The sequence below is a fragment of the Phyllostomus hastatus genome, unplaced genomic scaffold, assembly GCF_019186645.2.
Source record: "Phyllostomus hastatus isolate PE091 unplaced genomic scaffold, TTU_PhHast_1.1 phas_scaffold_501, whole genome shotgun sequence".
Classification (NCBI taxonomy): domain Eukaryota; kingdom Metazoa; phylum Chordata; class Mammalia; order Chiroptera; family Phyllostomidae; genus Phyllostomus; species Phyllostomus hastatus.
This window is the reverse complement of record NW_025334033.1, coordinates 27,121,181-27,174,741: the sequence shown is the minus strand read 5'-3', so window position 1 is coordinate 27,174,741 and position 53,561 is coordinate 27,121,181. Positions and strand designations below refer to the sequence as shown.

The window sequence follows — 53,561 nt, the reverse complement described above, 5'->3', positions numbered from 1 at the left end:
GAGCATTTGGCCTCTAAGTAACTCACTTTCTTCCCTGGAGACTCAGGCAGATTCTGACTCAGAATGTCTGGGGTGGGGACTGAAAGTTTGCATTTCCAAAAACTTCCCAGGTTTTCCCAATGCTGCTGGCCCACGAGGTGGCAAAGATCTCCATGGCTAGGACTCTCAGATGTCTCCCTAAAGGTGCCCATATCCATCTCAAGCCACGACCTGTTAAACCCAAAGGGTTCCACAGGCAGGGACGATGGATATCCTGGGATGACCAGGCTGGATGACTGAAGAGCTGATGGACCACATCCACACAGCCTTCCAGGCTAAGAAGGAGCACATCCTGGCAGGGGATCCCCATGTCGGGGTTCTGGCAGATCACAGATGGCCCATTCAAAATGGGCAACTGAAGTTAGCAACTTGTAGGGACTATTTACAAGGCTGAGGCAGGGTTAACAGAAACCAGCAAAAGATTGTGAGGTTCCACCTCTCAGGTCAAAGGGCCAAAAGGGGAGGAAGTGGTGATTAGAATCGCATGAGAACTGTGGGAAAGGAACACCTGAAGCAACTGAAACCCTTAGAGAACACAACCACTTGGGAGAAAATGGCCCACCGAGGATAAACCCATGGGAATAAATACCCTGACACTGCTCTTCTCCTGCCCTGTGATTTCTTGCTAATGCCTCCCATTGGCCCAACCCAACTAGAATCCAGGGGGCGAGAGAACCCAGCTGCTGTAGCCCATCAGAGGCAGCCTCCTGGACACAGATTCAGTGGTTTAAACAACATATACTAACTTCTCACAATTTTGGAGGCTAGGAAGTCCAAGGTCAAGGGCTTCAGCAGATCTGGTACCTGGAGAGAGTCGACTTCCTTGTTCATAGAAGGTAGTCTTCTCCCTGTGTCTTTACATGGCAGCAGGGAGCTCTCTGAGGCCTCATTTATAAAGGCACTCATCCCATTCATGGGGCTCCACCCTGATAACCTAACCACTTTCCAAAGCCCCCACTTCCCAGTATGAACCTATTGGGGGTTAGGACATATGAATTTTGGGGGGACACAAACATTCAATCTATAGCACAAGCTCCATAAGGGCTCAGCCTCCGTCAGAAATTAAGTTGGTATGGAAAATAAAGAAAATGACAGCATAGTGTTCGTCTGAGACTCTTACCCCCTTGTGGAGGGGAGCTTACCTGAGAGTGTCAAACATCTTTATGAATGCAGGTGGATGTGAACTCTTACAATGGAGCTTCTGGAACAATGGTTGTGACCCTGTTGAAGAACTGGTATGTAAAGAAAAGGTGGGCTTTCCAGAGGTTGCTTCTGTTTTCAGGCATGTGTTGAGAATAAGTCACATGTGCTTTGAAACCGGCAAACAGGTGGACAATAGAAGGAAGAGAAAGAAGAATGTAGCCTTGTTAAAGTTTGCTAATGACACTGATTTCTCTGAGCATCTCAAAAAAGTGCTTAGAAAGGCAGAAGTGTGAAAAGTTACTTAGGGCTCCCATCTCATACTCCAGGTTTCTTAAAAACTAAACTAAACAAAACCTCTGACCATCTTTCTGGGGAAAAAAGGACACAAGCATGAAGAACTCTAACCCAGAGGAAAGTGGAATCTGATCTATTTAGAACTAGTCTTGGCCAGCTTGAAATTTAGCATGAGTTGGGTTCCCAGCTTACCTCCCACCACCTGCGAGTTTTCCCAGTGTCTGAAGTCAGTAAAGGGGGAAGAGAGAAGATGGCGGCACACTTCTGAGGTGAAGGCAGCCAGGTGCTGACTGGGAGAGTTCAGCAGCACCTTATCAGACCTGGCCAGATCAAACAGCTGGAGAGCTCTCAGGCAGTAAACAGAACTCCAATGGGCATTTCATGGTTCCTTGGGAAGCCAGGTGGGAGCTCCTCTTGCAGGATCCCGGAGAACAGTCTACCAAGGCAAAGGGACTCTGGGTCCCTGCATCTGTCTTCATGTTCCTTCATCTACCATCTGTGAAAAAACCCAGGTGACATTTTAGGAGAAACTGAGCTCTGGAGGGGGTGGCTAAATTATAAAAAGAGTTCAGGTCTTCTTGCCCTTGAGAGTTCCATTTCTCATGCTACCCCAGTTTCTCCGAAGTTGGAGGGTTTGATGCTGTACTAGGCACTGGTTAAGGAATGGAAGCAATAGCTAGGCCTGATCATTAGAAGCTATTCCGATTCCTACTATAGATCAAGTGCCAAAATAAATTCCAGGTTAATTAAAAAGTCAAAAAATAACAATCACTACAAAAGAATTAGAAGACCCTGACTGGTGTAGTTCAGTGGATTGAGCACCGGCCTGCGAACCAAAGAATCACCAGTTCAATTCTCAATCAGGGTACATGTCTGGGTTGCAGGCCATGTCCCCAGGAGGGGCTACATGAGAGGCAACCATACATTGATGTTTCACTCCCCTTCTTTCTCCTTTCCTTCCCCTCTCTCTAAAAATAAATAAAATCCTAAAAAAAGAATTAGAAGAAAGTATAAGCAAATATTTAGCTGTTCCTAAGGTGGTCAAAGCATGTCTTAAAAAAAAAAGCAAACCAATAGGTTTAAAATATACAGCCATACTTGGAGATGCTGTGGGTTTGGTTCCAGACCACTGTAATAAAGCGAGCATCACACTTAGGAGAGATGTAATCCTTTTACTGGTGGAGGGTTTTGCCCTCCATTTGTAAAACATGCAACATGTGATGTGCAATAAGATGCAATAAAACAAGGTATGCCTGCATTATACAGTATATATGTACATATATAAATTTACTGTATGATTTTTAAATCACCAAAAACTAAAATTAATAAGATAAAACTAATAGAAAACAAGTTGGGAAAATATTCAGTTAATATCCTTAATATAGAACACATAAGAATGAAACAGATGATCATCCCAACAGAAAAGTGCTCATAATGAGCAATAAGCATATGGAAAGTATTAATACAACAGTGAAATATGACAAAATGCCATATCATTCTTCTGGATTCACTGACATGGGGAAAAACATAATATCCAGTATTGTCAAGGGAGCAAAACAGGGGCATTTTCAAACATTTCCATCTGGAATGTAAATTGGTTTGACTTTTTTGGAGGGTAATTTGGTAGTTTATCTTATATAAGTCTGCAAATGTGCATGACTTTTAACTCAGCAATTACTCCTCCAGAAATTTATCCTAAGGAAATAATCAAGTATGTGCACAAATACTTATCTACAAGAATGTTTACTACAGTGTTATTTAGTGAAACACTGGGGGTCAGAAGTACTGACGTTGGGATTGATAGAGTTGGGGGGTGGGTACGTGGGTCTTCATTATTGTATTAGTTTTTTATTGGTGCTGTAACAAATTACCATGAAGTCTGTGGCTTTAAACAACACAAGTTTGTCACTTTACAATTTTCCAGTTCAGTCTGACCCAAGTCTCACCCTTCAAACTGAGGTGCTGGCAGGCATGTGTCCCTTCTGGAGGGTCTAGGGGAGAGTCCATTTCCTGGCCTTTTCAGGCTTCTGGAGGCTGAACACATTCCTTGGCTCATGGCCCCCTTCTTCCATCTTCAAAGCCAGTGACATAGCTGGCTCTTTCATCAACACATCTTTTTCCTTGATTAGCTTTATCTGGCTTCCTCTTCCACTTTTAAGAACCCTTGTAATTACATTGGGCCTACCCCGATAACCCAAGCTATTTTTCCTGGTTTAAGTCAGCTAATTAGTAACATTAATTCAACTTGCCATGTAACTACAGGTTCTGGGCATTAGGACACTGAAGTCTTTGGGGGCCATTATTTTGCCTACACAACTGTATTATTCTACATACTTATCTGTCTGAAAATATTTAATATTTTTCGTATTTAAAATATTAAATACATAACTCCCAATTTAGCATATGGATGAAAGGAGGCTATATATTCAAATGATGAACACTGCATGTACCCAGTAAAAGTCATAATTAGGAAAATATGTAGTAACACGGAGCAATGTTCAATATATACTAAGTTGGGGGAAAATGAAATCTAAAAAGGAATAGGCACAAGATGATGCCAATTACGTTAAACAAAACCCAAAATAAACCAGTATGTAAGTGAATAATAGTGTGGAAGGACATAGGTCAAAATGTTTAACATGTTCATCTGTGCGGTGATTTTAATTTTCTATTTTTCTGAATTTTCCAAAGTGTGTATTATGCATATATTATTTTTGCAAACACAGAAAAAGGCGATTAAAAAGGTCTTTATAGGACAATTCACTGGTCAAGTGTCTTCCTGGTCTCTTAGCTGCAGATCACATTCCCTCACACACTCATCCCTCAAGCGTGTCTTCCTCATCAAAACTATTTCAGATCTGTGACATACTGTTTTTTTATGCCTGAGTTGTCCACTCTGGAAAGTTCGCATACTCGCTAAAGGACAGGAGGGAGCCTCGCAGTGAACTAAGCATGGCAGAGAATCTGTGCTTCTTAAAAACTTTGTTAGGGCCAAGCGAACCCAAGGCACAGCCTCAGCCCATAACTTTAGTAGTGCCTTGGAAGCCTTGAAGCACAAATTAGGAGCCTCTCCCATAATCTCCCTGGCACGTGTTAATAGTTTTAATTAATACTATTGTGTTTAATACACAGAACAGCGGGCAGTAGCCCAGCGAAAAGAGAGCAGACTGGCTTGGCGGCCAAATCGTGACTACGGGCCCGGCACGCCCGCCCGGGTCGGCACGCGGAGTTACGCGACGCCGCCCGCACACTTCACGCGGCCTACGCACGGGGAGGCTTCCGGGCCGGGCACACAGGGTGGCGTGCACCTGATCCCTGGTCTCTCTGGTCCGGTGCGGAGCTCTACCGACGGCGGCCCCAGCCCCACAGCCCGTTAGGTTCGCGGGGCTCGCGGGGTTCGCGGAGTCCCGGCACTCGGACTGGCACAACACTCACATTCTTCCCCCACCCAGGACCTGCGGACCTGGCCGGAGACCTGCCCCGAGACCTGCCCGACCACCGAGAGGAGAGGCTAGAGCGGACAGCCCGCCGCCCCGCCGGCCTGCCCCTCCTCTCCCAGCCTCCTCTCTCCCGGAAGTTGATGCCCGGCGGTTGATCGCGTGCTGCCTGCCAGGGGTGTCGCCTTAGAGAGCTGGACGGCTGGCCTCGCGAAAAGATCAACATGCCTGTGAGTTGTTTACTCTCAGGCTTGTTTCGGGTTTCTCAGAGTGTCGACCGGCCGGGGTCGGGTCCGCCCAACGGCTCCGCTGGCCCCTGGGGCTCCCTGCGAAACCCGGCAACGCAGCTGGGATCGCGCAGCTATTTGCGCGTGGCGGACTGGTTGGGAGTTGTCCGGGCGGCCCTGCAAGGGCGTGGAGTGGGGACAGCTGGGGCGCCCTGAGCAGGGACCTGGCGTCGGTGGCTGGGAGGGGACAGCTTCCCCGGGAACTTATCCGTCTGGGTTTTTGGTGGGCTCGCACGAGGCTGTGATTTAAAGTCTTTTTAGCTGTTTGTGGTTTGTCTCTTTCGGGCTCTTTCGTGGTGTTCGCCCCCTCTGCCTCCTATCGGAAGCGATTGTCTGCTTGTTTACTTTTTAAAACGGACTTCGCAGTTGCCTTACACGACAGCTCCTTCCAGGACTGCCACTCCTGAGCCACTCCGAGCTCCTGTCAGTTCAGAGGCTTAACGTGGGGCGGCGGGGGCGGGCGGGAGGAGGGGGTGTTGCCAAAATCTCCCCGGGCTCGCCTTGTCCGGCCCGTCTCAGCGGTTTCTACTCTCGGTGGGGCCGGGTCGTGGTCACGTTCTCGCTTAGCGCCCCAGTTTTGTTTTTATTGGGGATTGTTTCTCAGCTGAGTGAAGAAGAACGGCGTTAACCGTACCATATGTTTCCCGATAGTCAGGGAGCCCCTTTATCGGGCCTGGGAGAACGCAAGCGCTACAGAATGTATTGATCACAGTTAAGCTTTAAAAAATACCCCCTGAAATGTGTCTGCTGAGTATGACTGTTATTTTTGCATGTATATGTCACGTCTGGTTAAATATGCCAGCATTGTGTTTCCATTTTAGTAGTAATAACAGGCTGTTTTATTCAGTTGGCTAGAGATTTACTACATCCGTCCTTGGAAGAGGAAAAGAAAAAACATAAAAAGAAACGACTAGTTCAAAGTCCAAATTCTTATTTTATGGATGTAAAATGTCCAGGTAAATTTTCAGATTTAATTCCTTTCCCAATGAAAATTTCAGTATTGTGGTGTGTATATTTTTAGGACCTTCTGTTGAGTAGAAGTGGGATAACAGAATTGAACCTTTTCATAATATATTCAAACCACTGTAGAAACATTTTGGGGAAAGAAGGGTGAAGATGGGTCTCCGAAGGGAATATGATTTCTGATTTACTAAGTCCTTAAGCTGATAAGATGATGAGTTTTCCTTTTCATGATGCAATGAAAAGTCTGTTGATTCTTTGGTGTGAGGCTGTGCTGCTCAATATGGTGGCCATTGGCTACATACGTGGCTCCTGCACACTGAAATGTGGCTAATCAAAATGTAAACAAATACTCCTTAAGTGTACACACCAGATTCTGAAGTCGCACCCCCCATTGATTACATGTTGAAATGGTAATATTTAACAATTTTGTGGCTACTAGAGAAGTTTCAGTTACACATGCAGCTTGCTATTGTAATTGCTATATGCCACACCTAAGTACTTAATCCTTTACAAGGTCTTCACTAGAAATATGTTGAACAAGTGCTGTGTTTTCTGCTTTTCACTTTTAACATGGCCCTTTTTTAGGTTGCTACAAGATCACCACGGTTTTCAGCCACGCTCAGACAGTGGTTCTCTGTGTAGGTTGTTCCACAGTGTTGTGCCAGCCGACGGGAGGAAAGGCTAGACTCACAGAAGGTATGTCGTTTGGCATTTTCTAACCCAGTGATGAGATTTTATCAATGTAAATGTCTCTGCCTTTACTAAAAATCAGTTTAAAAGAAATCTTAAATTCATAATTACCAAAATAATTTTGTCTATTATGTACACTTTCAGTAAAGAGTGCCCTGTTTAATTAGATAAGTTTATACTCTTGACCTTGTAAAGAACTCCTTTGAATGTTTTTAGTTAGGAACACTTAATTATATTGTATTTAGTCACATAGTTTGCCTAACTTGGAATATTAAATCAGAATGGAGCAAAACAATAACTACATACAATAGGACATGGATTTTTTTAAACATAGGATTTAAAAATTTCTCTTGTAAATAATTTGTTTCATATGTATCGTAAGATTTAAGACAGTTTTTTATCATTGCTAGCTAAGTAACAGATAGTATGTAAATTTAAATGCTAGAGGTTTGATATCTACAAGTAACTACTTAATGGTTAATATAAAAATTGAATTTTGTCTTGACCAGTGTGGCTCAGTTGGCTGGGTGTTGTTCTGCAAAGGTCGCTGGCTCTGCTGGCTCAATTTTGGGTCAGAGCACATGCCTGGGGTACAGTTCACCCTGTTTAGGGGCATGTATGAGAGGCAACCTATCGATGTTTCTCTCTCACATCGATGATTCTCTCCCTGTCTTCCTCCCTCTCTCCCCCCTCTCTAAAAATTAAAAAATTTTAAAAATCTATATATTTTAATTCCTCTCTTTTGTGCAGTAAGTAAAAATAATAGTTATGTATAAAGTTTTCTATAGTACAGCTTATAGATTTAGAATTCCATTATGATATTTGAAATTTGCTTGTGATATTTTGGGGATCAATATATCCCCCAAATATCAATATTCTATCAATATAACATATTAATATACTTATATTGTATATCAATAATAATATAATGATATTATATTGTTTTTATAGCAATATAAAACTTAAAAGCACCCATTGCTTTTATATCAATATTAATGTAATATTCCTAAAACATAAGTTTTTTTACTTCAGTATTTTTTGCCATTAAAACTAGACCAAAGAGCCCTGGCTGGTGTGGTTCAGTGGGTTGAATGACAGCCTGCTAACCAAAAGGTTGCCAGTTCAATTCCTGGTCAGAGCATATGCTTGGGTTACAGGCCAGGTCCCCAGTTGGAGGTGTACAAAAAGCAATCAATCAATGTTTCTCTCCTGCTCTTTCTCCCTCCCTTTTTCTGTCTCTAAAAAAAATAAATAAAATTTAAAAATGTATATACCAAAAATAGAATAGACTTGTATTTAATATGCTCTTGTAATTCCATTGCAGGGTGTTCTTTTAGAAGAAAGCAACACTAATGATCCACACAGCTTCCTGAATTTGTGTTGTATCACAGAAAGCCTTATCAGTTCAGTAATTCTACTTTATCTACCAAGATAATGTAATTACATTTAATTTTGTAAGTATACAACAATGATTTCCTATTTTGGTGTCAGCTTTTCAATAAAGTTTTGATTATGGGAAAATTCCCCCGTTTCCTTTTTTTCCTAAGTATGTGCGCATGTTATAAATTAATGTATGCCTTATATGTGAGTTTGGTTTAAATTTATATATATCTATATATATATATATATTTTTTTTTCTGATTGGTTTGTGCTTCATTTCAAGAGTAGAAGCCCTACATACTTGATTTTCAGTCCTTTTCCAAATTGCTCTAAATGGAGTTAAACAATTACAAGTGGAAAGAACTCCCTTGTTATTTGTAAATATAATTTTGCTATTATAACTCTGGAAACACGTTTTAGAAGTACGTATTTAATATAGTAACAATCACAGTGTAATGCCTTGGATTTATGTGACCCTGATAATACAGCATAATTAGGACTGCACTTGGGGCTTGAGTTATCAGGAGCTCCTTTTAGGGTAGAGACTTGTCCCTGGCTGGGTGACTCCGTTGATTTTGGAGTGTTGCCCTTACCTCAAAGGTTGCCATTTCAATTCCTGGTCAGGGCACATACCTAGATTGTGAGTTCTATCCCTGGTCAGGCCACATATGGGAGGTAACCAATCAATACTCTCTCCTCTCTCCCTAAAATCAATAAAAGCATGTCCTTGGGCGAGGATTAAAAAAAATGCAGCATGGATTGAAAAAATTTACAAACATGAATATAAGATTGAGAGATCAGGAAAAGCAAGAAAGAAGTAAGGAGACAAAATGCATCTGTTCATAGAAGCTACTTTATACTTCAACCAACTCAGATATTCCTCTATTTACCTTTATAAATCAAAGTGGAAAGTGAAGAAATGGGTTTAGGGCTCAGAATGACAGAAAAACCTTTTATTAGGGTATATAAAAACTTACAATTGCTTTTGGAATTTTCTGAATTCAGTATAATCTCCAATATACACCATCTATGGTTGTTACAACAAAATTTCCCAGTATGTTCACTACAATAAGCTGTTTGTGGAACCAGTCTCCAAGATGGCTCCCAGTGATCCCTACTTCTGAGATTTAGCCTTTATGTAGACCTCTCCCAAACTGAATCAGAGTTGGTCTGTGTGACCAATAGAATTTAGCATAAATGATGTTATATGACTTCCAGGGCTGGATTATAAAATACATTGTGGCTTTGCCTTGTTCACTCTTCACTCAATCTAAAGGGGCCTTTCAATCTTTCTGTAAGATAGTCAAGCATACCTATGGAGAGGCCCATGTAATGATAAACAGAACTCTTGTCAAATCCAGCAAGCCCTCTTGCCTATAGCCATAAGGGTGAGCCATCTTGGAATCGGATCTTCTAGCCCCAGTCAGGCTTTCAAATCACTGAAGCCCCTGTTGACATATTTCTCACAATCACACGAGAGACCCTGAGCTAGAACCACTCATCTAATCAGCTTCCAAACTTAAGAAACATGGAAATTATGAGATGGAGTAATTTGTTATGCAACAATAGATAACTAATGCACATTACACTAAATGAAAAAAGCCAGACACAAGAGGCCACACATTGTATAAACTCTATATGAAATGTCCATAATAGGCAAATCCAAAGAGATAAAAAGTAGGTTGGCAGTTACCAGAGCCTGTGAGGAGAGAGAAATGGGAATAATGGGTATAGGATTTCTTGAGTGAAGATGTTCTAGAATGGATGCAAAACCCTATCTGTATACTAAAACCCACTGAATGTATACTTTAAAAGGATGAATTTCATGGTATATGAACTGAGAATTGTACCTGAAATAAGTTGAATAGATTTTGATACTGGAAGAGTGTAGCTGTAACAAAAACAGCTGTGGATTTGGAACAGAGCAGTGAAGAGAAGTTGGAAGGACTTTGAAGACAGTGTTAGTGCAGGCCCAAGGAGCCTTGACAAAACTGTTGGGAAGTATTGGGTTGGCCAAAAAGTTTGTTTAGTTTTTTTCTGTATGATGGCTCTAGTAGTGCTTAGTTGTCTTTAACTTCATTTGAAACAATTTTGTTAGATTGTGACACCTATCATAGCAACATGAATTTTTTTTTTTTTTAGATTTTATTTATTTTGTAGAGAGAGAGGAAGGGAAGGAGAAAGGGAAACATCAATGTGTGGTTGCCTGCTGTACGCCCCCAACCGGGGACCCAGCCCACAACCCAGGCATGTGCCCTGACTGGGCCTCAAACCTGGGACCCTTTGCAGGCCTGTGCTCAATCCACTAAGCTATACCAGCCAGGGTGCAGCATGCATTTTTAAAAAAACTTATCAAAATTGGTGAATTTTTGTGTAGCCATTTTAATATTGAAAATGAAAGAAGATGTACAACATTTTTGGCATATTATGCTTTCTTCAAGAAAGGTAAAAACACAGCTGAAACCCCCCAAAAAGATTTGTACAGCATATGGAGAAGGTGCTGTGACTGGTCGAACATGTCAAAAGTAGTTTGCAAATTTTCTTGGTACTATTGACATTTTGGCCAAATAATTCTTTGCTGTGGGGCTGTCTTGTGCACTGGAAGATGTTTAGCAGCACCCCTCACCTCTACCCACTAGAAGCCAATAATGGGAGATAGCTGACATACTCAAAATATCCAAATCAATAAAGTTATTGGTGAAAATGAAAAAGTGTCTTTTATGGAAAAAGCTAAACAGACTTTTTGGCCAACTCAGTATGATGGCTTTTGAGGAGGCTGCATTGTGAACTTGAGAGTACGTTAAATCTTACTAGAAATTGCAAGAGAGGGTATTACTGTTGTGTAGTGGCAGAAAGTTGAGCAACACGTGCCCACAGGAACATAGAAAATAAATGATAACTGGGTGATCTAGCTGAGATTTCCAGTGTTCAGTTTGCCTCCTGGCTTCTTCTTGCTGCTTATACAAGAGAGAGGTAAGTTAAAAGAAGGACTACTAAACAAAAAGGAATGCATATTGATAGTTTTTCAAAAATTCCCAGATTCCCCAAGTGGCAAAATAATGCTACATTTAAGAAATGGCTTCAAGACAAAGACAAAACAGAGGGAACTTTCAGGAAAACATGGTCTAAAGATGAAATTGAGGATATAAGCCTAAAAGTCCCTTAAAGCTGTAGAAAAAAACCAAGATGTTTTATTAGAAGCTTAATGGTGTTTTCTCCAATTGTCTCAGCAGAATCCCAAATTAGAGGTGGCTTATTCTGAAGAAATTTTGGGGTATGGCTTTTGTTTACTACCATGAATCCCAATGAGATTTGTAGGAGACTTGCAAAATTTTGAAAATTTATATTGGCAGATATACTGCTAAGTTAGACTGAAAGGAGAGAGTGCAAGAGGCCTTTGGACCCTCACATTTCTACAAGGAGAAAACAGACTGAAAAAAACATCCCACTAAGCTACAAACACATGCTACCCTACATGAGAAAAGAGTAACTCAGAGGACAGAATCAAGAACACAAAAATACTTAGCCAAGAATCAAGAATTGTTCCCTAGCCTTGAATACTAATCAAGGAGCTTCCAACCTGTGTCTGGTTGGATTCCACAATTCCTATGACTCTTGCATGTCTTCTACTTCTCCACTATTGGAAGAGGAGGATCTATAACAATTCTATGTATGCCATGCCATTGGATGTTGTACATGTGAGGGGCACATAACTTGTCTTTAGCCTACAAGTCTTCAGATCAATAGAAACTGTACTTGAGTTACTGTACTTAAGGAATTACCCACAAGGAGCCTCATTCACCCTTAGATCTGATTTAGATGATGGATACTGGGCTTTGAGCTGATAATATAATGAGATGAAGTTTTTGGAGGACTTAGGAGGAGGTAAATGTATTTTGCATTTGGGAAGGCCATGGATCATTGGGAGCCAGAGGTCAGACTACGGTAGCCAGCTTCCAAGATGATCCCCAGTGATGGCTACCTCCTGATAATCACACCCTGTGTAATCCCTCCAAGAGTGTATCGGCATTGGTCTGTGTGATCTATGCAAATGTGATGGCATATGACTTCTGAGGCTAGATTATAAAAGACATTGACTTCTTCCTGGCTGCTTTCTTGAATAACTTGTTCTGGGGAGGCCAATTACCATGACATTAAGATAACTCAAGCAATTATACAGAGAGGCTCACATGGTGAAAAACAGGCCTCTTGCCACCAACAAGCAGACGACTGATTCTTGCCACCAGTCATGTGGGTGAGTCATTTTGTAAGCATTTTCTCCAACTCCCAAGATCTTGTCTGCATCCTCGTCATAGACTCTGGCATCAGACCCACCCAGCTGAGCTACTTCTGAATTTCTGAGCCTCAGAAACCTCATAAGATAAGTAAATATTTGCTCTTTTAAACTGCAACAGATAGACTACTATACTATTTCTCATAATCTTGTTTCTGTCATATTAAAAGAATAAGGGATCCAAGATGGCAGTGGTGTAAAATGCTGAACTCGTCCACCCCACAAGCACACTGAAATACATACCCAGATAGAGAACAATTACTCATGAGAGACAATGGAGAGCTGAGTGAAACAGCTTCTGAACAACAAATAGGAGGAAGAGGCTGAATAGAGAAGGCTGGGAAACTGCAGGAGCTCTATGGAAGCTGTGGGAATTCTCTGAGGTCAGTGGTGCCAGTGAATAAGATTGTTTACATCCCCCTCCACCTTGATAAGGTGAGAGTTGTATTCAGGTGCTCTGGCTTACCTGGAAGGTTATGGTACCGTATTCCTGGACACACCACTTGAGCCCATATTGGCCTCTAACAAAGGGAGCAAACAGGATCAAAATGGCATTACTACACATACCTGGCCTCCCCACCCAGAGCTACACTGGCTCAAGTAGGCCAGTGCTCGGGATGCCATAGACACCCACTCAATTCCAAAAGCCTCTGTGTGCACAGCCTACACAGAAGTTTCTACACAAGGCCACCTTTTCAAGATTGGGGGAGAGAGCTATTTTATCTAGTTTATGTAAACATAGACAAACAAAATGAAGGTAGAAAAATATCTCTCAAATGAAGGAATAAGAAAAATCTCCAGAAAAGAGCTGTAAGGAAGCAGTTAAGTAATTTGCCTGATAAAGAATTCAAACAGCCCTGGCAGGTGTGGCTCAGAAGGTTGAGGGCTGTCCTGCAAACCAAAAGGTGACTGGTTCAATTCCTAGTCAGGGCACATGCTTGGGTTGCAGGCCAGATCCTCAGTTGGAGGCATGAGAGAGGCAACTGATCCATGTATCTCTCACACATCAACATTTCTCTCCTTCTCTTTCTCCCTCCCTTCTCCTCTCTCCAAAAATAAAGAAAATCTTAAAAAAAAAAGAATTCAAAGAAATGGTCATAAGGATTCTCACCAAACTTGAAAGTAGAATAGTAGAATAGAAGAACTTAGGAAGCACTTCAACAAACAGAAACTATAATAAAGAACCAAGGAGAGCTGAATACAATAACTGAAATGAAAAATACATTAGAAGGAATCAATAGCAGATTAGTTAATAGAGAAGAACAGATCAGTGACCCAGAAGATAGACTAGTGGAAATCAACCAATCAGAACAGCAAAAAGAAAAAAAACTTAATCCCCCCTCCCCCAAAGATATGTTCACAGCATGGTGGTGTTAGAGGACCTCTAGGTCTCTCCCCTTGAAGTTACAAGTTGGACAGCTATAATTCAGCAAAGGATTTGCTGTTCAACACACAACACGCCTGAGACATCACACACTGAGGTGATGGTGTGCTCAAAGGTGGGCATATCTGAGCAAACAAAGAAACCAGGGCAGGGAGGGGGAAGGATGGAGAAAAAAGCCTCATATAGCCCCAAGCTTGCCATAGCCCTAGTGGATAGAATAGCAGTGGGGCAGCTCCAACAGACACACCAGACTCAAGGGCAGAGACCGCAATTGGGCTTAGATGGCTGGCACACACTGAGATTGGGCCCAGGGACGGGGCAGAGAAATGATGAGAAAAACCCATAGTGCTTCAATGCCTCCCAGCACTGGACAAAGGGTTCTGCAGAGGACCCCCACCCCATCTCTCTGTGGCCCACCCAGAAGTAAAATCCTCTCTCCTCAGATCATGAAAGGACTAGAAAAAACTTACCAGCCTAAGCAGTCTGAACTCATTGTGGCTAAACCCATGAGGAAGAGAAGCAGAACCCTGGACGTACAAACCTACCACCCCCCCCGCCCCCTCCCCACCCCCCCCATTGTAGTGCAGCCTGGTAGAGGCAGCTAGGTCAGCTCAGAGCAGCCTGGCCAGTGCCTCCTGGCTATAGGAAGGTGGCACCAGGAACACACAAGAGACCTTAGCCTGCCACTTCCAATCCATGGGAGTAGTGCTCTGCGACTGGGGTAAAGTGGGCCCACCTCCTCCGGGAATTAGAAACATTTTCCACAGTAGAGGTGACATTGCACCACAGAGATCTCAGAAGCCCCAGTGGTGCAAGTAATTGAAAATAAACCTGTGCTCCAGTGCCACCTACTAAAAAACAAACAAACAAACAAAAACTACCTATTGACCTGCTAAACAGTGAGGTATCAAATTTACAAAGCAGTTTTCCTTCCCACAAATACCCAGGCAGAAAAATAATCCACCAAGCACAATGACTAATTATGATAACAAAGGAATTCAGAAAGACAATAAAAAATCTCCAGAAAATAAATTTAAAGACATTGAAGAATGTGATTTAAATGACAGAATTCAAGATTTCAGTTCTAAAAAAAACTCAACAAGATACAAGAAAACTCAAAACAGTAATTCAACAAATTCAAAATTAAAGTTGATGAACAAAAGTACTTCACCAAGAGACTGAAACTATTTAAAAAAATAACCAAATGGAAATTCTGGAGCTAAAGAACTCAATAAAAGAGATGAAGAATGAACTAGCAGGATTAGGAAATAGAGAAGACCAAAAGGAGGAAAGAATTGGTAACACAGATGATAGAAATTTTGAAATGGCTCAGGTGGAAGAAAAGAGTCAAGATTACAAAAAGAAGAAAGATAGAAAGAAGGAACTATCTGACTCCAGTAGAAAGAGCAATATAAGAATAATGAGTATATAAGAAGTAGAGGAGTGAGAGAAGGGAGCAGAGAGCCTATTCAAACAAATAATCAGTAAGCAAATCCCAAACCTATGGAAAGAGCCAGTTCCCAGAATCCAAGAAGCCAATAAAAGAACACCTTATTATCTCACCCCAAAAGGCCTTTTCCAAGGCACTTTATATTAAAACTGTCATAAATCAAATGGCAAAGAATTCCCAAGGCAGCCAGGGAAAAGAAGACAGTATCCTATAAAGAAAATCCCATTAGACTATCACTGGATTTTTCAACAGAAGCCCTACAAGCTAGGAGAGAATAGAATCAAATATTCAAATTATTTAAAGAGAGAAACCACCAGCCAAGAAAAATATATCCAGCAAAATTATCCTTTAGATATGAAGACATAAAGGCTTTTCAAGACATACAGAAGCTGAAGAAATTTACCAACACAAGACTTGTATTACAGGAAATACTGATGTGCATTCTTCTACTGGAAACAAAAAAACAAAACGATGCAAAACTATAAGCACAGTAACTAGCAGACAGCTGCAAGGGCAAACACAGACTCAAAGTGAAGGGGTGGAAAATGATTCTCCAAGCAAATGGCATCCGGAGAAAAGTGGATGTAGCTATACGTGTATCTGAGTATTTGTGAGGACACAAAACTAGCCTCAACAAATTTAAGAAGACTGAAATCATGCCAAGTAAATTCTCTAACTACAATGATTTGAAAGTAGTAATCGACTGCAAAAGGAAAGCATATATGCAGATTAAACAGCATGCTACTAAACAGTGACTGTGTCAAAGAAGAAAAAAAATCAAAAGATACATAGAGAAACATGAAAATAATACAACTAATCAAAATTTTGGGGATACAGCAAAAGTGGTAATAAGAGGGAAGTTTATATTTACAGGCCTACCTTAAGACTCAAGAAAAATCTCAAATAACTAATCCAACATTTTGCCATAACTAATGAGAAAAAGAGCAAACGAAGCCCAAAGTCAGCAGAAGGAAGGAAATAATGAAAATCAGAGCAGAAATAAATGAAATAGAGAACAAAAAGACAACAAAAAATAATGAAACAAAGAGCTGCTTATTTGAAAAGATTAATAAAATTGACAAACCTCTGGCTAGATTCACTAAGGAAAAAAAAAGAAAAGACTCAAACAGAATCAGAAGGAGGAGAAGTTACAACAGATACCATACAAATACAAATGACTATAAACAATACTATAAAAGGCTGCATCCACCAAATTTGATAACCTAGAAGATTTGGACAAGTTGTTAGAAATATATTGGGTTGGCTGAAAAATCTGTATGTTTTTTCTGTAAGATAAAAGACACTTTTCATTTTTACCAATAACTTTATTGATCTGGATATTCTGAGAATGTTGGTTATCTCCCACTATTGGCTTCTAGTGGGTAGAAGTCAGGAGTGCTGCTTAACATCTTCCAGTGCATACGACAGTGCTGCAGCAATGAGTTTTTTTTTTTGCCAAAATGTCAATAATACCAAGAAAATTTGCAAACCACTTTTGACATATTCAATCAGTCACAGCACATTCTCCATACACTGCACAAATCTTTTTTTTTTGTATTTCAGTTGTTTTTACCTTTCTTGAAGCAATAAAGCATATAATACACTGAAAATATTGCACATCTTCTCTCATCTTCAATATTAAAATGGCTGCACAAAAACTCACCAATTTTGATTTTTCTAAAATGCACACTGATATGATAGCTGTCACAATACACTCTAACAAATTGTTTCAAATGAAGTTAAAAACAACTAAGCACTACTAGAGCCATTGTACAGAAAAAACTAAGTGAACCTTTTGGCCAACCCAATAAAACCTTCCTAGACTGAATAATTAAGAACTGGAAAATCTAAATAGACTGACCAATAGTAAGAAAATTCAGTCATCAAAAAACTCCCCAAAAGTAAAAGTCCAGGACCAGATGGCTTCACTAGTGAATTCTACCAGTTCAAAGATTTAATCCATATTCTTCTCAACTCTTTCAAGAAATTGAAGAATAGACAATGACTACCTAGTCATTCTACAAAGCCAGAATTACCCTGATACCAAAAGTTGGCAAGGATGACACACACAAAAAGAAAATTACTGATCAGTATCTCATATGAATGTAGATGCAAAAATTCTCAACAAAGCATTAACAAACTGGATTCCTCAATACATGAAAAAGATAAAACACAATCAAGTTGATTTCATTCCAGGGGTGCAAAGATGTTTCAATTATGTAAATTGATCAATGTGATATACCACTTTAAAAATAAAAGATAAACATTATATGATCATATTTAATAGGTGTAAAAAGGTATTTTACAAGATACAATATCCATTTGTGATTAAAGTGCTCAATAAAATGGGTATAGAAGTATGCTTCAACATCGCAAAAACCACATATGACAAACCACAACTAAAACCATACTCCTAGCCACAGCAATCAGACAAGGAAAAGAAATAATGGGCATCCAAACTGAAAAGGAGGAAGTAAAACTCTCATTATTTGCAGATAACATCATGCTATATATACAAACCCTAAAGACTCCACCAAAAAACTATTAGAATAAGTGAATTCAGTCAAGTTGAAGAATATAGAATCAATATACAGAAATCTATTCCAAATATAATTTCCAAATATATAAGGAGCTCATACAACTTAATGTCAAAAAATAACCAGCCCAATTAAAAAATGGGCAGTGGCCCTGACCAGTGTGGCTATTGACTGGGTGTCGTCCTGCAAAGTGAAAGGTCACTGGTTCATTCCTGGTCAGGGCACATGCCTAAGTTGTGGGTTTGGTTCCCATTTGGAGTGCATATGAGAGGCAACTGGTCAATGTTTCTCTCTCACATCAATGTTTCTCTCCCTCTTTTCTCCCTTCATTCCCCTCTCTCTAAAAATAAATAAATAAAATCTTTTCTTAAAAAGGGCAGCAAATCAAATAGACTTTTCTCCAAAGAGGACATACAGATGGCCTGCAGATATATGAAAAGATGTACAGCATCACAAATTATCAGGGTAATGCAAATCAAAACCCCAACTAGATATCATCTCACACCAGTCAGAATGGCTATCATCAAAAAAATGAAATAACAAGGATATGGAGAAAGAGGAACACTTGTATACTTTGGGTGGGACTGTAAATCAGTACAGCCACTATGGAAAACTATATGGAGATTCTTCAAAAAGTTAAAAATATAACTGCCATATGACCCAGCAATTCCATTTCTGGGTATTTAGCTGAATAAAAACACTAATTTGTAAAGACATATGCACCCCTATGTTCACTGCAGCATTAATTATAATAGCCAAGATACGGACACAACATCAGTGTCCACTGATAAATTAATGGATAAAGAAGTTTATATATACGTATATGCGTGCACACACACACACACACATACATACACACACAATAGAATATTATGTAGCAATAAAAAAAGAATGAAATCTTGCTATTTGCAACAACATGGATGGCCCTAGATGGTACTATGCTAAGTGAAATAAGTCACACAGAGAAAAACAATGCAAAATGGTTTCACTTACATGTGAAATCTAAAAAACCAAAACAAATGAATAGACAAATCAACAGGCCATAGGTACAGAGAACAAGCTGATGATACCAAAGGGGAGGAGGTGAGGGTGAGGGGCTGGGTTAAAAAAAAAGACAAACTATTTTTGGAAGTTCCTGTTGAATGAGATTTTTCTCTATATCACACAGTCAAAAAGTACACATTTTTTATCAGAATATTTTATTTCAAGAGTTAACAATTTTTCCCAAAAAGTAAATACAATATAGTTATTTCCCTGAGTATAAAGAACTAACCCTACAATAAGACAATTACAAAATTAAGCAATTAGAGGTACATACTTTTTGCATTCAATTTTACATTACAAATTTATTCTTAAAAACGCCTATTTTGGAACTTTAATGTTTAAAAAAACAGTTCATTCTGCACCTGTGATGTTAAGGAATGTCTGACCTTTCTTTATCAAATTCCAGAGCAATCTTTAAAGCAGTGCTATTGAGTCCAACAGACTGCATGTTACATATGATAGAAACAACTATTCCTCTTGGAGGAACCTTGTTACACAGAGAGTCTGCATCCAGTTCTTCAGGAAGGATCAGCAGGACACTACTGGCACCCACAGCACCCCCAGTATGTGAGGCATAATGACGTTGCTTCCTGCAAGAACCGTAAGTTTGCTTCTTTTCCACAACACCCCATGCCATTGCATATTTGCCCTCTTTATCCCAAGACATTTCTGTGTTAGGGACTGGAGTCCAAATCATAACCATTGTTTCTGGTTTGAGATATCCAGGTAACAGATTTTCATTTGAGTTCTTAAACAGCCCAACTTGGTAACCATACAACATTGCATTCCCAAATTTCAGAAGGTCACCCACTGTAGACAGAAATCCACCACCAGCCCATTTATAGGAGTTATCCACGTAAGGTGTGTTGACAAGACGTCTCTTTTTATTGTAAACATAAAATCTAAAATAAAATAAGAATGGTCATTAAAAATTTAATAGTCTATTATTGACTTTACAGATGAAAATGAATAGGAAAATGTACATGAGACAGATTGAATTTCAATGTATTGATCACACATTTTTAGGAACTAACCACTAATTTTCAGTATGATTCAAATCTTAATTTTACAGATAGCTGAGGAAGCTAGTCTAATTACCTTGTGAATTAAAGCATCAAAGGTAACTTGTTTTTTTTCTATTGGTATTGCTTGCTCATGCTGAGTATATAAAACTTTTAATAACTGCAAAAAATTAATGACCAAAATTACACATGATATATTTGCCCATGCATATGCAGAAACACCTACAGTTTGGTAAATATTCCTTAGGCACAGTGAATCATGTCCCAAATGTGAATTTTGTTAAGTATTGAGTTGGCCAACAAGTTCATTTGTTTTTTTCTGTAAGGTGGCTCTAGTAGGGCTTAGCTGTCTTTAACTTCATTTGAAATAATTTTATTAGATTGTATTGTGATAGCTGTCATATCAGTGTGCATTTAAAAAACTTATCAACACTGGTAAATTTTTATGTAGCCATTTAGATACTGAAGATGGAAGAAAATGACATTTTCAGCATATTATGCTTCATTATTTCAAGAAAGGTAAAAAAAACAATGGAAAGGCAAAAAAAAAAAAAGATTTGTGCAGTGTATGCAGAAGGTGCTGTGACTGATATAATGTGTCAAAAGTGGTTTGCAAAATTTTGTGCTGGAGACTTCTCACTGGAGGATGCTCCAAGGTTGGACAGACCATTCAACTGGAAGTTGATAGTGATCAAACTGAGACATTAACTAAGAATAATCAATGTTAACCATGTGGGAGATAGGCAACATATTCAAAATATCCAAATCAATAAAGTTATTGGTTAAAATGAAAAATGTATCTTTTATTTTACAGATTAAACTAAATGCACTTTTTGGCTAACCCAGTAAAAGAGTACACATCAGGAAATTTAGAAATAAGGTTAATATATGTAAGGAGACTAGATATCTTGGCTAAAAATACCATAGAAATACCATGTATATTGATGTGATGGGGTATTTTTGTGGTGTGGTAAAAGAAACTGGAGTTAGCAAATCTCACCTTGAACCTCATCCTTTCTAGCTACTCTTGTTTTATTTAACAAACACTTATACAGTTCTCACATGTGCAAAGCATTGTTCTAAGAGCTACATAAATATGAACTTATTCTTGTAACAAAATTAGGAGATAGTTACTACTATAATCCCTATTTTACCGATGAGAAAACTGAGACATGGAGAGTATAAATAAACTTATCCACGTTCACACAGCTGGTGAGTGGCAGAGTTGAATTGAAACCCAGGTAACCTGGCATCCCTATGCTATGTTGCCTCTCAGCTTCAGCATCCTACCTCATTGTAAAATGAGGATAAAAGAAAATCTACTTTGCGGAGTTAAAAAATACATGGACAATACACTTTGCATGTTTCAGGCAGGTACTTAATAAATGATAGCTGTTATTTAGTTGTGCATTCACCAATTATTGATGGAGCACTCACTCTGTGCCAGGCACTGTTTGGATGCTGGGATAAAGTGTTGTAAGAGCCAAATTGACCTCATGAGGTTTCTATTCCAATGTGAGGAGGAGGAGACTATAACATAAATAGTAGGCAAATAAAATTTAGTCACAAAATAATTAAATGAAAAATGAAACGGCTCAGGAGATCCTTTCTTTCAAGACTCATAATAAAATGATACTTTTAGATTTTTAGTTTGCTGACTCTCTCACCTATAATGATCTTCATCTTCGTTCTACTTTGGCTATTGAAAATCACTGTCAGATCTGAATCTCACAATCACTTTAAATTGTTCTAAGGTCTCCAACTCAGAAATTTCTTCCTATGACTTCCAATTCTTCCAGCCATCCAACCAAACCTGCTCTCTGCCCTCATGCAAGAGGTTCTGAGCAGTAGTGAGAGGAAGCCTTACTAGATGCCTGCTCACACAGGCCAGGCTGGTGAAGAAAGTAGTTCAGTGTGGCTGGAGCAGAGAGCTGGAGGGGATAAGTGGCAAGACGTGATGTTGGAGGAGTAGACATGGGACTGGTCATCAAGGATTGATTTCCTGTGCTATGCTAGGAACTTTATCTCCTTCACCTTATTTCACAAAACGCTCCAGTTTCCTAGATTCTAAGGGAAAAAAAACCTTTTATCTTTTTATTCTTCTTACATCTTGCAGGTCATAGTCCTTTCTCTCTCCTCATTTACTGCCCAGCTACATAAAATAGTCCACATCTCTTGTTGCCATGCACTCACACTCTGCATTCATTCGACTCCTTAAAATCTGGCTGCCATTCCCCATCACAACCAAACTGCTCTCTAGGGGTTATCAGGGATCTTCCATTCCCCTTTGTACAGTCCTCATCCCATTTGCCCGACTGTTACCCAGCATGCCCCTGACACCCCTCAGGCAATCCTGCTCCAATCTCTCCTCCAGCTCGCCAGCCTATGGTTCCCTACACCCCCCTAATCACCAGTGGCTCCAGTTCCCCAGGTCTTTTCTTGCAGAGATAACTATGCATCTGTACCACAACCCCTATCCCAAATTTACAATCACATTTTCTGCTAGCATTAATAATTCTCAAATTTTGTTTTGGAGGAGGGCAGGAAAGTTGTTTATCAGAATCACCTCTGGACCTCCTCCCTCCCAAAATTATATCCTCCCTTCAAAATTAACAACTTTGGGGGGACTGTGGGCATAATCAGAAAAGTAACTCTTTTTCTTTCAAGATTCTTATGTGTCTCCTAAAAGCCCAAGTGATAATATTGGGTGATGCAGGGGTGGCCATAAGTATGTACTCTGAGGATGAAAAAAGTCTGCAGAGAATCTTAATATGCTCTCTTGAGAACCAATGACTTGATATGTGGTCTTCTCATGTCTCAAAATGAACATGGCTAAAATTAGTATCTTCCAAACCTTCTTCTCATATTTTCCCTCTCCATTAAAACCTTGGTTGACTCTCTTGTCTGCAACTCTTATATCCAACAAGATGCTAAACCCTACTGTTTAAACTCTGTTTTGTGTCTTATCCTTTCTTCCTTCCATTCCTATGGCCAGTCCCATATTTTAGGTCCTAATACTTTTTGTCTAAACACTGAATACACTTGGAGTTCCAAGCCAATCAAATCTAAAAGAAGCCAAATAAAAGAAATACATTTTTCTCATTCAGAAACATAGTTCTTAAAGTGAACTCCAAGTTTGTAAGCTAGGAGAGAAAGACCAGTATATTTTGGCTAATAACCAGCTTTGTGCAAAGCATTTCAAACCACTTATATCAAGGCTAGAAATTAGAACTCTTCAGTTATTCCTCCTTTAAAATACAAAACTATGGAGAATTTCAGATTTTAATCTAAAATTCTAAACTTTAAATAGTTATATTTTAGATTTTAATCCCTTGATTCTTTTTCATAGAGTACAAATTAATAGCTTTTCATAAACATGATTTATTCAGCTGGATAATAACTTTCAAATTCACAAGGAATTTCTGCTCAAAACAAATGGGGTATAGACACAAGTTCTTGAGTGGGTTACTGGGACACCTTTGTACCTGAGTAACTGATGGAATGATGCCAGATGACAAGCAGCCTCTTCCTATTTGCTTACGAGTCTCTAGATTCTGCATTAGAACATTATATAACCACAGAACTCTATATCTACAAACTTAGAAATTCAAAATACTTTTATGTTTAAAATGCTTCTTAAATGCACCACTTTGTATTTTATTGTTGTGAAAAGTTAAAAAACCTACAGAATTTAAAATGCATACGATAAAAACCAATCCACTTTAACATTCAGCATTAACATCTGGATTGAATTTACGACTAAAGTCTGTCAGCCAAAGGCATAAGAAACAAGGTGTAATTTTAGAAGATAATCTAGAAAATAAATAAATAATAATAATAAAGAGAATAAAGAAGGTAAAGGCCATACTTATACTGTCAAAATGTAGCAAGCACTTCAGAAAACATTCATTTTATTTGGTTTTGGTCCCAACCAATTATAAAAGAGACTTTTGTTACAAGTATTGTGCCAAATGCATAGAAAATATGAACTAAGCCCTGGCTGGCTGACTCGGTTGGAATGTCGTCTTGTGCACCAAAAGGTTGTGGGTTCGATTACCAGTCAGGGCACATACCTAGGCTGTCAGTTCACTCCTTGTTGGGACCCATACAGGAAACAACCTATTGTTGCTTCACTCTCTTTCTCTCTCTCTCTAAAAATATCAATAAATATATCTTTAGGTGAGGATTAAAAAATATGAGCAAAGCCTAATAATAAGCTAATGCATTGACTAAGGATTCTCATAACAACAAACTTTCAGTAGCAAGAACATTCACTCCACTCCCTTGCAGATATTTACTTAAAGGGTTATTTAGTTTATTTGCCTACACAGAATATGCCTGTTATACAGACTCAATATATATATTTGCATACACAGAATCAATATCCTTACTTTTCCACTAAAAAAACACCTGATTTTACTAAAGAAAGCAATGTACCCAGCTAAAAACTAATTTCTCTGCTTTCTTTACAAGCAAGTGTGGCCTGTGACTAAAATTCTGGCCAAATACATGTTAGTATGTTGGGGTGGGATTCTGGGGAAATGCCTTAATAAGTGACAGAAACTGAGAGACATTATTTTAAACATAGAAATGTACACACAGAAAAGTGATAAAGACAATAAATATTTACTCTTGGGATACAATAAATCTAAAAAGACATGGCCAGGATAGCATGAACATATTTAATTTAGAATTATGACCTAGGAGTCAGTAGACTAAGTAACAAAGTTGGAAACTTTTGCTGGAAATTTTATTTCCTGCAAAATGGTAACATAAAACAAATGAATAGAAATATGCATTTACTAAGTTTACTTTAAGGTTTTATTTAAAATAAATACATATGTTGAAATGATTTCTTTTACTCCCTAAACTCTCTAAAAAAAGGTGGTCCCTTTGAGCTCTTTTCAAACAATTACTATAAAAAAAAAGAAAGAAAAAAAAGAGGAATCACTTGACTTTTAGAGGCCCAAGTAGGTAATAAGTCAACTAAACTGGACAGAATGTTTTCCTAGGCAACAATCTTACCATCCTATTTTCTTTCAGTAGCCCATTTAACCTAAATCAATCAACTACCCCTTTAGCACCATTGGGTACTACCAAAATCTGAAGAAAAAACCCAGAGTAGATAGGAACCATTAATAATATAAATGGAATCCCACTGTCTTTTTTCAAAGAATGGGAGATAAAAAATGAACTCATCATATGCCATATTTTGATTTTTGTGCAAGTCAGAAATTAATCACTCATTAAGAAAACGGCAAATGAGTGGTAGCTGCTCTGCAGTCTGTACATTCACAGAGGCTTCATTTTCTTAGTGAACACATGATCTTCTTCTCTCCCTTACATATGTCTAAGAATTCATTGTCAAATGCCTAGATCTAAATCAGAACAAGGTCATGAATCTATGCCATTTTTATTAGAGAATCTTTTTAAGATTCAATTGACAATCTATGGTTATTTGTCAAGTTTTCTTATACTTTCCAGTAAAATATAATGTTGTACAAGAAAACAAGCAAGCAAACACACACACACACACACACACACACACACACTAAGAGTCTGAACTGGTTGAGAACTACGGGCCATTTTATTTTATTTTTTAGTTTCTTTTTTTTTTTTAAATCATCACCCAAGGATACATTTTTATTGCTTTTGGAGATAAAGGTAGAAGGGAGGGGGAGGGGAGAAGCAGGGTGTGGGGGAGGAGAGAGAGGGAGAGAGACAGAGAGAAAGATATGACAATCAGTTGCTTCCTGCCTCCAGTGTGTGCCTGATGGGAGGTGGAACCTGCAACCCAGGTGTGTACCCTGACCAGATACCAAAGCTGCAACCTTTTGGTGTACAGGAAGATGCTTCAACCAACTGAGCCAGCTGAGCCACCTGGCCAGGGCCAGGCAATTTTAAAATTAAAATTCATTGCTTGCTGCTAACCCAATTTCTTTTAGGTCCAAAAAAATCTTTCAGACTGACTAGGAATGCACATTTAATTCCTTTAAATAAGCTGATAACTTTAAAATGGTAATTTAAATACAACAGAAGATTAAACAAAACTGGTGTGGAGACAGGAAGATAAAACTAAAAATATCCCACCATTTCATCTATTTCAAGTACTGTTAAGTAATTAAAGTGTGTGCAAATGGAAATAGGCAACAGTAGATTTGTTAAATGTTAACTTTTTAACAAACCAAATAATTAGAGTAAAATGGAAAAGAAGACAACATAACCATAAAATTCTTATTAGCCATTAGTTTCAAAATTTTCACCCAATGCCCCTTTTACAGATTACTAGTAAAAATTATGATAGATTTTTCATTTGCTATATTTCAATGAAATGACTATCAAACTTTTACAGTAGAGAAACCTGGCAAGTACCACCTCAACAAAGCAATTAAAATTACCATCACCAATAATGGGACAGAGACATCATGAGACTTCTGCTATAATGGACATTATTGAGACAATTGGCAAAATTTGAATACGGTCTGTAGATTTGTTAGAAAGCATTGTCATAGTTAGTTTCCTGAATGTCCTTGTTTTTAGAAAATACAAATCTAGATATATATATCCGTAAAGAAATAAATGCCATGTCTGCAACTTACTTCCAAATGGTTCAGGAAACACCCCGCCACCAAAAACACGTATAGATAGATAAAGCAAATGTAGTAAAATGATAACATTTGTGGAATCTGAGTGAAGAGTATATGGAAATTCTTTATACTTTTAACTTATTCTTATAACTTTTATCTTTGTTTATTTTTAAATTGACTTTAGAGAGAGAGAAGGAGGGAAAGAAATGGGGAGATGGACAGAAAGAGAGCTGAGAGAGAGAGAGAAACATCGCTTTGTTGTTCCACTTATTTATGCATTCATTGTTTGATTCTCATATGTTCCCTGACCAGGAACTGAACCCACAACTTTGATGTATTGGGACAATGCTCTAACCAAATGAGCTAGCTGGCCAGGGCCATATTATAACATTTTTAGAGTAAATTATTCTTATAACTTTTCTGTAAGTATAGAATAATTTCAAAATAAAAGTTAAAACAATTAAAAGTAATAAAAGGTAAACAAACAAAGCATTAGCTATAAACATTTAAGAAAAAGAGATGATTAAAGAGTAAATTATAGATGCTCATGATGGGTGCAATTATGGTTTAATTATTCATGTGCTTAAAGTATCATTGCTGCCTTTCATCCAAGGATCTTGGGAGTACTTTACAAACACACTTTATAAATGAAAAAGGAGACATGTAGAAAAGCTCCCAAAATGTGGCAAGTTGATTTTGGTAAGGAGATAAGGAAAATTTGATTTTTAATTGATAACATAGTATTAAGATGTAACCATTTACCTTGCTCTATTGTAAATCACTGGTTCATTTTCTTCCTGCACAGTTGTCAGCATATCCAAGTCATGGAATATTTTCTGCATATAGTCCAAAAATTTATATCCTGAAGCTCTTTCAACTATGGCTGCCAGTAGGGTATAGCCAAAAGTTGAATACAAAAACTGACTACCTTGAGACATCATTGTAGGGAGGAAAAAAGAAAATGATTCATTATTATTTAAAAACATGTAAAATATTTTCCCACTGAAAATTGGTATATCCCTTAAAAAGGGAATATTCACTTTAGCATTTATAAAACATCATGGATGATATATTAAACTTACTCAGCTTTGTAATGGCCCTGCTTATTCCATGCCCCTAACACAACAAAATGATGATCAGTATACTTAAAATTTCACATGAATCTATACTCCTTTCTATCATAATAAAATAAACAAATAATCCTACCTCAAACGTAAGAAATATCCTATAAACTGGCAACAAAATAGGAAGGGGAGGAGAAGCAAATTTGGATTCTTGAGTCAACTGTGTTGTTCTGAATATACTCACTCCTCATTGTTTAAGGCATAAATAGTTGTACAAGTTATTTTAATAAAACATATGTAGACATAAAAACCTTTTTTCAAATATATATTACAATACAAATAAATATTCAAATATATGTATTGTTTTAAATATTAACTTCTTTTCATTTTAGATTCTGGAAACATACTAAAAATGGGTGAGAACCTTATTTTTAAAGACAAAATCCACAATTATATATTAATGTCTTCACTCTTATTAATTACACCTATATAATACTTACTCATAGTAAAACATCTTTTAAAATGAAAATGAAATAAAAGAAATCTATGGTGAGTTTGAAGTATTAAGTGGTTTCAATAGGCATACCAAAAGGTATGCAAAAACAAAAAGTTATTTTTATAAATGTTTTTTTTGAAATAAAATTAAGTTGATGAACACTAATTTCTTTAAGGAATAAAGGCAAAGTAAGCTGAGTAGTTTAAATTATAACTAAATATTAAAATACTAGCAATACTTTATCATGTCCCCTTTGGCACTTCGGTCCAAATTTGTTTGGACCATTTATAATCCACCTAACGACTGAGTAGCCTCCATGAGGCTAAACCTAAACAACTAGCTGCCTGGATGCTAGGCAGGAATTACATGTTAAGTTCTTAACTACTGTTAAGAAATACAGACAAGCCCTGGATGGGGTGGCTCAGCTGGCTGGAGCTTATCAGTAGACCAAAGGGTCGTGGGTTCAATATCTAGTCAGGGCACAAACCCAGGTTGCTGTGTTTAATCCCCATTTGGAGCACATAAAGCAATGAAAAGCTAAATGTCCTTGGGTGAGGGCAAAAAGAAAGAAAAGAAATGCAGACAGTAGGCAAGCACTGGACTAATAAAATCTGTGCCTCAATCACCTACCGTATCTAAAGCATTCAGGATGGTATTTTGGATTTTCTGAAAATTAACACTTCAATAATGATGACTTTGTTAAAAGAAGAAATTAACACTCACCAGGCTTAAAGAACAAAGGATCATTTTTAAATAATCTTAGGGATTCAATTGAATTTTCAAACTTTTCTTTCAAATATAGTTCACCTTGTTCAAAATCATTTTTTTTCTTGCCAGGTTTGGAATTCCGGCCTTTGGCTTCATCCTGCTCTGTCTTAGCTTTAGCAAAGTCATTCCTTTCATTACTTTTGCCTCCTTTTTCTTTTAACTCTTTTTCTTGGTCAGCTTCTATCTCTTTCATGATTTTCAAGGCTTTGTAAGCTTTCTCTTCTTTCACCTTTTTCATGTCCTTTTCATAATGACGAATTCCACTTAAGTGGGAAATCAATAATCTTGTTGTGACAGAAACCTAATTGTAAAAACATGAGAATTAATTGCATTATTAAACTATAACAAAAACTATCCTCAGAATAATACCTCAGTAACAGTTTCCATTTTAAACTGCTGTTAGAAAAATATGTAATATACAAATTTTTAGCCTCAAATTTCAAGAAATACCCACTTGTTATCATCTGGATTAAAAAAAATTAACAATAATTAAAAACAAATCAAAGGGCCCTGGCTGGTTATCTCATTTGGTTATAGTATTGTCCCCATAGGCCAAGGTTGTGGGTTTGACCCCAGTCAGAGCACACACAAGAAGCAAACAATGAGTTCATAAGTAAGTGAATGACACATCTGTGTTTCTTTCTCTGTTTCTTTTCCCTTCTTCTCTCTCTAAAGATCAAAATTAAAAAAGAATTTAAAAGAAACCAAACTAACCCGAAAAATCCTATGCAACTTTTTAACTACTATTAAATGTGCCATTTGTAAAATGACCTGTTAGTTTCATTACCTTTTCACCTTCATATTCTTTTTCTGGGAATTCGGGAACATAATGTTGTACTGGAATATCAAGATCCAGTTTCCCTGCTTCCCACAATTTGGCAAGAGCAACCATGGTAAGGCTTTTGCTGATACTGGCAATTCTCATAACTGTCTCTGGTTTGCATGGTACACGGTTCTCCACATCGGCATAACCTAAACCTTTGGGGGAAAAAAGCAAAAAATCATTACTAATTAGCTTCATGGTCAAAGGAGTCTTGAAAAACTGGAAAACACTATTTTAAAATATCCTGTGTATTCATCTAAAGAAAAGATATTCCATTTTTTAAAAATGATTTTCTTTCTTTCTTTATTTTTTGAGCTAAAGGAAGGGAGGGAGAAAGAGAGGGAGAGAAACATCGATTGGCTGATTGGCTGCCTGTCATATGACCCCAACAAGGAACTGATCACAACTCAGATGTGTGCCCTGACCAGGAACTGGACCCTGGCTTTCCGCTTTGCAGGGCAAACACTCAGCCAACTGAGCCATGCCAGGCAGAGCAATATTCCACTTTTATAAGCTAATGAAAAGTTAACATGTAAGGGATGAGTGTCTTGACACTGACCACAGTAAGTCTAACAATCTAACCTTGTAACTGAACCGGATTATACTTTGGGTGCAACAGTAGTTTTCTGCCTGATTCAAATACTAATTTTTCTTAGTTTACCTAAATGATTCGGTTATTCCACATTTTAAATAAATTACTATACATCCTTTAAAGAAAACATCGTTTTTCTCCAGATTACGTTTATTCTTGATTTTTGAGTGATTTTCCACTGAATTCCTTAAAGTAGCTTCCAGTAAAAACAAATGTGAAGAGGTCCTACAAACCCAACCTAGCTAACTATCAATTCAATTTAGCTGCAAGTCAGAAGAAAAACAATGTACTATCAATTTAAAGCTCCTACAAAACTTTTTAAGTTTGATTTCATCTCTGGACTGGCTGGAAGTGGAAATCTAAGAAATTTAAGGAACTGAGATCTGAGAAGAAAGGCATACAATGATTGTTTTTAAACTGTAAAGGGATTATGCTATAATATTTGCATAAAATCAAAGCCTTCACCTATAAAGCTTACATTTGTATAAATTCAGTTACAATATTTTTCATAAACTAGGTATATTGATTAGGTTATACTTATACTTGGGGGAAGAATCATTTTTCTTTAAATTCAGTTCCCTGCTGCCCCCATAAGTAGTAAATAAGTACTACTTTATTTAAATGATGTCTGAAACAACATTTCCTGGAAGTATTTTTCCTCAAAACCTAGGATGACCAATTGGTCCAATTTGTGTGGAATGAAGAAGTAAATCAAGTTATAAAATATGATTTGATAAAAATATCATAAAATGATTAGAAATCCCCAAAGCTTCTAGCTTTTTGTTTCAAAAAATTAGTTGGCACTTCTGCAGATTCAAAAAAGTAATAAAGTAAACTCGGTAAGGTCAAGAATCATGTACCTATTACAGAATAGGCGACTCAATAAATTGTTGACTGAATTAAAAAGAAAAACAAAATTCAGACGTTTTATCTACTCATAAGGGTTATCTACAAATATGCAGTTAACAGACAGTTCTATGTACAACTTTCAGAACAATAAATCCAGTCTTTAAAGAAGAGTGGGCATAGGAACAAGCCACTTTTAAGAGTCCAACTTATTCATTAGACACATTTTAAATCTTATTGATAGGAACTGGGTACTTTATTCTATTAGATACATTTTCAGCAACATGGATACTTTTATGTAAACTGAACAGCATTTCATGAGATTTCGCGCCAAGCAGTAAAACATCAAGATCTCATTTACCAGCGGGCACAAAACAAGCTACTAAATAACACTTTCCTGCGCCTACCTTCGGACCAGATTTCTTTTCCATCTACTGAGACTCCAACCACTATGCCGGGCGCGCCCACCTCATCCTAACAGCGAAGGGGAAAGGAAAGGACAGTTCAGACTAGCGGCAATACTTCGCACAGCTACCAGCGCAGGCATCCATAGCGAGCTCCAGGCCCCGCCCCCGACACGCGCCTCTATCTGGGCTCCGCCCACCCCAGTTGCGGCCCGGCCGGGTGCTAACGGGTGAGGGGTGTGCCCGGCTGGCACCCTGAGTGGGAAGGGGCGGTCCTCAAGGCGGGCGGTGACCTCCACCCCGATTTGGGCAACCCCCCAAGAGCGTGTGACCGTGGCCGGGCGGTCGGAAAACGGGAAGTCTTTCTCAGAAGCTGACCGTGGGCATCCCACAGCCCTGATTGGAGTTAGCTCCGCCCGGGGAGTTGACCACCGAAGGGTCCCATTCCCGGGTTAGGGCGCGGGGTTCCCGACCGCCTACGACCCTCGTCGCCGTACCTTGATCCTGTGCAGTAGGTCACGGCTGCTGTCAATGGCTCTGGCGTAAAGCCTGGAGGTGGGCGGCGTCGGGGTCTGCGGAGACCAAGGGGCTAGGGGCTGCTCTTTCGGCGGCGGCGTCTCCACTTGAGGCGACACCTCCGGGTCGGGGGCCGTCGGTGACGGCGCGGGGGTTGCGCCCCTCAGCCCGCCGGCCAGCTTCACTCCGAGCGCCAGCCCTAGCCCTAGCCCGAGGCCCCCGACCCAGCCGGGGCCGAGCGGCGGCAGCCTAGCACGATAGTGGGCTGTGCGCCGCCCGCAGCCCCAGGCCAAGCCCCCGGGGGTCGCGGCTCGGGTCGTCACGGCTGACGGGAGCCGGTACATGGTGTCTCGGGAGAGACAGCAGCCTCGAAGTTAGCTCCGGCGGGGCCGGCGGCAGAAGCACTGGGGAGAGAGGGGAAGGGAAGGGAAGGGAGTGGAGGGGGCGGCGACCGCGCTCAGGCCCTAGCAGTCGACGCCCGATGGCCCGAGCGCCGATCGCATCGAGCCCTTCCTCTCCTTCCCCGCCCTGGCCTTGTCTCTAGATTATTTCTTCCACTATTTCCCCTCAGATCAAGTGTTACTTCCTCAGAGAAGCCTTCCTACTCCCTGGGAGAACTCCTTTGGGAGTTCTAGCCACACCTTGACCGCCAGTGCGCACACCTCCTTAAGGGCACCTAACACTTCGTCTCATTGAACTAATCTGATTTCTTACCAGACTGTGACATCTCTGGATCCTCCGCTCCTGGAACAGTGCCTGGCATCTCTTTTTCTCTCTGAACCCTCTTTTCTCTCTCTTGCCACCTTCATTTTTTATGTTTCATTTCAGCTCAAAAGGCTCTTGTAAAAGTCTCTTATTTCCAGAAGTCCAGCTCCACACCACATCAAACATATTAAGTTATGTACAGGTTTTACATTATATATTTTTGTTATTGTAAAGAAAGGTTTTTAAAAATTTTGCACTAGAATTTTTTTAATCCAAAATAATGCACATAATTTACAGTTAAGCCATGATTTCTGGATGATCAGATATTCTTGTGCAATAAGAAATCTAACCTCAAATTGCTACAAAATCTAAAAGCTGTATAATCCTAACTGAACAAGTAAAGACATAATGTTAATTTTGAAGATAATTAAATTTCCACTCCAATTTTACAATTTTCTCTTTATACTTTGGTATACACACATACACACACATTCCTGAAAGATTTTTGAGAGCTTGTTGGCCTTAACTACAGGGGCAATGTACTTAATATGTAAAATTATCCTGTCTTTTCTTGAGGGTGGAGTAGACAGAGTTCACAGATTTGCATCGATAAACTGTTGTCAGGGGGGAAAAGCGATAAACATCTTCAGCTAATAATTGTTAATGGGAGGAAAAGGCAATAATGGTAACCACACATAGGCAGAAAATACTGGGGCTAAATAATAATAAGGTGCTGCTGCTGCTCACGAAGCCCATGACCCAAGAGGTCAAGGTGTGCGAGGACCCATAGGATTTGGCGACGGAACGCACAGAGGTCTCTGGAGCACCACCTACAGTTCGAGTGGAGAGGTGCACTCTATCAAGACGTGTTGGAGGTTCCTGTCGTAAGAGCCCCACTGCTCAGGCATATGATAGTGAGAAAAAAGAATTAGAGAAAAATGTAAAAGACACAGTTGTGGTTACAATAAGTGCTGACTTTATCATTATCTTAACCAGCAAGACATGTATATATGCATTTCTGTACCTCTCAGGACAGAAATAGAACAGAAACAGAGACATATAAAGAGCAAAAGCCAAGGTCTGGATGTACTTGCACCAGTTGAGAAGCAGGTAGATGTCACCCAAAGTGTGGCTTCTGTGAAAGTAACAGAGAATAAATATTCTCCATGCAAAATGAGTGTTTGCACTCAGGTTGTGTTTGCAACCTGACCAAGCAGCTAGCAGACTTCTTGGTAAGATCTTTACTACCACCATGAGGCAGGAGCCCAGAGCTCCAATACTTTAGCTGGCTTTTGACTGGGAGCCATAAATCCAGATAAAAGGAAAGTAAATCACTAGACTGGAAGAGGAATGAGAAGACAGAAAGAGAAAGGAAAAGGAGAGAAAAAAAATGAAAGAAGGAAAAAAATTCCACTGAAAATAAACCTACAAACTAAAGTTCTAAAACACGAAGGAAAATATTTTAAGAAAGACTGGCAACAAAATCAATAATCAAAAAGTGAAACTATGTTAGACAAAACAAAGCAGAACAATCTCCAGGAAAAGGAGGGCGGGGGCGGAGAGGCCATTCCTCAGCTTAAAAAAATGGGTTGATAGAAAACAAATATATATTTTTAAAGATTTTATTCATTTTTAGAGAGAGGGGTAGAGAAGGAGAAAGGGAGGGGAAGAAATATCAATGTGTGATGGCCTCTTATTCACCCCCAACTGGCGGCCCGGCCCGCAATCTAGGCATGTCCCCCCACTGGGAATCAAACTGGTGACCCTTTGGTTCTCAGTCCTTTGGTTCAGTTCACTGAGCTACACCAGCCAGGGCAGAAAACAAATATTAAAAAAAAAAAACAATGAGATACCACTACACACATGATAGAGAAGTCAAAATCCAACACACAACACCAAGTGCTAGTGAGGATATGGAGCAATAGGAACTCTCATCTACTGCTGGTGGGAATGCAAAATGGTACAGCCACTCTGGAAGACAGTTTAGTGATTTCTTATAAAACTAAACATACTCTTACCATTGACCCGGCAATCATGTTCTTTGGTACTTTTGGTTCTTGGGTATTTACCCAAATGAGTTCAAAACGTATGCCCACACAAAAACCTGGATGTGGGTGTTTACAGAAGCTTTACCCATAATTGCCAAAACTTGGAAGCAACTAGGAGGTCCTTTAATAGGTAAAAAGATTTGTAAACTGTGGTCCATTCAGATAAAGGAATGTTATTCAGCAGTAAAAAGAAATGAGCTATCGAGCCATGAAAAGACATGGGGGAGACTTCAATGCATATTGCTAAGTGAAAGAAGCCAACGTGAAAAGGCTACATACTGTGTGATTCCAACTACCTATATGACATTTTGGAAAAGGCATAACTATAGGGACAACAACAAAAAAATAAGTGGTTGCCAGAGGTTAGAGGGTAGGGAAGGATGAATAGTCAGAAAACAAGATTTTTAGGGCAGTGAGACTGCTTTGTGTGATACTAATGATGACTACATGCCATTCTACATTTGTTCAGACCCGAAGAATGTACAACACCAAGAGCGAACCCTAAGGTAAACTATGGACATTGGGTGATATGGACATTGGATGTCAATTTAAGTCTATTAATTGTAACAAATATATTACTTGGGTGTGGGATGTTATAATGGGGGAAGCTATTCATGTGCATGGGCTGGGGGTATATGGGAAATCTCTGTACCTTCTGCTCAATATTGCTATAAATTTAAAGTGGCTCTAGAAAATAATCTATTTTTTAAAATGTAGGGTACAAATGGAATAGTGATGAGTACTGATGGAGTTCAAATCACTACTCTGGTACTGACTATGAAAAAACACTAAACAAACTTGTCACCTTTAGAATGTTTTCATGTCTTTTCCTGAATGTAATTATCACACAATTTCCAAAGCCTAACTCAAATGCTGCCTCCTGCATGGAGCTGTCTTTGATCAGTATCAGTCCTAAATGTTCTCTCCTCTTTCCTGTTCTTTTGTTTTCTGATTATTGTCCCTGTTGTCTATTCTGACTTAGATGGCAAATCATTGAAGGCATAACTTTGTCTTATACATGTGTGCATTCTTAAATTTTTTAAAAAATTATTGATGAGAGAGAAAGACAGAGAGATTTTGTTGTTCTGTTTATTTATGTATTCATTGGCCGACAGGAGATGGAGACCTCAACCTTGGTGTGCTGGGATGACGCTCTAACCAAAGCCAAGCAGGGCACATGTGTGTGTTCTTCATGGGTTTGAATTTGGGTGGTGAGTTCTAAACCTCAGTTTCTTTGTCTGTAGGCTAAGGCTAATAACAATGACATTGAAATTTTGTTGTAAAGAGTAAGTGTACTTCAACCTGTAAAAAGATAAAGTAGAAACTCAAAGAAGAGACTGGCTCCTTAGGAGTGGAGATTTGAACTGTTTATTTCACTTTAATAATATTTTCAGTTAAAAAAAAAAAAGGTCTCAGCTACAGGTCCCAAAGGAGGAGGTCCCTAGGTTTTTTCCTGCTACATGTGAACTAATCTTCCAGTTTATACTTGCACAGTTTTTCTTCCTCCCCACATCTCTTCCCCTCAACTTGTCAACTTAATTGTCTGGTCACTGCTTTAATAAATAAAGATGAAATAGGAATTTAATTCCTGTCCTCTGAAAAGCCAACCAATGCCTCCCCTGGATTGGGACTGATGGAAAGTTAACAGGCCTGTCTTGAAATGTCAGAAAGACCTTTATAAAGAAAGTGATCATGTCATACACGAGCCCATTCTCACTGTAGCAGTGGGAATTTTAAACTCTCGGGGACCTGAGCCAAACCTGCAGCCCTTCCCTGTCTCCCCTCTGCGGGTCAGCAGGGAGGCTGAAATGCTGCTCTTAGCTCTGTGGCCGCAGTCTGTGTCTCCTGGATTAGCGGGGAGAGTGAGGTGGGTGTCACACTTCACTGATGGGCAACAGAGGGTCTTTCAGTCAGGCAATTTCTCCTGTGGCCTTAATAACAACTAGCCCCAGGTAGATGTGCCTTCTGGGGAAATGGGAAAGAATTGTTTTTTAGATCCCAAAAGCAAAGAGCGAGGTAACAGAATGCTGTAAGTGTCTGTTTTGGTCTCAGAGCTCTAAACAATTCTCAGCTGCAGATGTTAAAGTATCCAGAATCCATGGAGAGCAGAACAGATGATATTATTCATCCTGCTTCTGCTGCTCTGAGAGCCTTCACAGCATTTGATGACTCGTGTGTGGAGCAACCCTGCCTATGCTCCCAGGCTGCATTCAATTCATTTCAGCTTATAAAACCTTTTATAGAGAGTCACTATGGGGACCAGTTTCTATGCTGGGGACATACAAAGATGAGTAAGCACCAGAAAACACTCAGGAGCTCACAGCAGAGAAGACAGGTGGAGAGGCCCTGCAGTTGGTCAAGTACACTGGTGCCCTGCACAAAGGACAGTGGGCTGAAATTCAGCCTGTGCTCCTCCTATTCCCAAGCCATGTGTCTGACCCTGGAGGAAGGGGTGCCTTTTTCTAATATGCACAGAGGAGCACTGTGTGCTCCTAGCAGCCCTGGACTGAGGTGCCAACTTAGAATTCATTAATACAAAAGCGTAAGTGCTATAATGGAGGCAGATATCAATAGCATGGGAAGGGAGGAGAGAGCAGGTGAGTCTCCCTAGCATAGGAGATAAGGAGGGTGACAAAGAAGGGGGTTTTTCAGAAGGGCCTTGGAAGAGGAACAGGAATTCTCCCTGTAGAGCTGGTGAAAGAAGGGCAAACAAGGCAGAGGAAATAGGCTGGTGGTTCTCGAACCTCAGTGTTATTTGAAATCCATAGTTTGTTACAAGTGTACAGAGTGTCCCTGGTCCAGAGATGGGTTCTGGTTTAGCAGGTCAAGGGAAGGGTCAAAGAGCAAATATTTTAAATGATTTTCCTGTAGGATTTTAACACAGTGGTTACAAGAGAAAGTGCTGAGCTGAAAGTGTGTCCAGAGGAGTTTAGGCAACACAGGGTCTGCTAGGTTCACAGGAACAGAGATCACCAGCTGCAAAGTGGACAGTGGAGGCGGCTGGTGAAGGCCACTGTGCCAGCAGACTAGCTGTCTCAGAGCCTAGCCCATGATTAATCCATCCTCAAGTGCAAAGGTCAGATAACAGCTTAAAATGTGAAGAAAACAGGCAGAAGGGACAAGAGGCAAGGATTTCAGGCCCACCTCTACCACCTGTGGGTTGGGTCACTTTGGGCTAATTATTTCCCTTCTGAGTCTCCATCTGTACACTGACAGGAGCTCAGGCCCCTCTCAGTTGTACAGTGCAAGACCTCAACCCCTTCCTGTGAGAAGTTCAATGTATAAGAAGATGCTGGATAAGTCCTGGAAAAACAAAAAAGATATTAATAGTGGAAGTCAGAATAGGCTCAGGCTCGTTTTGGGAAGTTCTTTCTCTGAAACCTTCTCAAGCCTCTCTGTGTACCTCATAGCACCCAGCACAGCGCTCTGCATCTACTAGGCCCTCAGTACACATTGCTTAATGATAAACAGGATCTAGGTGTGAGTTGACACTTCAGGGCTGGGCATATCTGAAGTCCGCTTTCTGCACTTCACCCAGCCTATGATCAGCAGGCATTTAATAGGGTGATTCCCCCCAACCAGACTTTTATTAATTAGGGTTCTCGATTGTCTGGATGTTTTAAAATATCCCCAGGTAGTGATACCAAGGCCGTAATGATAACCCTGAGGTGGGTGTAACCTATATGTGATAGGGTGGGGGAAAGAATTAGAGATTTTAAAGGTAATGAAAAGCTTTTCTTGGACTTAAACATACTTTAATATATTTAGACTATAGCTTTAAAACTTGCCAGATGGAGGTAATTATGTGGAATATTTGAAAGTGTAACAGAAAGTGCGTATCAGAGAAGGCAGCCTTTGGTTTGCCTGAGAAATGGTGTTTCTTCCTGCCCGAAATCAAAAGACAGGTATAGAGTTCCTTTGTTTATCAGTTTGCAAACTGAAATAGCCTATGACGAGGGTTTTAGTCCTGAACAATGCAATGGACATGTTGAATCACTCACTTTTGGTCAAGGGAAGGGCAACACTGGAGTGGGAGCTCTGACCAGGAAGGTCATGCGTTTGCAAGTGCCCCTCGGGGGAGGCTGGAGCTAGTGGCGTCCCGCCAACATCCCATGCTGCCCCTTCCAGTGTCGGCAGCTGCATCCCTCGGCCTGAGGGTTCTCTGGTGCGGGAGCCTGTCCTGACCATGAGCACTACAGACAAGAGGTGTCTGGGCATTAATGCCATGGCCCACCCCACAAAAAGACTGATGGGACGAGGCATATGCCTCAGCTCCCTGGTCCCTCCATGGGATAACTGTCTCCTGGGGCTTAAGCGCCAGGTGGGCACAGTGGTAGACTGCATGATCACACGTCTTTTCTCCGCTGTCTCGCCTCTCCTCTGATGTGATCTGGGACTGTCTTCCAGACAAACCACTTGTGCTGGAATCCTTGTCTCAGGTCCTACTTCTGGGGTACCCCAACAAAAACATCAGGCCACTGTGAGTGTGATCACTGAGGTCATCAGTGTGTCTGGGGGTTAACAAAACACAGGGCCACCGTGGGGCTTATGACACTATAGAGGAAGTAGTTGAAGAGTCTGGCATAGAAGGAGATGAGCACAGGGGCAACTCATGGGGTAGGGGGAAGGAGAGAGGGAGCAACCTTGTTTGGATGCCTGCTCTGTGTTTGGTGTTAGACATAGTATACATGATCTCTATGAATCTTTACCACACCACCATAAACCAGGAAGATGTCATCACAGTTTTATAGTTTAGGAAACATCACTGCGGGGGGCGGGGGGGGGAGCTAAATAACTTGTTTACAATCAGGTGACTATGGAGTGGCATAGGAAGGGATTTGAATTCAGGCCTTTCTGGTACCAAACTCTATGCTCCCTTCCCAAGAGCTCCTCTAATAGCCCACACATAATGAGTAACTATCGGTGAACAGTATGGTCCTTGTGAAGAAGGACCAGCGCTGTTTCTGAGGCCAGGCTGGGTTTCCCAAGTGGAAGGACCTTACAGAAGTTGACAGTAGTCACACTGGTTCTCAGCAGATCCAGAGATTTGATTGCTGTACACCCTGAGCAGTGATGTGGCCCCAGGGAACTGAATGAAAACAACTAAATTCTCCAGAGACTCATGTATGATCCAGGTACTAATCTGTTAACCAGATATTCATGTTAGTTAGTATATGTATCCTATGGCTGCTACAACAGATTCCACAAACTTGGTGGCTTCAAACTACACATATTTGTTATCTTGCTGTTCTGGAGGTCAGAGGTCTGAAATCAGTTTCACTGGCCTAAGACCCAGGTGTGGGCAGGGCTGAGTTTCTTTCGGAGGCTCTAGAGGGGAATCCGTTTCCTTGACTTCTCCAGCTTCTAGAGACTTCCTTTATTCTTTGGCCCTTCATCTATCTCCAAAGCCAATAGCCTTGCATTTCTCTATCTCCCCCTGCCCCCTGTCTCCCCTTGTGGTTACATCTGGTTTATCTAATTAATCCAGAATAATTTCCCTGTCTCAGGATCCTTATTAATCACATCAGCAAAGTCCTTTTTGCCATGTGAGGTAATGAATCCACAGGTTCCAGCAGTTAAGATGTGAACATTTTAGGGGCCATTATTCAACTTACCAGTTGGCCAGTTTTTTTGGTCCCCTAAAGACTTTGTGTAAGGCCAGCCTGTGGTCATAGGCTGCTTGGGGAACCTGAAACCAGAACACTGGAGTGTGGATGATCTGCATGGACAGGGTCACGAGCCAGCTGTGAGCCAGCTGGGTACCATCCTCCATCCAACAGATGAGGAGTGGGACTTCCGACACTCAGACCTCCCTTCTTGTAGATGCCATGTCCCGACTGTCAGTTACTGCTCTTTAGTGATGATGTGGGTGGCTCCCAACTCCCTCTCCTTGGCACATTTACAAACCGGCTTTTATGGTTACTTGATAGGACTTGTCCTACCCAGGTCCTCTTTAACTATGCCCATTAATGCAATCTGACAGACCATGTTATAAACAGTCTCTAGAGACAGCATTCCACCCAGGGCCTCTCTGCTCCCCGCCCTTCTCTTTCTATTGCTCTGATTTTTAACTACGGACTCTGGGGCTCCAAAATTCACTTTGCCCTTCCTCTGTGGTTTTGATAAGATGTTAAAACCTTTTCCTCTTCATTCTGTGCACAGATTGTCCCATCCACTATGTGCTGATATTTATGCATAACCTTGTCTTAAAGTTTGGGGAATGACTTACCTTCGCCTCATGTGTGCTCAGCATCCACCTCTCTGAAATCCGTTCCGAGAGTGTGCAGTGGTGGGCCAAGCACTGGGTAAGGGCCTGGGGATGCAAAGGTGAGCAGACTTGCCCCTGCTCTCATGGAGCCTAGAGAACAGTGGGGAAGATGGATCTTTATCGAATAGTCACACTTATGAATGTGTAATTAAAAATGGAGGTAATTGCTATTAAGGAATGAAACATGGTTAGTGAAAACCTGAAACAATGAGATCTGCCCTAGATTGGGGGTCCTCAAGGGAAACTTCCTTAGGAAGTGCCATCTGAATGTGATCATGGGGTGGGTGGAGGGGAGGGGGGAGCTGGGAGGTTAGCGTGACTGTGGGCAGAGATGGATGCGTGGGGGGGGGGCCATTCTTCATAGCAAGAGGGGGAGCTGTCTCCAAACCCAAACCTTTTCCCACTTGTGAACTCTAGGATTCACCAGTCATCCAAACCAAATAGCTGTAGGGTGCAAAGGCCGGTGGAGTCCAGCCTCCTTGTTTCAGATTAGAGGGCTTCAATGGGTCTGTCTCTGATTCCTTGCCCTTTTCCCTTTTTAGTTAGAACAGACTCTCTGGTATAATGAGAATCTGCATAAACATTTTTTTTCTTGACATGCTTTTCTATTTCAAGACCTTCGGTTGCTTCATTGGAGGTGAGTTCCCAAGCTTTTAAACTTGAGTCTTGGGTCCTAAGTATCCTGGTGGCACCACTTGGATGCTCTAATTACAGTCACTTATTAAAGTGAGTGGGCCCTTCTGGAATGCCTTCTGAGAGTTGGCTTCCATGTCAGAGGCCTGGCCTCCTAGCTCAGCCGAGGGACAGTGGGCAAAGGAGGGTGAATCCTGGGATGAGTGCTGAAGGCTTTCAAACAGGGAGTGTGGCCAGTGGGCTCTGAACTGGGCCATAATGTATTTTTGTTCAATTATATATTATAAAAAGGGAAAGGAACAAGGAAAGTAAATTAATGCTTAATGTTAACTATGGCATCCAACGCACATTTAAGGCTCCCGTATCTCAAAGCTGAGGTCTATGCACACCTGACATCTGACCCTGCCACACCCCCTACTTCAACATTAATTTCTGAGATTCTCAGTCTGAATCAAAGTGGGCAGGGGTGTTAAAAAACAAATGAACTAATGCCTTTGGTAATGATTTAATTCATCACCACATAAGATGTAAGTCACCCCAACTCACCCCATTTGTATCTTACCTGATGGCCTGTAAGGCAAGTTATGGCCACTTAGGTTCTCTTCTGTCACCTGTCCCACTGGTTTGGAACACTTCTTACACCAATCAGGCACTCACCCATGTTTCCTGTCTGAGCCCTGTCCCCACACCTCGTCTCAGCACTGAAGCTTCATGCTACTTGAGGACACTTACTCACCCCTCTGGCTCTGTTCTCTCTGGCTTTCCTTAATTCTGGCTTCCAGGAACCAGATCTTGATACTGACTGTCTTGGTCAGTACCTACGCCTCCCACTGGGGGTTCTGGGACAGCTACTTAGATCCTCATAAGCAATTTATAAAGTCGGAACTAATATGATCCCCATTCTACCAACAGGGAGATTAATGCCCAGAAAGGTTAAGTGATTCATATAAGAGCACCCAGCTCTGGGCTTTTCTGCTTTTGTTTTGTAATCTGAAGAATTCATTATGCTAATTTTAGCTGTAAAACATAAAAAAAAAATCATTTCCCACTTGGATGGTGAGGAGTAAAGAGATATAAAATTAATGAGAATGACATAAATAAAGCTCAGGTCATTGAGAGCCAAATGGATTGTGGATAGTAAATAACTGGGCTGCCGAGTGGCGTTTCTCTTTCACATCCATGTTTCTCTCTCTCTTTCTCTGTCCCTTAAATGAGAATAAAATAAACCTTAAAAAAAAAAGAGTTTAAAATGTCATAGACTGAGTGGTTTAAACAATAGAAATTTATATTCTCACAGTTCTGGAGGTTGGACGTCTGACATCAGGGTGCCACTAAGGTCATGTTCTGGTAATGACCCTCTTCTTGGCTAGATCACGTGGCAGGCTCTCCTGTCTCTTTTTAGGAGAATGCTAATCCCATGGCATCAGGGCCCCACCCTTGTGACCTCTGTAACCCTTAATTCCCACCCTGTAGGCCTTATCTCCAAATATAATCACACGGAGGAGTTAGAGCTTCAACACACAAATATGTTTTCATTAAAAATGTCAAGATGTAATGGGTTTATTATTATTATGACTTAAAAATAAACTAGGAAATACATTTCTCGGTCTCAATTTCTAGTGCATAAGTATTGATAAGTATGTAACAATAAACAGAAACCTCATTTGAAGTGAATTAAGGACACCAGAAAGGGGAGCTCCCATGCCTCATGTCTATCATGAAGCACAAAAGGGAGAACTATTTGTTTGTAATAGCCCTCACAGCTTCCTCTTCCGCTCTACATCAAAGATAATTTCCTCTCCTTTGTTTTAGCGGACTTGTACGTGGCTTGCCACGGTTTCATCTACCAGATTGCAAGTCCTTGTTTTTCCTGAATAAACCCATTTATGCTGGAGAAATACCTATCTGGCTGACTTTTTGTTTATGGCCAGCATATTTAACCCACACAAGCAAAAGCTCTTTGGGATTCTTAGTAATTTTTAAGAGTGTAAATGGCTCCTGAAACCAAAAAGATCATCCTTGGGCAGGCCTGCATCTCTGTGTGACAACGGAAGAGACAAGCTGCCTACCTCTCTTGGGTGTTTTTTCTTAACAGAGTTCTTCTGTATTTGGCATGCCTGTACCTTACGGGCTGTGTGACTATTCTGCATACCTCCTAGCTTTCTGGTTGAACCACTGGGAAAGGTTTCTGTATACAATGTTTTGTGGTGGCCTTTGGCCTCTACTTGTTTACATAGTATATACATCTCTATTCTTTTTCCCTGTAGCTGTGAGAGTTCAAACAGTATTATGTGGCCCCAATATTACATAAATGCAGTGCCGATGTCGACATTGAAAGCACGGATGGTGCTCAGTGGCTCTCCAGATGACCCAGATCCGTTAACACAACCTTATGGTAAGTCCTCATCAAAGGAAAAGTTAATGCGGAAGTCCTTGTGGGGCACTCACAGGACCCTGGGGGTGAACCTGCAGGTCCCAGCTGGAGAAGCTGAGCTAAGCTGGCCCAGCACAGTGACCCAGAGCCGCGGGCGGAATGAACCTCAGTGATAACGGCAGTGCTGCTGTTCTTACCACCGATTGTGTGGTTACTTCACAGTTTCCTAAAAGGTATACTTAAATATTATCTTAGGACTTATTCTTCTCATTTCTATGTCCCTGGGTCTTGGTTTGAAATGTTTTCCTCTCAGCTTCCTTGATTAACAGTGGACCAAAGATCTAAGTCGAGATTTTCCCTTCGTTCTTCTTCCCAAATTCTCCACCTGGCATGTCGTCAGCCTTGTCTCCCTCCGGCAGACGCCTCGTTGTTCTGGGTGCAGAGGTCCTGAGTCTTCTTCCTTCAGCTGCCCCACACTCTGGTTCACCACCAACAGGTCGTTGTGTCCTTTTCCCCAGGGACGCTAAACACTCACGTCTCACAAAACAACCCTTTCTTCCCTTAATAATCAATCAGTACTTTCTCCATAACCCCTGTTCCTTGGAGTTGATACGTGGACACTCGTTGAGAGTCTGGTCATGTCGTCATATGTAGAACAATTGTCAAAGGTTTAGTTCCAACTCTTCTACTTACTAGCTGTGTGGACTGAGCACACTGCTTGGCTTCCCGGGCCCCAGTGTCCGCCCCTATAAAACGGTCATAATCCTACATGCACTCCTTCCCATGTGGAGTTGTTGTGAGGCTCGGATTTGATAAAGGGTGTGCAAGTATTTTGCACAATGTGAAATGCTAGTCAAAGGCAAGTTGGAAGTCAGACAGACATTGACATATTTAAGTGTCACTTTGTGATTCTTCCTGCTGAGGCTAGGAAAGAGTGTGACCTCAGCGAAGATCAACATAGTGAAGATTTGGGAACACAAGTCTTTTTTCCTGCATGGTATTTGTTTCTTCAAATTGCAATTTACCATATGTGAACATTACAGTGCTTAATAAAACTTGTTTTGCAACCTATTACTAATTGAAGTGGGAAATCATTAGCCTCTTCAAACAGACCCTAACCGAACCCCTTTTTGGAAAAGGGGTGCTCTGTAGAGTGATTAGACTCAGCTGAGAGAGAATATCTGCACCCTGGAAGGCCAATTTTCTTTTATTTTCTTAAACAGATTTTATTTATTTATTTTTAGACACAGGCGAAGGAAGGGAGAAAGAGAAGGAGAGAAACATCAGTGTGTGGTTGCCTCTCACGTACCCCCAGCTGGGGACATGGCCCACAATCCAGGCATGTGCTCTGATTGGGAATTGAATCAGGAACTCTTTGATTTGCAGGCTGGTGCTCAACCCAGTGAGCCACACCAGCCAGGGCAGTTTTCTTTTTATAATGTAACTATATTAAAGGCAACACGGAAATAAAAAATACAAAAATAATCCAGAATCCTACTGTCTGAATACAACACTCTGTATTGTCCCATTACAGCCAGTTGTCATCTGTAAACACATATGGCTTAAGGAAGCCGTGGTTGTAATGCACACACCAAGGAGGTATGAGAGTGAGGTGTCCCCAGCCTCTGTTTCAGAGGATGAGGACGGCCAGAGCTGCCCCACGTCCACATCTCATCCAGGTCTGAAGTACACAGTAGAGTGGATAGCCCTGAAACAGTATCCGTATACTTGCCAGAATTCACCAAGAGAGAGCTTCAATTTTGCTGAACCTGTATTAGCAATGTAAGTTGCAAATATTCCAGTCAGGAATATGAGATTGGCAATGTGAAAATTGATTATCATCCAGCTACTGGCATCCAGACCCAGTCAGAAGGAATTTTCAGGCAAGCAGAATCTGATGTGGTGTTTACATCTGCTGAGAGGGAGCAGGCCTCTCAGCATTGCTGTTTACATCAGTTCCCAAGGGAACCGAAATCATGGCTGGTACTCAGTGGCTCTCCAGATGACCCAGCTCTGTAAACATAACCTTGGAAAAGCCCACTCAGAGATGACTTGCCTGAGAGAAGTGGTGTAAGACTTGTGATCCAGAATCTTGGAAATAACTCTGACAGTGTCAGATGGAAGTGGCAATTTTAGTTACAAAAGCTTTTGCCATTAAAAATAGATAAATTGGCTGGGATGGGAGTAAAAGACAAAACTGTACTTGGACAACAATTAAAATAAAATAATAAAAAAATAAATTAACTTGTAAGAGGCAAAAAAATAAAATAAAAAATAAAAATAGATAAGTAAAATCAGATACGTCTTTACTGTTTCACATTCTGGTTCACTCTTAATTAAAATGCACAGAAAATGATTTGAGACCTAACTTCGAAAAATTCAAAATAAGTAGCAAGATATAATGGGAAATGCTTTACTAAGAAAACAAAATTTATAATTGTTAAAAATGTTAATGTAAGCAGAAGTGATTTTAGGCATTCAGGGACGTTTTGTTCCCCATTCTAATTTGCCTTTTATATAGCTAACTTTTTTTTCTGGTAGGAAAACAGATTGTAGAAAGAAATAGAATCTTATTTCATCATGAAAACCATTGTAAGAGGCAGATATTGTTGTTGTCTTCGTTTTACAGATGAAGTCTCAAGGAAGCAAAGGGCCTTGCCCCGAATTTGCCTGGCACTGGGGAGAAACCCTTGGATGGAGAACATGTGAACAGCAGGTGGCAGCAGTGTCCTTGGAGTTGGTGTTGTCCCCTGCAGTCACAGGAAAGCAAGGTTGCTGTGTGCCTATCTCCTACCCCCCTTACTGAGCAGCCAGGGGACCTACCTGTCTTCCTGGAGGGTGTATCTCTGAGGAATGCCTGGGGGAGAAGATTGGGAAAGATGACCCAGAAGTCATTTACAATGGAAAGGCTCCCTCTAGATAATTAATGTCATGTACAATTGTGTGACCGTGGCATGTTACCCTCTGTGTTCTTTGATAGTCTTTTCTGTGAACCAGTGGTAATAATGGCCGCCTGCCCCACAGGGTCATGGAGACAGGTGAAGAAGCACGAAACCCACAAAGCCTGGAGCAGCTTAGTGGGCACGACTCACGCTGCTTGTTGGTGCCTGTCTTCACGGAGGGCCTCATCATGTATAGTGGGCTTTCATGCCTATCGTCTCAGTCCACCCTCCTTCCACAGTTCGAGCTGCAGACATCACACCCATTTCACAGAGAAGGGCTCTGAGGTTGAGCCAGAGGAAGAAAAAATCAGCAAGAGCTTTGCCGTCAAGCAGATTGGAAGTCAGATTTCCTTGAGGTGTGGAACATGTGCAAGTTACTTAATACTCTGGAGCCTCAGTTTCTTTGTAAAATGCTGATATTTCCTACCTTGTGCACTGGTTATGAGGGTTAAATAAAACAACAGACATGAAGCCATCTGGTGTAGTTCCTCTTCTTTAGTGAGCACTTAAAACCCCTAAAACGATGTCACAAAATAAGACATATAGTAAAGTTATAATTAAGGCAGTAAAGTTACAATCCCAGCATCCAGAAATTATCATTGCGACATGTTTGTACGTTGCATGGCTGAGAGTGCACTGGATACGTACCTACCGGGAACCCCACCAAGGTGCCCCTCCTAAAGAGAGTGCGGAGCTGGGCTTCTGCAGAGACAGACGGCTCTTCTGTGTAACCGCTTCCTGCATCGCCGCTAAAAAGCTCAGGCGTAAAGCCCTTTTGAGAAGCTGATGAAAAAAAAAACATTCAAATGTTTTCAGTTTGAAATTATACACCTAAATTTAAAAACACGTAAATAATCCAGAGGTAGCCAAAACAATCCTATTATGTAGTTAGAGGCTGGAATTTTGCCTGGAAAAGCAGTGCTTCATGGGGAAATTTTTTTACGTTCTACATATTTCTGTTTGACAAACATCTTAGTTGTTGAAACATTAGTGTTCAAGCTGTTACCATTACAGTGGGTAAATTTGGTAAAAGCAGTAAACTAGTCATTTGGCAAATTGATTTAATTGATGAATTGAGTGAACTGATTATTCAGCAAATTGGGTTTGGGATGCACTGATTTCTGTCAAATTGGCTTGTATCTGTTGGACATAGAATAGTGCTTAATGTATATACTTGAGTGAATGAATATATAAAGGAATGAATGAATGAATGAATGAATGCACTGAATCTCGCCATAAATGAAATGATCTTTCCTTCTAAAGATCAATGACTTCACATGACATCAGCATTTTAGGAGCCTTGCCTGAACTCTGGTCCCAGGATCACTCACGCTCACTGTGTGTGTACCCTTACTCCAAATCTGCACCCGTGGCCCGCCTGGTTGGCTTCCAAGTGAGAGCTGGTGCTTTCCTGTTGGTTCAATGTCAAAGCCCACACACTATGGGCTTGGAGTCGGAAGAACCAGGTTCCAGTCTCACTTGGCTCGGGTACTTACCAGCCGCAGAACACTGGCTGGTTGGTTTACCCTTGAACTGTTTCCTCATCTATACATTTGGCACAGTTCTCATGCCTGCTCTTCCCAGCATCACTGTCAAGATCAAGTAAAACATGGAACTGTTCTCTGGAAGCAGGGAAGTGCTAGATGAATGCAAGCTCATTATTGTTGAAACTATCAGACCTCGGGGTCCAAAGTGACCACGTGTGGGTTTGGTGGAGGGAGGACTGGGAGGGGCTGGATCTCCTTGGGGGAAGGAGCCAGATGGGTCACTCTTCCCCTGTGCTCTTTGGCCTCTGCCTTTCTGGTCACTGACACTGAGGATGGACACACAGACCTATTAAAGTGCCTCCCCCAGGTCGACTGTCGATGGAGAGCAGGCAAACACCAGTGGCCTTACAACACTTCCTCTCTGGTCACTTCAAGGCTGAAGTCACAAGGTGAGGGTGAGGAGAGGAGTCTGGATTCTCCCACCATCACTTGGGGGCCCACGAGGCCAGGCTGGTGAGCTCCTCCTGTCTGGCCTCCTCTGTCCACCACTCACTGCTCTGAACCTAGCCTGAGCGGGTTCCCAGGGGGTGTCTACCAGCCACCTTTGCTGCCTCACAGAAAGAAACCTTGATTCAAATAAACCTGGATGAGGAGGGCTGGAGGAAGGAGAGGATGCAGCTAAATGTGGCGGGAAAGGGCATGGAATGGTATACACCTGGGAGCAGGCCAGAACGACCTCCCAGCTCCTCCGTCTCACACCCAGGCCACCTGAACTACGCAGGCCACTGCCACCAGCCAGGCAGTAATTGACAACCTACTCATTGTGGTTCCGTTTCCCTTTCATGCGTTATATTAGCCCGAAAGGAGACTTAACAGTTTACTACATGTTTGAAGTGCTCTTCCTTCCAGAGAGAGAGCTTCGTACCCAAAATCTAAAATCTCAAACATCTGAACAGCCCTTCGGGGGGGAAAGCACTTGTGTATAGATGGACTGTGAACTGGAAGGTTCTGAGTTCACCTCATTCAGTTATTATTCACTGTCAGCTGGGGCCTTCTTCTCAGCCTTCAGAGGTCAGGTTCAAGTTGGCCTAAACCCCATTTCCCAGGTCTGTGAGCAGGGCTGGTTTCAGATCATTTGTGGCCCCAGGGCCTTTTAATTATGGCACCCACATTCCAGATTATATCAAACACACTAGAATATACCCATATTTAACATTAAATACAACATTTTTTGCTGTTATATTTAATAATCAAAGGGGTTTTATTAATTTTGCTTCTGAAGTTATTGAGCTACCAGCCGCTCATTTATGATATGATTGGCCCTGATTTCTGGGCTGTCATCACGCACTCACAGGAGACTTTATAGAGTGAGAAAATCAAACTGCAGTGCTATTCTCAAATATAAAATATTCATAACACTGAATTTTAAAATGAAGTTCACATAATTGTATGTTTTATAGACATTTAACTAAAATGCATCACTTTTAATTTTATGCTTTTCTCTTTGTATTTTGGATCCGTTAAACTTTTTTCTCACCACACGTGTTTCCCTGGGCCTTTGACAAATGTTCCTGCGCCAGGGGCCCTGCGCCCATGGGGCCTGCCAACCAGATGGCCCTGCTGACCAGATGGCCCTCCCTGTGGCTGCTAAGAGCCCTTCCCAAGGCTTTGGCCCGGCCTCACTCCCAGCATCTTGCTGGGTCCTTGCTCCTGCATATCTGTGCATGTTTTGGTCTCAACTGGTATCAAAACAGTCAGAGCTCAGCTCTTTCATTGTCTCCTACAAAGTATCCAACCACACCGGACAAGCTGGCAACTTGGCAGATTTTGAGGGCCATGGAGAGAGGTCACTCATGCACTGTGCAGCCTTTTGACATCTGGTTGCCTCTACCCTTTTCCACCCAGTGCCCACGCTCCCTCACTCCACAGCCCCCGAACAACCGATGCCAGCAGCGTGGCCACCCTGCCCTCCAGGGAGCCGATGCACCTCGTCCCCTTCCCTTTTCCGGCTCCTTCTCTCTCAAAGAGCAGATGTGCCGGGAATGCCTGCACCCCCCAACCCCTGGAATTTTCCCGTCTAGTTAGCATTATCTGAGGCACTCACTCCCTGAGGGCACCCTGAGCAGGAGCCCCTGCTGGGCGTACCCATGATGGGGGCTTCTTCATCTCAGGACATGGCTTTGGCTTGCCTTTGGCTTGTGTTCTCTGCTAGAGAGTAGTCAAGTCAACCTCAATTCCAGTTTCATTGAACCTTCACTTCTGCTCTTGGTCCTGCCTCTGGTTTCTTGGACCTTCAACATACCCATGAGAGACAGAGCTGTATCTCCCTGGGACAACTGAGGAGGCAGAGGGGAAAGTGCCATGAGACTCAGGCCTCCGGAAAGTCCTGGGCTTTCTCAGGGCCTCCCCCGGCCCCACAACTATCTTTGATTACTTGGCTTTCTTCAGGGAAGAAATACACGGAACTGTTAACTTCCTTCAGCAAACACAGACTCTCTGCTTGGATGGGCAAACAGGGCCTGGGGGCAGGGCGGAGCAGGGGGTGGACAGTGCCCAGGGCCCCTGTCACTTTCAGACACGCCCAAAAATGGCTTAATTTCTTTCAAAAGAGAAAGAAAACCTTTTAGGTTGAAGAGAATGTTTTAGCACATAATAGTAATATATTTGTTTTCATACAAGTGCAGACTTAAAATGTAATTTTAATTTTTTTTTATGGAGGAAGGGGGCCCACAAAGGCAAGCGTGCCCAGGGTCCACAGCAGTCACAATGTGGTCCATGCGGGCAGCGGTCTCCAGACCGAACTTGATGTGTGAACGCCCATTTAATGGGACAGTTGTGCTACTGGGGGAGTAGAGAGGTGGCGCCGCCTGGACTGCGAGTGGTCATCTCTCCCACCAGGTGAACCAGGTAAACTCATTGAAAGGCTGATTCTGTCATCAGGGTCAGCATTGTTTGCGTCCAACTGTCCCAGCCTCGTAGGGAATTTTCCATAAGAGGAGATATCACAGAGAGTAGGGAGCTGTTGTTTTTCTTCCTGATGAAGGAAGGTCACATAAAAACCCAGCCTGGGCTTAGGGTCAAACCGGTTCTTTCTCTCATTTCAAGTCAGTGGGCATGGGCACCTGCTCTGCCCTGGGCATCAGGGAGAAGCAAAGCCAGGGACCTGCTCTGGGAGGAGGGGACCAGCTTCCTTGGGCTGGGGCAGTTTGTTTTCTCCCGTGGACTTTCACCCCAGTCCCAGCTCACCCCGCAGCGCCCTGCAGGACAGATGGGCAGTCCCCTAGAAGGCTTTGGAGCCTTGCCTGGCTCATTCTCAAACTGGCCACCCCATGGGCCCCTCCTCTCCTATGTCAGCCTTCTCAGCAGGGAAGGCAGCATAACACGGTAAAATGAACTGAGCTCTGCACACAGCCAACCATGTGTTCCAATCCCAGCTCTACCACTGCCAGGCTCTGTGTCCTTTCAAGAGCCTCGATTTTGTTATCCATTAAAATGTGTCTGTATTAGCTATTGATACAGTTGTGAGTATTGAATAAAGCTGTCCATGCAAAGCCCATAGAGCCAGTAGGAGCTTAGGTCTGAAAGCAGGGTCTAAGGGACGTGGCTTGAAGCTGTGTTTTCATACTATTTGTAATATAAAGAAATACCAGTAGCTTGTATCAAAGATGGGTGTGTGCAGTCCTGGGTACCTCCTCTGTCAGTCATAGAGCAGTTTTCTCTTCTTTTTAATGACTTGTCCCACCTACCTGCTTCCCAATCTCTGCCAGCCACAGAAAGGCAGTGTGGAAGACAATGTGACAATAGGAAATGCTAGGTCAGGGACCCTGGATTTTATTTTTTTAAACATCATGTCTCTAGGTTGCTTTTTAAAGATTTTATTTATGTACTTTTAGAGAGAGGGAGAGAAACATCGATGTGTAAGAGAAACATTGATTGGTTGCCTCTCACACGCCCCCATCTGGGGACCTGGCCCAAAACCCAGGCATGTGCCCTGACTTGGTTCATAGGCCAGCGGCTCAGTCCACGGAGCCACACCAGCCAGCGCAGACCCTGGATTTTAATGTGAATGTTATTGCCCCTTAGCTGCAGGATCTTGGGCAACTTGTTTCAACAATCTGGTCTTCAGTTCCATATCCATAAAATTAGGTCTTCCTTCATGAAATAATAAGAAATATGCATCTCAGTCTTTAAGTGTCTATCTGCCCCTCGTTTCTGATACAGAGCTCTTAAAACCTTTGTAATAGGGTACTAGCAGAATCTTTTGTTCTAAAATTTAGTCTTTGACCCCAGCTCCTGACATAGATCTAAGGCCTTTCTAATTTCCTGAGTGACAGGGGTGTCCTTTGTTGTAATGAGGTGACTCTTCAATCTTGGATGGGACTAGTCCTCAGAAAGACCAAGCCACAATCAGAAGCTGGAACGTACAGCTCATCCTACCCCTTGCTCCTTTCTCTGGAGAGGGCCGGGGGCTGAAAAGGAAGTGAATAATCAACCATGTCTACATGAAACCACCGTAAGAATTCTAATAGTATGGCATTTGGGGAGCCACGTCTGCTTGCTGGGAGGGTGCACCTTCAACTCCATGGGCACAGAAGCTCCTGCTTTATTATATAATTTATTTTCAAAAAAGATTTTATTTATTTATTTATTTTTTAGAGAGAGTAGAAGGAGGGAGACAGAGAGAGAGAAACATTAATGTGTGATTGCCTCTCACGCACCCCCAACTGGGGACCCAGTCCCCAATCCAGGCATGTGCCCTGACTGGCAGTTGAACAGGGGACCCTTAGGTCTGCAGGCCAGTGTTCAATCCATTGAGCCACACCAGCCAGGGCTATATACTTTATAATAAACTGGTAAACATGTTTCCCTGAGTTCTGTGAGCCATTCTTGCAAGTCATTGAACCCAAGGAGGCAGTCATGGGAACCTGGATTTATAGCTAGTTAGTTGGTCAGAAGCACAGGTGCCTGAAGTGGGGGTAGTCTTGTGGGACTGAGTTCTTAGCCCGGGGGGTCAGCTGTTACCTCCAGGGAGATAGTGTTGAAA

The 53,561-nt window shown here is 41.2% G+C and overlaps 2 protein-coding genes across 4 annotated transcripts; one reads left to right on the top strand and one right to left on the bottom strand.

The window, feature by feature from the left end:
• The first annotated feature begins 4,726 nt into the window (after positions 1–4,726).
• On the top strand, positions 4,727–8,374 carry RPS27L (ribosomal protein S27 like). Its single transcript, XM_045822879.1, has 5 exons — positions 4,727–4,853; positions 4,929–5,143; positions 6,048–6,156; positions 6,749–6,859; positions 8,178–8,374. The coding sequence occupies exons 2-5, from the start codon at positions 5,138–5,140 to the stop codon at positions 8,204–8,206; spliced, it is 255 nt and encodes an 84-aa protein (XP_045678835.1). The 5' UTR covers positions 4,727–4,853; positions 4,929–5,137; the 3' UTR covers positions 8,207–8,374.
• Positions 8,375–19,022: 10,648 nt separating this feature from the next.
• LACTB (lactamase beta) lies at positions 19,023–32,473 on the bottom strand. Of its 3 annotated transcripts, none has more exons than XM_045823433.1 (6): positions 32,042–32,473; positions 31,548–31,614; positions 29,667–29,857; positions 28,919–29,180; positions 27,314–27,479; positions 19,023–19,844 (listed from the first exon to the last, which is right to left on the bottom strand). In XM_045823433.1, the coding sequence occupies exons 1-6, from the start codon at positions 32,402–32,404 to the stop codon at positions 19,313–19,315; spliced, it is 1,581 nt and encodes a 526-aa protein (XP_045679389.1). In that variant the 5' UTR covers positions 32,405–32,473; the 3' UTR covers positions 19,023–19,312. The 3 variants fall into 3 exon arrangements, 2 of the variants coding, with proteins under 2 accessions (XP_045679389.1, XP_045679388.1); XM_045823432.1 differs by having other exon boundaries at positions 19,027–19,844; positions 28,835–29,180; XR_006783816.1 differs by having other exon boundaries at positions 19,715–19,844; positions 27,314–27,475; positions 28,835–29,180.
• Between the last annotated feature and the right edge of the window lie 21,088 nt (positions 32,474–53,561).

Excerpts from the sequence above, each read along its gene's own strand:
- LACTB (XM_045823432.1), bottom strand. The coding sequence starts at position 32,404 with ATGTACCGGCTCCCGTCAGCCGTGACGACCCGAGCCGCGACCCCCGGG. Across the intron at positions 29,181-29,666 it reads AAGAATATGAAGGTGAAAAG|GTTTCTGTCACAACAAGATT; the intron begins GTAATGAAACTA and ends TTTTACAATTAG. Across the intron at positions 19,845-27,313 it reads GTGATTTACAATAGAGCAAG|ATTTTATGTTTACAATAAAA; the intron begins GTAAATGGTTAC and ends ATTTTATTTTAG.
- RPS27L (XM_045822879.1), top strand. Across the intron at positions 6,157-6,748 it reads TATGGATGTAAAATGTCCAG|GTTGCTACAAGATCACCACG; the intron begins GTAAATTTTCAG and ends GCCCTTTTTTAG. Across the intron at positions 6,860-8,177 it reads AAAGGCTAGACTCACAGAAG|GGTGTTCTTTTAGAAGAAAG; the intron begins GTATGTCGTTTG and ends ATTCCATTGCAG.